Here is a 72,089-nt window from a genome sequence, read left to right as displayed (position 1 = left end):
TTCCGAAATGTCATGCGGCACCTTTTTCATACATTTCCCACCAAATACGTCATGGTGTGGTCCAGCCGTGACAGAGGTCCATGTCCTAGCTGTCAAGCAATCACAATTACTGTATATTTGTTGGCCACCTCTACGACTCGGCCTGAACGTGGTGCTCAGTAACTTATCGGCCCGTCCCTAACCTTTCTGGGCAGAGGGAGCATCCATCATCTTAAAGTGCGATCTATTCCGGTCCACATTCAGTCAGGAAGGGAAAGGCCTGAGCCAGCGTGTGTTTGTGTGTGTGTGTGTGTGTGTCGGCACAACTTATGGGCTGTCAGCACAAAGTGCAGAGCCTTGCCGGAAACCGACAAACACCGAATGACTGACAGGGACATTGCACCGTTATGTTCCATATATGTGTATGTGTGCATGTTTGTATGCTTGTGTGTATAATCATGCACAATAAACCTCCCTTCAGTTATATTTCTCTCTTTGCCTTAAAGGATCTTTCTGGTTTTTTTTATGCCATTTGTCACGTACTGAAGCAATGTGCACAACCAACACTTATCATTATGATGGCTTCAGCACTGTCACCTAGAAATGTGACTGTGGCAAATTAGACAAGCCTTCTTTAATCATTGCTGCAGCAATGGCGTTCATGCTTTCCCAAGACTCCTATAATTGTTTATTTTTACATTTTAATGTACCTCTATGTATTTTCACATCTTACTCCCAAAAACATATTAATTTCCTTCTTGGTGACACCAAATGCCAGTGAAAATGTTGCTATCATCTTACTGCTTTATCAGTACACACCTCTGTTGCTTCTCAGTGTAGCTCTTATTCTCACATTTTCTCCTACATGACTCCTCCTCCTTCATTTCTCCTTTCCCACTCCTTTTTCCCCACTTTCAAATGTTCTCGCCTCCTTTTCTACTCCCTCTCTGTACCATGTGATCCCTCGCTCCATCTCTCCCCCCGCTGACCCTCCTCTTTCCCATCAGCACCCCGGGGCTGATGAATGCGTGGCCTACTATTGATCGCGATGGGTGATGGATGATGGCTGGGAGATGAGTGATGGGGTGCAGGCAAAGGTGCCAATAAGGGGGCAGCCGGAGGGTGGGGTCTCCCCTACTGGCGCTAATGGGAGAAGACTAGGGTAGACGGGCGTCCAGCCCCGCCTTCTCAACCCCAACCACGTTCGGCGCTGCGTTTCAGCTCTGCTTTGCATTTTCTTCCCACACACAGCATCTGTGGGTCACGCCTTCATGTCCAGTTTGAGACAGGCCTCGCATTGCATCCGGTGTGTGTTTATGCATGCATGTTCTGTCTAATTGCACGAGGCTGCAGAAAGTGTTCATGTGTTCCTGTATGTGTAGCCATGAGGAAAACAAAGGGTAAGGGCGTGTAAGTGTGCATGTGGAGGAGAGAGAGAGAGAGAGGGGGGGGGGAGTGCCCAAGTGGTGGTTAGTACGAAAAGATGATGGATGATGGGGCAGGAGGGGAAGACTGCTTCGCAGCTCCAAATTGATATCCCAGCAAATGTTTTTGTCTGCTGTGAAAAATGGTGCTGCAACCCTCATCTCCACTGCCCCCCTCCTCCCCTCCTCCCTCCCTCTCTGGTTTCTCTTCTCTCGCTGCAGTGAATCACACCCTGCAATCCATTTCCAGCACCCAAAGCTTTACTTCCCGCTCCCCGGCATCCTGACAGCAGCTGATCACCGCATCAGGCCTCATGGCTTTCCCTTCACAATGTATACCGGGCTCTCATTTCCTTGTTGCCATAGAAACCTGCTTCGGATTATTGTTCGTCACCCCTCATCATTTATCCCCGTCTTTGCCTTGCCCCCTCCTGGTGCGGCATTTAGAGAGAACTACCTATCAGAGACTGATCAGCTGTGGACTGTTAGTGTGGCTGCTCAGGGAGGGGTGGAAGAAAAAGTGAAAAGGCCTCCACACTCAAAAAAACGATTCAAGCCCTTCTTAAAGGTGACACATTTAAATCGTGTTTGATTAATTTAAATATATCAAGTTAAAAAATGAACACATTTATATTTAATGGGTCTAACATAAAATGCATGAATACTTTCATTTATTAGATTTATTTAGGTTGGATGGTGTGTATCAACTCAAAATAAATGTGTTTGGTTGGGGGACTACCCCTTGCGCCTGTACCAGATCACGTGCTCTCAGTGTCTTTCCCCCCTTTCCGACTGCAGCAAGATTCAAACCGACCATCCATTCTTTGGTAAGTAACTTTATATATTTTGTTGTAGTAGTTTAGACTGTACCTCGCTGTCAATGAAGGCTTCCATTCTGTAATAATGACCACAATGTGTGGAACAGACGTGATAACTTAGCCACACGACTGTTCCGTTTTTAATAAGATCGAAGGCAACACAGGCTAGCTAGCAAGCTAGGTAGCCAACGTGGTTTGCATTATAGAGCAGACCAGAGATCAGGGTACTGTCATTGGACGCAGCGCCGAAGGCTTCCTTATGAACTGTATGCACTAAAAAACAGTAGGAGAGCAGTTAAACGAGCAGACTACGGTCTCCCCCTCTCCAGCGCCATAATGTCGGCAGGCAGAGCAGGCCGCAGAAGGCCACTCTCTCTAGGAGTGGGCGTTCAGTTGTAGTGGGTTTAGCCACGTTTTCGTCACTGAAAAATGTTTAATATGAATAAATCATGAGCTCATAAAACCGCTGAATTCCTCTCACTCGCGCGGGCACCTGATGCATGAACACACGGAAGTCAGCGGCGTTTTAGCGCAGCAGCCATAGAAATAGAACGAGCGTAGAACGGACATTCCCATTCAAACCGATGTAACTGGATCAGAGCAGCGGCAGTTTGTACGTGTACCGTCGTCATTGTGAAGAACTGATCGATGTAGCGAGCTAACTTTTCTGTTATACTACGGTCAATGCGCAGTGTTGAGCACTATTTTCTTTTGAACGAGTAAAACGACCAAGACAAACATCGATGTCCGTTCTACTCATTGTATTTCTATGACCTTACACTGTGTGAACGCAGGCAGGAGTGCGAATGAGTTTTCAAGGCAAACAGTTTGATATTTTATTAAAATGACTGTCTTAATCTTATTTAACACGCTTGCATGATTTGATTGCTGTTGTATGTAGCTTTAGTGTTGCTATAAAAGGTGAATTGCTCGTCTATTCTAAATGGTAACATTATATCTGTGAGTGCTCTAAAGCACTTTTGACTTGACTTTGTTTTATGTGAACTTTGGATTATTACAGCCTTTCCCTCCACAAATACATTCATCTCATCTTTTGCAGTTTGATCAGCATTACCAAGCTTCTTGAGGCAACCTCCTAATGATAGCACGTAATAGGTTATATGCTCGATGCAAGCTGATCTCTCTCATTGTTATTTGTTCAGTTTGATATGTACCAATTATCTTTCTTCTCTTGAGGACTCTGCATGTGGCAGTGTAAAGAATGCAGTTTGGAACTAGCTAGCAGGTATTTCTTGTTGCATGGGCATTGTAGGGGCAGTTATCGCTATACATGTCCATACATTGCCCATGTACATTTAATACATGGAGCAAGCTTCTAAATCACACATGCTGAACTGCACATTCAACCAGAGATTGTGGAGCAGAGGCCCCTTCCCTGTTCCAGCAAAGTTAAGTAAGTAAATGTGTGTTTCTATGTGTTTACCATTTTGATGATTAATGGCTTCACAGTCGCAATTTGAATCTAATAATCCCACATAATGTGATAGTAATTATAATAAACAAGTAACAAACAGCTGTATTTTGTTTGTTATTCAGGTCAATGCAGAGTTCCTGCTGATCACCACCAAGCCATTTCAATCAAAGTTCATGTCACAGCTGGACCTCTTCTCAGACTCCCTGATACAGGGCTTAAAGAGCAAAGGAGGTGTGAAGGAGAAAAGGTCAAGGATGTCCTGACCATCAATGATTTGGTTAGTACATATGTATACAATATTAGTTTCACTGTATTGGGGTGGTTATTGTAATATTTTCTTGTCCATATCTGCTTTTTTTTAAAACATTTGATGAATAGTAAATGGCCTGCTTTTATTCTGCTTTTATCCAGAACCTTTAGTGTGATGACATCAACACCAAAAGGGAGTGCATCTGAGAAGCCTACCTCAATGAAGATCCAGACTCTTTATCAATCTGGTAAGTTTATCGCAATATGTTTCCCATGTAGCGTCAAAGTGTTACCCACATATATATATATATATATATATATATATATATATATATATATATATATATATATATATATATATATATATATATATATACACACACATGTTTGTGGATTAATCACAAGTTTAAACACAAGTTTTCTGTGTTTGTGTTGTTGTCAGGCTTCCGCCGCTGAGGATGCAGTGAGGGACATCGCATTCACTGTCATAAGGATTTACATGATCCAAAGAGATTGGGAGCCAGAGGACGTGGGACTTGATCAACTGCATTAAAGTCCTGAACAACGTAGACGGTGTCATCATGGCGTTCATCATGATTTGGGCTAATTTGTGCCCTTAATCTAAGCTTTCCAGACAACTTCAAGTACATCTTTGAGCTTCTCCAGAAGGTCATAATGAATTTGGATGGGCACAAGCTGAATTCTAAGATACAGGAGCTGAAAATCAAGATGTTTGCACAAGAGGTGAACACCAAGTGACAAAGCCAAAGAACCTTGTCAGATCTTTTGGATGTTTTCTACTTTCATCTTCCGCCCAGTCAACGACAATCCATGACCTCATGGATGTTTTCCTGGTTCTGACATTTTGAAAAAATTGACTAAGCTGCACAGAGGCAAGCCAGAGACTGTAAATTACGGAACTTTTACATGTCACTGCAAGCTTGGTTAAGTGTTTACCCGCAGAAAGTTTTGCCCAATTCACCTCCACATCCCAACTCGAGTGTGATTACGCTTGAACGTCAACTTGCACGTCCATTTTCCTCGTTGTCTGATTGAATAACTCTCTACTCGAGTTGAAATGGACCCTAACACGGTTCAATACGCTGTAACTTCCATTGACTATGAGTATCCTTGTTATTTATAATCTATAAGTTTTAGTTTGTGGATGTTTTGTGATTTTACTGTTGTAGCCCAAAAGTGGTCCAAGTTGCCTGTTTCTGCACATGATAATACATCATCGGCTATTCTTCAGTGTAAAGGAGTCCTTTTGTACTACCATCTCTACTGGTAGGAAAGAAAACAGCTGTATTGCTCTTGACAAACCAAAGTAGTGGGAATTTAGCACTTGCAATAGTGGTTGTACATATCGATTGCAGGAAGTTTTGTGCTTTTTGGAAATGATAGTTTCTGGTGAGTGACTACACTGCAGTGCAATGATATTCCCTGTTTGGAGAGCAGTGCATAGCCTCCACCCTCATGGCGTCTTTGTTTGTGGCGCCAAGGGATTTGGGATAGCTTGGTATTTATTTGTCACCAGTTGTGGAGCTGTTACAAGACTACTGTTTTAATATTTAAAAACGATGAAAGATGCACTGTATAGATCATTTTGGAATTTTTTTGCTATCCTTTTCTGATCAGTGTTTTTGTAAAAAAAAAACAAATTATATTTAAAAAATGAAATGCAGGCTCTAGAATCATGGATGATCAGATTTGTACCATATTTAATGTATTTAAGCATTTTCAATAAAAAACACTTGAACTAGGTTTTGTCTCATGTGTCTTAATTGGGGGTCAAATAAAAAAAAGTTTTTTACCTGATTAATTCATTTCCAATGAATTGTACTATATTGAGTTGGACTAACACAAATCAATTTCATTTCATGAATGGTATTTTTTTATTTAGGTTGTATTTGATAAAATTGAGTCGGACTAACTCAATTTAATTATATTGCATGGATGTTTTTAGTTTAAGTTAGGTTTAACTATATTTCCTCGGTGGAAAACCTGCCCACAATTTAATTGAGTTCATCCAATGAATTATTTTTTTGAGTGCAGGGAGAGGTTAGTTGATTCTCTAATTGAGTGGGATGATGTGAAAGTCTGGTAGCCGTACAGTTTAGAAAGGCTATGCTGTTCAGACTCTTCTAATGTACCCTTTATATAATATAGGTTTGGGCAAATTTATGAACAAAGTAGATAATTAAGAACAGTGTAAAGAAAGAGAGAAAATAGATTAAAAGTGTTCAAAAGATTATAAAAGCAAGTTGAGATGTATTTTCCCAACATTCCAGGCAAACATTGTTTGTTCTGAGCAGAATGAAAATCAATGAGATGACTCATAAAGCTTGTTTGGGTTGCGCAATCCATCACAGTAAACATTGAGTCTGGCGGTCTTATCATAATAATGTAACTGAGACAAAACCCTCACCATGGTAGCACAACTCAAGCAGTCTGTTACTCATGGAGTGCTTCACTTTCATATTCCACAAAAAGGCATGGGTACCAATGGCTGCCTGACAAAGCACATTGACGTTTCTCAGACACAGACGCATGGTTTGCAAAATCATGTAAAACACATGTGTTTTCCAGCACCATGCACTGATATAGACTTCTATCTTTTTAATCTAAGAATGAAAGTCGCATTGAACATCTTAAATACAGAATCGGCAAAGGATTTATCTTACACATAATATCCATTGTGGTTTTAGACCCAAATAAATTGGTTAAGATATTCTGGCTAAAGTTTTGGCTTGTTTAGCCGTCTCACCACTTTTTTTGCCGTGCCTGAGTTCACTGAAGCAATGTCGCCACATTCCCAGAAGTCAGTGATTACTTTGGTGAGCACAATAAAATCCCAATCGATAGAAATGCTGGAAGAATCTAGAATAAATAAGACCCATGTTGTTATAAATCAATTTGAGGTTTTATATGGGTTGCTATGCCTTGCAGTTCATGCAGTCTGTGTGGGTTTTAACGACACATTCACACCATTGGAAGGCATACTTGGAAGTGCTCCATGCTTCATGGTTCTGTGGAAAATCAAAGTGGTCGGGATGAGAAATGAGAGAGAAATGTTGGGAGAAAGGGATCAGAGAGTTGAGAGATAACAGGAGAGATACATGTAGGGATGAGCTCCCTTCTTTTTGCGGTGCTTAAGGAGAGAACCATCTGCAGGAGAGATTTCGCCTCAGATTAGGAGTGAGGCGAGGCTCCAGTGGAGAGGATTACGCCCGCGAAACAGAAGCAACACTAATACACGACAATCCGGCTGCCTGGCTGGAACAAGCTCTGCCGCCCACCCAGGAAGACACATTAAAAAAAAGAAGGAAAAAGAAATACAGAGACATAAACTCCATCCTAAAAAACACACATACTTATATCAAAAGAGGATTTAAGAATTCTTGGAATCGGCAGCAATGAGGCAGTGGGCCAAGAGCAATATTTGGGAGACAAGTGATAAATATTTGTCTCTGCAGAGATCATCAATCAGCTGATTATTTATCATCCTGACTGGTCTGTATCTGGAACACCTTGTTCATTTCGCTCAACACAACATTGACTAGATTACAAGAAATTTGGCTGAACTTCACCAAATGCATCATCTTTCCTCTTTTTTCCATCAAAGAAGTGAAAACTTTAACGACAGCAGACTCTAAATCTGAGGATGGAGTCCGGCTATGTTTGGCTCCAGGATATGTCGTGACTCTAATCCGAGTTCGCTAACTGGGCTGCCCAGTAAAGGGGCCAAGAAGCCGACTCCCATAAAACCAATCTCTCTGGCATCTGGGCCTCTGCCTTTCTCTGGGCTCCAGACAGATGTTGGTTGATTGTTAAGCTCCCAGGGTTCTTAGGGAAGGAGAAGAGATAGTTGCCCGCGGTTTAACTGTGTTCTAAAATAGCTCTGGGTCAATCAGGCATGCTACTAGTATGACAAAAGGTTCGTGGATGTTGGCGTCAATTGAAAGATTATGTCGTGAACTTGGTTTTGACAATTGTTTCAATATTATGACCCCTTAAATTATACCGATAAGATAAGGGTTGAAGCTCTCTTTAAGCTAAACCCTACAAACCCACACTGTTTAGGCCCAGCAGGTCAAGGACAATAAGAGCTTGGACTCATGGCCGTTTTCTCCAGCCAAGGCCCTGAAAGCCATTTTCCAACCAATTCATCATGATAAACCATAAATACAGTTATCTGTTTATTGCTGAACATGCATTACAAATTAGCATATTGTTTATGGATTAATCAAGTCAGTGGACAAAAGTCACATCGTGCATTGTTGTGTTGGAGCAGGCAAAGGTCACAACAAAGTTCAGGTAAAAAAGGAAAACCTTCTCTGCTGCTTCATCAGATCCAACTTGACATCAGTCAGCTGTTTTCTAACCACAGAATGACCTACTATGGTAGACATTCAGTCAATGTAAACGTGCTAATACTCCTATCAGGGTCGTTTTCCTGCCCCTGCTCACTTTAGCACTCTTGTCCAGATTTACAGTTTGGGGGTCAGACGACTTGTTATTCTCAGTCCTGATTTATGGACGTTGGGTGAGTCTCTCTGGTCAGCCAGTACTGAAATAATGAACCCATTACTGACACACACACTCACACACACACACCTACACACACAGACAGTTATCACAATTCATTGTACTTGTGTTTATTATAAGAATAAAGCCTGCAGCTTTACTGTTTTGGCTCACTCTCACTGCTCTCATCGGGAAATTCTCGGTTTGAGCAGGCATCTGTTTTTAATGAAGAAGTTTGAAAATTCCCACTGTTCACTTGCTGCTGAGCACCAAATGGCAGACGGACACAGTTAACAACTATAGCTGGTGAACATAGTGGAGCATTTATCAGCTAAAAGAGCCAAATACTAGTTCCCTCAGGAGTCGGAAGAGACAGGAATATGTTTCAAATTGTAATCCCTTACACTACATTACATAACATTTTCTGAATGCTTCTTACCATAGATGCTAAACTGGGAACCCACCTTTTTCACCCCATAATGTCCAATTGTCTCTCTATAATAGCCATGATATAGTTTGATTGGTGGATTAAACACTTATCCCTCCCCTCAGTCCGCCTTATTGATTTTCTCCGTCCCTCCCCCCCCCCCCCCCCCACCTTTCTCAACCCCCCTCTTAAAGGTGAGGTGGATGCATGGCCTGATAAATGGCAGAGGATTGATTTGTATTTAATTAACAATTTGCTGTAGACTCTCTCTCCCTCCTCGCTCTATACCCCATCCCCACCCCTGTCTTCTTCTCTCTATATGGTCTCAGACGGCTTGTGAGACACGCAATGAGGAGAGGAGAGGTGATGCATGGGTAATTTATAGTCTGATCGATAAGTCCCGGCCTAACATCTACACTGCCTGGATATGAGGGCCGGAAGGAGTGTCGGGGTCCACAAACGGGCAAGAAGGTGACTAAAAACATAATGGAAATGACAAGACGCGATTTGTTCAGATGCTAAAATAAAGGGTAGAAAAGTATGGAAGTGAAGAATGACGGTCAAGGACATTAAGAGAACTAAAGGCTGAACAAAAACATGAATAAGTGAAAGAAAAACAGAGGTGAGATTAGTTTTGCACTGATGTTGGTGCACTTACTGCAGAAAGCCTGTCAGTCTTTGAACAACTCTTTTCTCGAGCACTTGATACAAAACTATTGAAGTGGAAATATGACCAAAAGGAAATACAATGAGTCACTGTTGTGTTGCAGCTTTTGTCATAATCAATTTGAACAGATGCATTTAAAGCAAACTGCTTCGTTAAAACAATGTCTATTTTTCTTTTTACAGATTTAAATTGATTAATTAGTCAATTGACAGAAAATAAAATTACAATCATATAAATTCAGAATTAATCCTTCAAGATATCTTTGAAGCAAAAAAGAAAACAAATATTACATCGTTGCAGCTCCAGTTGTGAGGACTTGCTGATTTTTGTATTATGTGACTGTAAAAATAATATATTTGGGCTTTGACTGTTGCTTGGACAAAACAGGCAATTTTAAGGTTTAAGGTTATTGTGATTTTCCTTATTTTAAGGACAAAGCAATGAACACACATACACACAAATCTATACATATGTATATATTCAGTATATATGTGCTGTTATTCAGTGATCCATCCATCAGGGGGCAATGCTGAGTGTGAGTTCATCGTCTCGGAGCTCTTCAATCAACAGACAAAAACATGAAAAACCCTAACCCTCCAAGCCAACTTGAGAAACCCCATATGTGCTCCATCTCTCTGTGCAGCAAAAAGCAGCCCTCATTCTGCTAAGATGCCTCAAGAGAAAACAGATTCTCATAAAAGTAATGATTGCACGAATAAGATACAAGTGTTTGCATGACTTTAGAGAGGCAACTAATTTATTTACCCAGAATGAACCTGCACCAAGGTGAGAACAAAGACAATTAGTCAGTGCTGCCCTGCCCCCCCCCCCTTCAGGATCACTGGACACTGGACACCCCCCCCCCCCCCACACACACAGACAAAATGGGCCGTTTAGTGGGCACAGTGCGGGACGAGACCGCAGCATTTACAGCCCTCCCCATAAAAGTGTTTTATCACATATCTTGTAATGCAACACATTAAGGTTTGCTGTTGTTATTCCCAGCAAGGTCATTTTTACCCCCTTCCCCTGCGTCTTACAGTCTACATCAGCGTCTCACTCCCTCTGTCTCCCCATCTCAGCCTCTCCGCGTTGCTGTTCTTAGCACGCCGTGACACCGAGACGTGATGGTATTATTATGCCCGTAAAGGTGCGAACACTGGGAAAATATACACACAAGCAGGAATAGCAGAGGGCTACATGGTGACAAGGTCATCTGTAGCATCGCAGCATCTGCCCTACATTCCCGAGCAATGGTTTATCTGTGTTTGTGTTGACTTTTTTTATTTTCTTTGGTTCAGCTCCTATGCACATTTCTTCGTTAGGGAGCTTATGTGAGATGTGTGTGCACTACGTTTCCAAGTGTGTAACCAAGTGTGTTTGCACAAATCTTCTGTGTCATTGTTGAACCGCTTTTGAGTTTATCTTGGGATTATTATTCCGGCAGACCTACTTTTACCTGTTATCTGTATTTTTAGCTTGTCTTTTATTCCGGTTTTTCATCCAGTCATCATCTTAATGAACACGTAAATATATATTTTTGTATTATTATTCTTCCTTTCATATTTAAGTCCACAGGCTTTTCTGGTAATCCTATCAGTTCGGCCTTACCCCCTAACCCCACAACTCTCCTCCAGATCCAGCAGTAATAAAAGAAAAGCATAATCCAGTGTTTAGAAATATCAGATTTGCTTGTTGGAATCCAACGAGCCATGTTGGATTAAGGATGGCCTCGGCTGCCCCCTCCATGGACGGAGAGACGGGGAGAGAAGTGTGAAAAGCAGCAGTTTGAACAGTGTAATGGTGGAGATGGCAGCAACATGAAAAGGTGTCTTTATCTTAAACACTGAATACAATCCTGGCAAAACAAAATGAAAGCATAAATTAACAATACAACCCTTTTTCAAGCAGTTTGGTTCAGAAATAGAAACATAGTTCTGTATTAAACTTAAACAATTACCTTTTGCACACTGTATGTGTCTTTATTTTTTATTTGTGTGTTTGTGTGTTTGTGTGTATATAAGGGTGATCAAGAGAGAACACGTATGTGTGTGTTCATTTTATTTATGGCTGCCAGGGTTTGAGAACACGAAATTGGGCCGCTTTTTCATTTTTTCCCCTTCCTATTTTACAGCACCCCACTCATTTCTTTCATACCCTCTAAAATCGAAATCCGTATGCACACATGCATCCTGGACAATGCCCCCGATGTGAATTTTATGTAAAACGCACCCATAACTCTAGTCGACGGTGTAACATATGACTCTGTGTAATTTCATTACGTAAAAGGGTTTTGTGCTTGTTGGAGAGCGGGATGTATGTGTGTGTGTGTGTGTGAGAGAGAGAGAGAGAGAGAGAGAGAGAGAGAGAGAGAGCGTGGGCACGTGCACTGTTTGTGGTTGGGGGGGGGGGTTAAGAAGATAGAAGAAGTGATTATAAGTAAAGCCTTATTTGTGCCATGTGCGTATTGTGCAGGGTCGAGGGTGAGTGTGTGTCGGCATCAAGATCACAAAAATGCAAAGTGGGCTGAGGCATTAAATAAAGAGGAGAGCCTTTCATTGACATAAGAGTAATCCAAACAGTTTTTGTTGGGAGATTTGACCATACACTTATATAGGCAGGCAATCTACATATGGGACGAAATCGAAAAGGTCAGATCCCAATAATTTGTAATATTCTAAGTAAAAATGAGGCTGATCTCAACTGCCATAAACCTCAGGAGGAATATAAATGAAGATTACAAATATGCCTTATTTTGTAAAGTGTATTGTATTATGTTGTTTGTTGAAAACAGCACTTGCATACTATACCAGTAACCCCATACAATCATGGATATTGTAAAATGTACCATTTCAAAAAAACATGTGCTGTGTGTTTTCTACATGATAGTTTGTTATGACATGTATGTCATAGTGCATTTGTGTATGAATATTTCAGTGTGCTGTTATCACTCTGCATGTCTGGGTGTATACAGGTTAATATCTCTGCATGCTGCTCTGCATTATGCCATCATTCTCACGTGTGTCCTTGTGTGGATTGCATTCAATTAGTGTAATTAGAGGTTGAGCTGGACTGAGCATTTTATCTCTTCCTGCGTTGTTGTTTTACCCATTAACCTTTTTCTCTCCATGTTTGTGAAGCAGCCTGCTGCAGGCGTGATGCACTGAACTGTTTCAGGATTGTGAGAACAGGTTGTTTTTCCTCCTGTTGTGTTTAGAGATGTTTCCCATTTGTCCTTTCTGGATTGTTTTAGGCCTTTGAAAAAGTCTTGGACGGTGAAAAAGCCCTTGTTATGTAGCTTTACCTGCAATCACTCCCTTTTCACTCAGTAGCTTTTATATTCTCTCTCTACATAAACAAGTATACATCACACACACACTGCACACACATGTTAACATCAATGCACATACACAGCTGCACACCTTTTCTTTTATTCAGGATCTGTCGATCTTTAAATGTGGAATTCATGCCCTGCCGGTATTGATTGGGGTGGTGTGTTGTTTAGTAGCAATGGCAGCGAGACCATGAGTGTATTTGTACAAATATATTTGTGTGGTGTGTGAGTGTGTGTGTTATATATATGTGTGTGTGTGTGTGTGTGTGTGTGTAAGCTGTACCAGACTCTCCAGTCTATTGGATTGAGATTCATTCACTATTTAAGGGTCAGGGTTCGGGCCACGTGTGCGCTGCATGCCTCACTGATCAATACCTCCGCCACACACCCTGCCTGACCCCAGCATTTTGTCACCGTAAATCCCCTTCCTCCTGTTCGCCACCCCCTCATCCTCCTTTTTTTTTTTTTTTTTTAGCTTCTTAAGTCATTGAAAGACGTGATGGATTCAAGGGGGAGCACTTTGTAAGATCTAAATACATTTAATGTAGCTGGAGATGGCCCTTTGATGGCTAATGCTTCAGAGATTCAAGACACTGTCTGGTCTCAGGAGGGATGTGCTGCAGGAAGGTCGACTCAGTTTGTGGGAGGAGGAAGTTTGAAAAAGGGTTTTCATGTTGAAATTCGTGGGACGCTCTGCAGTAAGAGCCTGTTCTCAGTGGAAAATTGTACTTGATTATGCAAAAGGAAGTATCATTTTTTCAACTGATATACACAAAAAAAGTCTGCTTTTACACTGAACCCAAGTCATACTGTGTCAGATGTATTCTCTTATGTAACAAACATTAGGACTGTATTATGTTCAAAGGATATGATATTTCTTTTGTATATGTCTGACATAAAGTTAGAGGCAATTAGTCGACACAAAGAATTTCCTGGCCTCCTTTTTCTGCATCTTTTACACACACACACACACACACACACACACACACACACACACACACACACACACACACACACACACACACATTCATACACTTCCACATGCACAGGTATACGCAAATACAAGCACAGGGAAAAATAAAAACGCACAGCACATTTGCCCTTCCTCGGTGCCCTTCACACACGCTCCTCATTGCATACAAAATGCAAACACGGTGCCCCTTCACCTCCCATCGCTTCTGCTCTGCATACCGCCCTCTCTCCGCCTCTCCTTCTTTCCTTCCTTCCTTCCTTCCTTCCATCCTTCCCTCCATCTCAGGGCCGATGACGACGGCAGCCGTCACACGGCGCAGACTTGTCTGCCTGTCTGCTTTGATATAGTGGCATAAGGTTTGCCTGATCACGGAGGTCAGGGACGAACAATCTATTCAATCCACTCATTATTATTACGGGTATAAATAAATTTGGATGGGAGACTGCACCTTGAACCTTGAACCTTTACCCCGAGCTGAAATTTATCTTTTTACCATTTTTTTCCCTGTTGCTTGGTGACAAAAGGTGTCTCTTCCTCAACCTCTCTACAGCTCGCTCTCTGCTGGTCTGTGGTCTAAGTGTGCAACAAATCCATTAACTGAATGAGATGGATGCTGCCACTCTACATATGCAATACTAAGAGATGCAGCTTCCACATAGACAAATATCTTCTTCCACTCTAGACGGATGTATCATTTTATTAATGTATGGCAGTAATATTGTTTTATTTTTATTATAGAAGCAGATACATAATAATCTACATTTAGAGTTATTGATTCTTGTTCAAATTTAAGAATTTTTACACTGACATGAAATACTACACCCTAAAAGTAATTATAAATCTTCAAACCTTTTATACCTGACCCTCAACAGGCGGTTTAATAGTTATTTTTTTGTCAGTTGGGATTTATTTTTGCAGCTTTTGTAAAATGTATTATTTAAAAAGAGACACAACAAAGGTGGCTGGGTGGATGAAAATACTGTTAATTCCAATCTGTGAAAGTTGGCTGATGTAACACTGCAAACACCGGACACAAGGTGAGAGCGTAATGCTGTCTTATACCTTTAAGGTTTGGTTACAACATGTTAAAGGAGTCGTTTAACTTTGGGAGGTATTCCTTTCAGTGCTGCTGAAACAGGCAGTGTCTCTTGAAAAGACAACACTACGGTGAGAAGAGATCAGCTCTGTATAAATGTGTATCAACTAATCTCCAAGTCGCAACATACAAAGGACATAGACCTTTTCGGATACAATATCTAAGCTTTAAATCACAAGCACTGTACTGTATTCTGCTCCTGCAAGAGTTTGCGTCTACCTCTTGCTTTTGTCCCTGATCCCCCCCCCCGTCCCACCCCCGTTCCCCCTCCTACCCCCAGAAACCAAATTATAAAATCATCGAGAGCATGATGAGATTGCTGCTCGGTTATTAATCTTCAATAAATACATCTTGACCCAGGGATTAAGTGTGTGCCCTCTCCACCCCCTTGTCCTCTCCACCCATCCCCCTCCCCATCTACCCCAACACACCACCCTCACTCATCTCTCCAGAGATGCTTTGACGTGAATTATGAAGAAAAAAAAAGGAAAGACAACAACGAGGTTGAGGGAGAGAGGGGCCGGAACAAATGCTCCAACCTGGATTGACTGTTTTTTTTCGACTGATGGCGATTGCGGGGGCGCCTCGGGCTGAAGCAGGATTACTTCTTCTCGCTGGGAAAGACAAATAGCAGAGCTGGAAACGGTCAAATGGAAACCTGGGCACTCATGTTCAGATCGGTACAATTCATTAATGTACAGACGTGCTGTTACAACATGCTCGCAACTCAGAAATTAAGAAAAATCATATAAACCTTTAAATTACAAGGGATAAGCAGGGGGGAGATAAGGTGAGCTCTAACTGGTGGTGACAGTTGAAAAATGTAAAAGGACAACCCCAAATTGACATTCTAATTTGTAAAATGTCAGTGAACATGCACTTGGTTTACTCGGCAGGTGTAAACATTAAGAAAAGTATATATACACAATATGGGGTGATGTAAAGTGTTGAATGGGAACTGGAGCATCACGCTGAGAGCGATAACATTTCTCAAGGCATCACCTGAAGAGCTTTATTGCTACTTTAACTTCATTATTAAGTATAATAATTAGGTCGTTTTTGAGACAGCTATGACACAAAAAGCTTAAAGGAATATGGAGGACGTTTTTGGAAATGATTGTCTTTTTTTGCAGGGAGTTAGATGTGAAGATCGATAAAACTCTCATTTCTATTCGCTAGATATGAAGCTACAGCTTAGTTTACAGTTTTTTTTAAATATGGATTAAACATTAGAGGTGCTGTCAGGCTCAGTTACTGTTGGAGACCTTTCTGATCAGTTTCCAGTCACTATCTCTCTTTTCTCCAATGACGTACGAGGAGAGGCTCTGAAAAGATTTGGCCTGATTGTAGATGGATGGTGCACACAAAGGATGTGCTTGCTTCTTCCCACACGACTTGTTTGACTTTGACTGGCTCGTCATTATGCCCATCAAGTTACCTCTCTGATGACAGGTTGCTAGATTACAGGTATCAAAAAGAACATACGGTGAAGTGATGCATATTGAGATCCAATGGAAATGCGTCCCAGCCACCTGGAAACAATGCTCAAAAAACTTGATATCTTGGCCTCTTTTCCCCACTATGAAGCGATATTCTATAGCGAGCATGCAGGGCTTGCCCTCCTCGTCTCCCCTCCATCCATTTCATGCAGCCAACAAAAGTGAGCCGCGAGCTCTTCGACTACCCTCTCCTCCCTTTGCCACTTCAACTGCTGGCTTCAAAACAACAATTACACCAAGTGATTTATCACCTCCTTCAGCCCGAGATCAGAGCAGACTCTGTACCAGCAAGACCCTCTTTGATGATCGTTGCCAAACAACGCATTGCTGGTTGGATTTCTGTTGGAAGCAATGATCATGTGTGTTCCCAAAAATACTTCTTTGGGTTTTCCAACTTTTGGATGCAGGAATTCTCAATCTCCCATGTCTCCCATGTCCTCCCCGACCCGCTGTGGCTCTGAGCGGTGACAGCTGAGCAATGGCCTTTCCCGGGAGTGGCGATAATTGAAAAGCGCGATGGCTGCTGGTATAGCGACCATCTGTGAGTCTGAGTGGTTTGGTGAGTGTTGCATTCGTGGGCGGGGAGGTCGAGGGTTATGTGAGAGCCAGACAGCCTCCCGTGGGGAGCTGTTAACACCTCATAGCTGCCGAAAGGCCCCACGATGGCCCTTTGCTGAGCCAAGGCTCCTAATGAGAAAACGGGTGATTATCCCACTGTGAGGCAAATACAAACAAGGTCTGTTATGAATCCTGACAACAGTAATACCAAGGCAAAATCCAGCACAAATACGTTTAAAGCATCAGTATTTACATTTTTCTAATAACATGCCTGCCAGTGGCTGTAAAAACACAGGATTGTCCACAGCAAGTGGCTAAACCTTTTTGTTTTGTGAGAATTTGTTTGCGATCAATCAACCGAATTGTGGAAGGAAGATTTATCACCTATAAAAAAACAATTAATGCTGAAATGATTACTCAATTATTCAGTTGATCCGTGGAAAATTAATTAAATCTAGATTGGATAATCATTTGTTTTAGTCATTCATCAAAACAGTGTCAAAATGCAAAATAGCTGCTTTCTTTGCTTTCTAACATTAAAAATGTTTTTTTTGTGTTCATTTTTATTTCATCCAATGCATACTGTAATTGATGATAAAACACTTGATCATAAAAAATAATAATTGTTAGAATTCTGTCAACTTTTCATGCCGTTTGGTGCTGACATCCATGTCAAATGAAACCGTAAAGCAGCTGTCAATGACGATACTTGAACAAACATGCTGTCTGAAAATCAGTATGCTTCTCATGGCCACTTCCAGGGTAATGCTCGGATGAAGTGCTACGAAGATTGCATGAAAAATGACAAACAATCTACATGCCAGCAGTGAGAAGAAGCGCAGAGTGATACATTAGCCGATACATTTCTAATACGAATGTCCCCGGGTGCATTTCAGTCAAGCATTCCAGACAGATTACCAGATATTGCATTCCCGTCTAAGAATGAAATGAAGAGATAATTATGCGGCCGGCGGGTAATGGAGAGGTGGAGCCGTGATAGATTTGATTAAAGTTGTCAGTAAAAACACACGCTAATGACCGTGTTGATTAGTTAGATTGCTTTAATGCTGCTGCTGCCATTAATCTACAGCATAAACAAAAGTATCCTGTTGGTCAGTGCTGTGTTTGCAGTTTGTTTGACTCTTGGAGACACTCTGTTGTGTGTTTTCTTTCTTTAACTCCACAGTCTATTACATTACGTTTTAAGCAGCTTTTGAGCTAAGTTTGTTTGTGTTGTTATTTGGAAAATCTAACTTTTTTTCTGATAATTTCTTGGAAAAATAAAAACCCAATTCATATCTTCTATTGAACATCCCTCTTAGTTTTCCTAGCACCTTTTCCTTTCCCATATCTGCCTCTATATACACCCAGAAAGCCCCAAACTACTGCAGGATCTTATTCATTAACACGTTGCCATAATTGATTGATATCTGTACCGCAGATAATCCACTGTGCTCCTCGTCTTCTCTCTCCCACATCCCTCCCCTCCTCCAGAGATCCCCAAATGAAACGCCGCTTCCATGCATCCGTGCATATATTAGGCACACGCACACACGCACACGCACACACGCACACGCACACACACACACACACACACACACACACACACAAATTCACGCACCAAGCGGCCTCCCCTCCGTTGCCGCTCCATTAGGTCTGAATTGTAGCTGTGATGTGTGGGACCCAAGGGAGGTGTTATTGTCAGACCTGATTTACTCAGCACCATCTGACATGGGGCTGGGGGGCTTGTGTGTGTGTGTGTGTGTGTGTGTGTGTGTGTGTGTGTGATAGACACCAGGCGTGCTGCCAGGCTAAGAGTCCTTTACAGAAAGGACAGTCAAAAGCAACAGTTTAACATGTAGCTGCAAAGAAATAGGCAACCTCAACAATCATTGGGATTTGAATATATATTTCATGATTTATAACTTGTCGTTTATATTGACTAATTGTTATACTGTCAGCACTGGTGATTTTATGAGGAATCTATTTAAATTTTTGTCTTGTAATCTAGAAACTTAAAAACCAAATTTACTGTAATCAATTTAAATGTCATTAATACACTCATGACATGCTGTACTTTAAAATCTGAAATCATTTCAACACATACAGACCAATTGTTTTCTAAAATAATCTAAACTCAAAATATACAATTTCTACTATATCTGATATCATCTGAACACATGCTGTAGATTTAAGCAGAGGCCTTAACTTTAGATGTATGTGCTTGTAGAAATATTGAGTTAAATGTGTGGCCTATGGCGTTGGATAGAGATAGAGGTACAGGCCTTCAGACAAAGACGAAACGAAAGACGACACAGTTCTAAAGTTGGAGAATGAGGGAGAGAAAAGGTACAGAATTGTCCTCTTCGTCCGTGTGTCATGCTGCCAACAACAGTCGATGAAGTCTTGTACAAAAAAAAGGAGGAGATCGTTAAGGGGAGACCCTGAACTTGAAGAAGGTAAAAAATAAAGAATGTAACTAATCGATATCACCTTGAAACATCCCCTGTTGATCAAAGGTTTTTATGACGGGACTTTTGGATATCTCCAACTCCATGAATCTATATTGGATCTTGTCAAAAGCCATAAAAAATGTTTTTAGGAATATAGGGTTATATAAATCAGGGTGTGAATATAGGGTTATATAAATCAGCATGAGAATAACCTCATTTAGAGAAAATGGCCTTTAATTAATCTATATTTATTGTCACTAAAGGTGAAGAATGTGTACAACTAATAAATATCACCATGAAGCCTCCCCAGCTGATTACTTACATTATGACAAACGTTTGTTTTTGTCTTACAAGTTTTCTGGAATTTTGTGTTTCAACATGCAAATGTCGAATTGTCTAATGTTAACTTTTGAGGAAATTAGGAGAAATCTGCAGTCAGAAATTGCCAAACTGTAATAAAATCAACACCTAAATGTGTTTTTTGGATGTTTTCTTTCCACTGTCTGAAAGAATACATGTTTTGCCTGCATGTCTCGCCTCGATTTGACGTAAATAGAAGTAGTCTTCTAATGACACGATGCACAGTTTAAATGTGAACATGTAAATGTTCAGGATTGGAGAACATTTCTACTCAATTCTATGAAAATGACAGTAGTCTGCTGTGATATTAACAAATGATCTCTTTACTGTAATGTAATGTGCTGCACAACTGCTTGAATGAGTTTACCATTAAATCACCTTCATTGTCTCCCACTGAAACACCTTAAAGGATCAGAAGTAGATTAGTTATTTAATTCAAAGATTTTCCAGACAATCCTGTCTCTATTTATTCCCCATTGATTATCAGATTATAAATCTGACATGTGAACAAATGAATGCTCAGTATCTCAAAAGTTCTGTGCTCCTTGTAGAAATAATGCCGTGAAGTCAAGAAGCATTTGGCTTTCAGATGTTTTGTAATTTAGACCCCTAATCGCGTCCACAACCAGGTACAGTTTTTGCTGACTTTGTCTCTGCACATGTAATTGCTTTCAATAACCCTCGCACATGTCATTATATTAGACATAGGATCACTCTTGTATTGTGCATCTCTCAGCATCCTCATCTTCAGCAGCTTTACTCTTCACCACCAGGAAGGAGAGCTTTTTTTCTCACGTAGTTTTCCCACCATTTACGTAATTATTGTGAAGCTCCCTACATTCATGGTGTTGTCTTTTTCTCACCTTCTACTTACCCACAACCCATCTGAGAAATTGCATACCCAACTTAATCTAATTCCTTACTCAGAAAACGGTGGATTTCCAACTCAATCTGAAAGAGTGGGGCGGGGTAATCCCAGATGTTTGCTTAGAAGAGTTCATCCATTGGTCACCAAAATCTCACACCTGCTGTGTGACAGAGCTTGTCCGCTGTGTTTTCTTTTCAATTCCATGTGGTCAACAATTCAAAGACTCATAAAAAGCTCTGTCTAACCCCAAATGCAAACAGTTTAGTACACTGAACACGGTGGGTATCTAGGAGATTAACACAGCCTTTGACACTTCACTCTCACCCCCTTGCTGTCTTTGCCAAACTCTCCTTGGATCAAGTTACACACCTGTCGCTTTTGCGAGGCAACAATGATACCTGCCACTCAGCTGGGAGGATTGGGCTGGATATCCTGTCTGGTGTTCCTTTTCTTGTTCTGGGAACCTGAGGAGCAGAGCGGGCGGCCGTTAACGGTGGAGGAAGTTGGTGGTTGTACACCAAAACAAAAGGTTTGAGGACAGCTGGCTGTCACCTTCGTGCATTTCAAACTTCAACGTATAGCTGCACAGAAAAGCTGCACATTCATGCTGACAGGCATTCATGCATAACAAAACACAGTCAGCATGCAACAGCATACCTTTGAACTTTGTCTGTAACTGTCAGAACATAAAGACGACAATTCTTTTCTTCACAATTGTCGGATTTCGCACTATTTTTATTTTGAGTTTTATATTTCCTACGTTAGAAAAAGTACAGAAGCAGGACTGTTAGCAAATATACTCACAATAAAGAATCAAAAGTACAAATTCTCATCATGAAAAATGTTCCCTTCAGAGTGTCGGATTATAATAGATGATGCATTCATGTCTGAACAACATATTGTTGTTGCTGGACAATGCAGGCACATTTTAAATACTTTATATTCCACTTGATAGTTTATTCTATACTGATGTATCTCATGTTATTTAATCTGCAAAGTAACTAATAACTATAACTGTCAGATAAATGTAGTGGAGTACAGTATTACCCCCAAATATGCAGTAAATGGACCGTAAAATGAAAATACTTAGTGTACATATTCTCAGTTACTTTCCACTTTTGGTTGTTCAAAGTAGAAAGATTTGAAATTTAATAGAATTCAGTTGAAATTGTCGTCGCACAAACAGTCTTTAGTCTTGGCTGGAGAGACACTCTACAAATAAATAAATAAACACATTTTAAAGAAAGTAAAAGGTTTACAATATATCAGTTGAAAATCACCTACAATCATGCAAGGCATTCATAACACAAGCCATCATAGATGCAAATAAATAAACATGCACACGGACACGCACACACACACATTCATGCACTTACCTACACGTATACGGTTTAATCTACTTAATTGAACCTGACTTTGAATAAACAAATGAGGAAATTCACAAGGGGCACTTGATCCCTTCTCTGCTAATGGATTGGAGATTCCTTTCCCATCGGGGTATTTGGGCAAACAAGACCCAGTAATCTCTGAATTGATGAGTTGACTCTCTGTCTGCATCACATTTCTCCACTAAAGAGCTGTTGAACCCCTGATACAGGGTTGATAGATACTCAATTAGCCAGATACTCAATTTGCAGACACAGCCAGAACATTGGGGTTGCTCTGGTTTCACTCTCAGTGCTGTGATATGCGATAGATTTGCGATAAAACATAGATGCAAGATGTAAGATATGAGATAAATGTCAAGGATGACCTGGCTCACGTTTCTTGACTTTGACAAGAAATGACTTTGCAATGTATCATGGTTCTTTAACCGCTGTCCACAATCATTTTTCACACCACTAGTCCAACCAGAAAGGATAAAACTCCATTGTTGATTTGGGTGACAAATTTATTAAAGTCCTGCCATTTAATCAGGAATCATCATCATCATTACCAGAGGGAATAAATAAGACATAAAACATTTTCCACATAAACAAACATATACATCAGACCCCCGGGTGCTACAGCAAGTTCATCCTTGGGGTTGTTTTCGGTAGAACGAAACGAACAAGATACATCTGAGAACACACAAATGCATAGAAGTAATTGGACCCCTAGGTACCATTTAAGACAACATCTACATTTTTGCCTATATCCCTGTTTAAGAATGTACAAAGTCCTCATATCCGGGTTCCTATTTATGTCCAGGAAGGGGTTTGTATAAAAATAAAGTCTCCACAATGATAAACCATTATATATATGTATATATATATATATAGACATTTGGCAACAACCAGACATTTACAGACTCTGAACTGAATTCTGCACCTGAACACAGTGTAGAAAACAAAGAGATGAGAATAAAGAGGGGGAGTTGGTGAAAATCCAAATGATTGAGTCTCAATGTTTGAAAAAGCTTATCGTGGTATCTGGAAATTGAACATCTTTGACAGCTTTCTTGCTTTACATACAGTTTTACTGCTGAAGAGCAATTGTTAGGCCAAGTGCTTTTAATGAAGGACCTTTTCCTCCCTCCTTCCATCCAGATCCCAGATAAGGACAGCAGTCTAGTCCTTTGCACAATCACTGTCATGTGTGACACAAAACTCCCCCCCCCCCCCCCCCAGAAAAAGTCTTGTCGTTGACCAATCAAAACTGCCCGTGGTCCACTTCATCTAACCAGGATGCAGGACTGGCAGGAAAGTCTGGGTATCCTCCGCTGCTGCCAGTCGAGAGGTCCGAGCTGGGGCCGTTGGCGGCACTCATGGAGCCCCTCACGCCAGGGTTGATCCCGGGCCCGCTGCCCTGGGTCATGATAGAAAGGCCGGAGTCGGGGTAGACCAAGCTGGAGACGAGAGGCTGGTGTCTGGGTAGCGCCTGAAGCGACCCTGGCGACTGAGGGAGGCCGTAGGGGCTGTTGGAGCGGATGTCGTGGAACTGGTCTTGAGAGGGAAGAACGCCATGCTCCAGGGGGAAGGAGCTGTGGTTGTTGCCCCCTTGGCGGCCCCCCATGGCTGGAGAGGACTCACTCAGGCTGCTGTAGATGCCATTAGTGAGGCCAAGCTCTGACATGGGTGGTTCATCTGTGCAACAAGAACACGATGGACAAAGGTGATATTTGTTATTCAGATTACGGGATGCTAATGTGTTAGCAGTTAGCTTACCAGCTACAGTAATTCACCAGCTAAACATCCATGAACTAACTCTATGAGAAGTCACTATAAGCTTCTGGAACCACACATTTCACACAGACGTGCATAAATGGCAGAACATTTTATTTTATTTTTATTTGTGTTTTACATACATAGATAATAGTCACCGTAGGAAAAGAACAAGTGTTTCAGTTTCAGGGTCCTGGTATCGTGCATGCTGGCTCACTGTCTGGTTTTCTTACGATGACAAGTCAAGTGTCTCCTGTGAAAAACGTGCCCACTCTATCAATGTTGTGCTGTTGACTCTGTACCTGTAAAAGACACCTCGGCATCACTGTCCATGCCCTCCTCCTGAATGCTGTCCTTGTCGGATTTGGAGCTTCCTCGTGACCTCTTCATGTTGCGGAAATACTGCCCCCACCTCTGCCGACCGGCATCTTTCTTCAGCCTTTTCTCTTTAGCTCGCCTGTTCTGAAACCAAACCTGGAGGGTGAAAAGACGAGATGGCTTTGGTTATTAGAAATGCATTTGACTGCTTACCACAGTAAGACAAATGAGGCTTGAGTATGAAATAAAAACAAAAACTGATAAATTCATCTTTGAGACAGTTGCAGCAAAATTCAAGAAAAGTGTTTTCCGACACATTTATTCAATGCATTTACATATTCCTCTCGGTCTTGAGGCCATAGCACACAATGTTTAGTCATCATGCCTGAGTCAAAGTCCTCTACATACAAAGTCCTTCCCACCTTTGTAACCAAGTGGAAGACTGAAACAGTGACACTGACCAGTAATCCTGGGAGCAGCGTCCCCGACACTAGATTTATCAGGCATTTAATTAACTTCACCACAGCTACAAGTTTTCCTCACCCCTGGGAGCAGACAAGTTGGAGTGCCACTGGTTTAAATTATTCGAAAGTTTTCTATATATCCACTTTTGATCTGATTTATACATTTTACCTTTAGAAAACATAAACAGACAGTCATAAACGTCAGCTAACCTCGCTGAAATCGCATACAAAATGAACAAATTTCTTATTATCTTTATCTTGCGAGCAAAAATGAATCCATTTCAGTCACAAGTACAAAAAGTGGTTTTACATTCTCCTTAATGATATTCCGCCCTAAGTGAACCCTCTTCACCCCTTCTCTTTCGCTGAATAATGAGCAGCATTTTAGTGGCTTCCGTCTCTACTTTTGTCCTTGCAAATAAAACAATATATATGACCACCACCTAGCAACCGGCGTGAGGCTCCTCAGCAGCAGACAACATGCGAGGGGCCCTCTGAGCATTGTTAACGAGCTTGCACTTAAACCATGCTGACTTTCACTTGGACTTCATTTCACTCCATCTAGCCGTAAATTCCCCCCCGAACACACACACTTATGCGTACAGTAGGCCGGTGCCAGTTCAGCCACAATTGTCCCCCGATAATGAAGTGAGGACACTAATGGAATAGCCCTTCATGGATAATAATATACTTTACCTGCACAACCCGCATATCCAGGCCCGTCTCTGATGATAGCTGCTCCCGGACGTGACGGGCAGGTTTGGGAGAGTTATTGTAAGCGTTCTTCAGTGTTTCCAGCTGTTTAGCAGTGATGGTAGTTCGTGGCCTTTTTGCAGTAGAGTCTGCTTCTGAAAATGAATTGACATCACAAAATGTAAGCCAGTGCAAGACAGTTATTTGGCCTCAAAGCTGTCAACACTTTTCATGTTCCAGGCCTGTGGACTCAAGAAACGTTGTTAAATTTCACAACACTTAAATTAACAATAATTAGGAACAGTCAATTTGGCTGCATTTAATCTGGCTGCTATTATACTTGTACAGTTTTTCCAATGAATGTCTGTCTCTAACACTATAACACAACAAAATATGTATGATGATTGAAAATATTACGATCAACAATGTTTTTATGCGGATATATTTTGGGTCAGTATCATGAAAATCTTTGGTGGAAACACATATTCACAGCAACCGAAAAAAGTAACAAGCTTGTATAATAAACAACTTTTTTAATTGACCATAAATGGATGCATTCCCCTCTGCCTATAAACCAAAACCTGGCATCCATGTGCATAATTGCATCATGTCTGCACATCTGTTGGCCAGCACAGCAAAATACAAAACCATCATCCAAATGGATGCTGCCCAAGTAATTGCGACCTCTCATTAGTAAAATAAACGTGTGTGTTTTCAGTGAAAACTTGCGTTAAGTTGCTGCGTAAATCAACACTTGGTGTCGGCCAGTAAATTCAAACAAACAGATGGGGAGATAAAACTTGACCGTACCAGTTGGCCCTATCAGGAGCAGAGCATGCTGGGAAATGATTGTGGCATTGGTTGATGTAATCATGCCTAATGAAAATATTTTGTGCATAAAATAGTGTTGGAGAAAACAACACAAACACATGTTAAAGTATAAAAAGTATAGATACCAGATAGTAGGTCTATGAATTATGTGTTTTTGAAAATATGGTTTGATTGAACTTTTTTCTCTACTTGTTAAAAAATATTTGTGTAATTTCCCTTTAAGAAAATGATCCATTTGAACAATTATTACGAACAAAATATATAAGAGTTATTTTGGGGTAAGTAGCTAAAATATGATCGTAAAGCATAATTGCTTTGATGCATTTTCAATGATGTGACTTCAAATTGTAATAATGTTAATTTGTTATTGAGTAATACATGAAAATTCTCTTTTCCCCCAGACTTTGTTGCTGCTTTAGTACACATGAATAATAGCAAGAAACCACAGTGTATATTTACTGCAAATGTAGAATTTAATAAAAATAATAAATAATAAATGCCCTTATGAATGCATTTAAAAGCATTTAGATATTTAGATAAGATAAATAACCTAATAAGCTAAATAACCTGATCAGTGCTTGCAACTGTAACGTAACTACACATAATACATATTTTTTTCTTGATTTCTCTCTCTCTCTGTCTGTCTTTCTCTCTCTCTCTCTCTCTCTCACACACACAAACACACACACACACACACACACACGCACGCACACGCCTCTTTCTTTATGTCTCTACCCAGGAAGGCCCACACGATAATAAGAGTTATTGAAAGCTGATTCCTTCAAGCCGCAGAGTGCAAGTGGAAACATCCATGGCCTCCACTTTACGCAGTTTGCTATCGATTGGGTTGCGGGCAACGACGCAATTAGCACAGGTGGGTCAGAGTTTATGGGTGACCTCATTGTCACGTCAAACGCACAACTCAAAGCAGGCACTTAAAAACATGTCTGCAGACAAACGTATCATATAACATCCAGAGTTGGGATCCGTTTTCAGGCCACCAATCGAAATGTTGAGGCAGTCATTGTGCAGCTCACCTCTCTGCTTGGCGGTCTCGTAATCGGCCTTACACACCAGCCTGCTGTCCTCCATCAGATAGTACTCGTCGCCTGTGGCCAGTTGCCTTTTGCACACGATGCAGGCAAAACAGTGCAGGTGGTAGACAAAGTCCTGCGCTCTCCTCACCACCTGTGTGGGCGGGATCCCCTGCTGACAGGCTGCGCATTTGGTCCCGAATCTCCTTTTGGGAAATCAGACGGTTTTCATCAATACATAATAACTGTCGAAACACTATTGGCGTCTGAATATATATTTTTTGTAACAAATATATCTCTAATAAAGGAAATTATGAAGGGAGATGGTGGAAATGGCCCCTGAGATATTTTTGAAATACTCACTTGAAGAAATCCTCTTTGCAGTAGACGCTGTCGCCTCTGCTGAAGCACTTCTCCGACAGTTGCGCCTGACAGTCGCTGCATTTCAGGCACTTGCTGTGCCAGTGGCGATCCAGCACTTTGAGGATGAAGCGGTCCACGATGTGTTGATTGCAGCCTGCACATACTGGAATTTCTGCAGGAGACACGATGGAGTCAACAAAAACATTTTAGTCGACTTTGAGTGCTTTGAAATGGCGTGAGGGAAACAGACACGCAGAGTGACAACTGCACCTGCTTATTGTTCTTACTGTGTGCACACTTTATGTTAATGTGCACACGTTTAATTAAGTAGAGGAGACGTTACACTAGCTGGAATAAATATCAGCAGCGTGAATAAACGAATGATTCACTTTTTTTTGTCGATTTCCTATTTTTCTCCTTTTTTGCGTTTTAAATAGTTGACTATTTGGTCGTATTTTTATGATTTTAAAATAATATATAATTTTCAACAGGAGATCTAATTATATTGACTTGTTTTTCATAAATAGCATGTAAGACCTTTTCTACCTTCGCCTTCATCATTACATCATCATCACTCTTTTAGCTTCAGATACGTCAAAATCAATTCCCCAAATGCAGTAAAATAACTAAATACTATAAATACAATAGCATTGCACAGTATAAACACACACATACACAAAATACAGAAATAGTATAGAAATGGCAGTGGTGTAAGAAAACGTGCACATACATGGACCTGCAGGGACTTTGATATCCCTATAAGGATATTCATTTATTTCTAGTCGGCCTAAAAACACGAGGCCATTGTCCAAACGCAGGCACCTAATCACAACATGCATGAAATATTTAGATATTAAATAAATCAATTGTTTTTATTGTATATTTTGGAGGCGGTCCTTCGTGGAAAAGGTTCATAAATGTACTCGAAGTCAGACTCGGTTAGAGGCATTTAGCCTCAATAAAACTTGACTTGAAACCATTCGTGTATTCTAATGCCAATGAATGGCGATTATTCTGATTAAAATAAATACTAATAAATTCTTAAATGCAATTGTGCAGATCCGAAGTTTGCAGGATTCTTAAAATAAATATAAAACTCGACCATAAATGAGTTGTAAGCTAATGTATCATCTTGGTAATTAATAGCTCGTCAATCAAATAGCGGCCGGCTTCTTATTATTTTGTCACCTTTAACAAGCAGCAGCCACTTTTACGCAAAGTCAATTTCAGACAGACAGGCCTGCAGCACGTAACATCGCCAAACCCCATTTCAGATATTTTAACAACCTCAAAGCAACAGCGACGGATTAAAACAACTCTCTGAGACACATTTAAACACAAAACAACATGCATAGGGACAACTGAAATGCCAAGTAAGACGTCATCAGGTCGCATTATCACTAATTAAAAGAGGTCCAACCACTTCAAATTTCATCCGTGCAAGGAATCGCATCCCTATTGTTCTGCTGTGGACAATTCATGAACCATTAATGAACCATTTCTTCTGGCATCAGCAGCGAAGCCCCGCACAAGTGGTTGTGATGGGAGCCACGTCAAGAACAGGTGTATCCAGGTCATCATTAATTCAACGCGCTCTGTAAAGCTAGAAAGCTGCAGACTATGTCTCACGGTGCAAACCCATAAGGTGTCCAAGCAAATTGCTTGCCTTATGGGGCCCCACTTGGAATATTGAAAATAAAGACGCTTGCAAATCCCAATGGGAATCTCTTGAGTTAATTCACAACTTTGGAGCAGGTGAGGTTCCAATCAATCCAACACCCTCCCACAACTGGTCATTTTCATTCATTATACTATAGTGCATAATACACATGCAACCATTTAACAAAAGTCAATAGTACACCTTATATGTCCGCCTTAGAATACCGTTTAAATCATTTTTAAACGGTATTCTTCAACATGTACAACTTTCCGAATCGTATAACAAAGGTTATGTCAGACTCCAATAGTGTAAAAGCAATTTCCAAATTAAAACAGTGCGTAGACCGAGTCACGTCTGTTTTACCCTCCAAAACAGTGCACTAAATATGAAATGTAACATATCTAAATTTGAACGACCTTTCATATAAATGAATGGTCAAAAGCCTGATGCGTAAAGCAACGAAAATGGACAATTAAAGATAAACGGTATCATCCATCCTCCGTGTATAGGTACTTATGATACACATGGAAACATTATCAACACACCACAGTGAAGGCCTGCTTAATTAAAGACACTAAAGTCAGACAGGCTGTGTGTGATCACGTGATACACACGTCATATCATCAGTGCAAAAACGAATAAATTGATATGTTGGCTTCCGATTACCTTTCCGCAGCTCCTCACTGTGCGACAGCGCAAGGGGCATCTCCGTGTTATTTGGTGCCTCTTTTGGAGAGTTGCGCTCACTATGTCCATCCATTGCTCATGATTTTACGCTTACATTTATGCAACTCTTGTTTGTGATCCATCCACACTCATACACACCAGGCAGGTGTTGTCAAATTTGTGTATCAGGAGCCCCAATGGCGAACACGAGCGTGCGAGTGTCCGGTGGAGTTCGCTTTTACGCTTCACTGTGTTGAAGCCTGTGCAGGATTACGGTGCTCCGTTTCCTGGGCGACAGGGAGGTAGATTAACATCACCCACTGAGAGTACCTTTCCCGGAAGAGGAATGAACAGGAGGTTCAGTGTTGGGTGATAACGTTACTCTGATACGCACAATGAGTCTAGCCTATTGCTCCAAATAACACGAAAACGCTTCACATCTTCTTTAAAAACCTCGTTTTTCTCCAACTCTAAAATGAGTTAATTCTCCTAAGTCTTCTCACATATTGTGATGGGTTTTTGTTATGTTGTTTTTGCTGAATCATACGTTAAAGGAAAAGGAAAACAGAGTGTTCATGGTATTGCAGTTTTGAAAACCCAGTTATTGGAAAAATATTCTGCAACTAATTCAGATTACACTTTTAATATTGCTTAGTTAGTAATATTGTCTTCAGTGTTTTGAGTAAGAAGCCCATTAATTTTGTCCGAAGAAAGTGTTAAAGATCGCAGCGTTTAAATTGGAGTGATGCCATAAGTATTTGAGAACTACAGAACGAACTAGATCCTCGAAAAAAAAATCAAAAAAAATCTTGTTGTTGATGTATTATGAATATCGACCAAAGTGGTTTCTATAGGATTCGGATCCATTTGTAATTCAGATTCCAGTACTGCCATGCGTAAAGGAGAGATTGGGCCCCGAGGGAACACAGTTCCTTGTCTTGGGCTGCCTTTAATTCATTCATTTGTGTTGTTGTTGTTGTTGTTGCAAAAAATAAATATGTGGCCCAGCATTTTCTTTTACTCTCAAATACTGTAATCGCTCTATTTTACAGACAGCTGCAAGCGTTTTTACACTTGGAAGAAGATAAAGAATATCACCGTTTGGTTTGTTGCTATTATTATTATTGTTCAGGTACTTTTGTGAACAAAAGTGATTGTTTTACGAATTTAATATACTTGCTTATGGAGCAATGTGTACAATATTGATTCTGATCAAAAGTGAAATAAGCGCTTTTGAAAATCTTACAGAAACGTACGCGCGCGCACACACACACACACACACCCACACACACATACAATCTCCATCTCATGTGTGTTGAGGGCTCAAAGAGAAGTGTTTATTTAGAGGAGAGATTGGCTGTTCAATAACATGTTGATCGGGCCAACACCCCAATGAATTTTATTGACACTGATCTTTGGCACAAAAGAGCGCCTGGGGAAATCACGGGTAGTGCCACAGCCAGCCGGGCCGCTGATGAATCCAAAATCAATGTCCCATTTGCCTGCATTTTAGAAGTATATGAAAGACGTTTTGGAGAAAGCTGTGGGATTCATAGATGCACCTCTTACTTTTCAGCTTTCTAATAATTTGTTATGTCATATTGATCGCTCACTTTTGAGGGGGCGAGCCCGACAGTAATGTGACAACAAAGCGATAAAATGACCATCAGAATAATGGTCAGTCAGTTCGAGAAAGTTGCAAAGACGATGAAGTAAATTCACGTTTTTCGTTGGAATTTTTTATTAAAAAGTTTTTTGCTTGACTTTGTAAATTCGGTTTAAATTTATGTTTATGTATAAGTATTATGTGACATGATTCAAAATCATATTTTCGTAGTTTTGTTCTTCATAATTCCACACGTGCCTTTAATTTAAAATGAAATTAAAATGTATTTTTTTTGTGTTGCCTTAGACACAATGAATACAACACGTACAACAACACGAAACAAGCTTGTTTTTCTACATCTTTAGATGCCACTAATAATTTAGCTATTATGGGGAGACTTTTGAATCCGACCACTATACACCATCACCTCCACTGCAACCTCAGGTGTCCCACCTGTCGGGGCAGGAATGTCACCTGTTGAGCATATTGTGTCGGTGGTGTGCGGGGGTGGGAGCAGCTCCACCGCGCCTGCTGGCAGTCTGTCTCACAGCCGCAGCGAGGCTGCTGTCGCCACAGTGGGTCCGGCTTCTCCATCTCCGCATCTTGCGCCCTGCTTGCGCTCCCGTTACAACCGCAGGCGGCGGTGTGAAATGACAGCACGCGCGTAACATCTGTTGGTGCGATTCTCCAACAATGAAGGCTCATTACCAATTCATAACGTCTCCCACACGCGCTGCAAAAGAAGCGCCTCTAAACGCTCTATATACACCAACATGGGTCGATGAATAACAGTCGGGTTTTTCTGCAACTGCCGCAACTTTATATGACGTATCGATGTCTACAATGTGTCCCGTTTGGGCGCATCGAACATTCAAATGATGAAACATTAAATAATTGGAATGTCAGTGTCCTTGCTTTTCACATTAAAATAAAAGCAGTTCACAAGGCCCATTTCACGCTTGTCAGAGTCCACTCAGCAAAACAAGAGCCTCCTGCAGTCCTGCTGTGCCGATTTGCTGTGTGATCCACTATTTCACGCCTAATTGTAACTCATTAACTGACCCCAGGACATCAATTAAAACCCGGCCAAGTGATAATGCTCATATGCACAGTGCAAATAGTCAAAATGGGCTCTTACCTTGGCCTGAACTGTACCGGGAGAAATTTCCGGTGTTTTGACAGCTTGACCCCGGGTGTTCAAGCAACATTTCGAAGATGTCCCGGTGTTCCAACGGAAGAAAGCAGCGCCGAAACGCGTGCGAAAAAACCTTAACAATACTGCGTATGGACGGTGGATTCAAACCGGCACTTTCCTGGAGATTTTATCCTCTCGATAGTGAGTTGAGCGCTCTTCGGTGGCAGCTTGATTTCTGACAATTGTTAAAAAGGACGCCCGTCGACCTGTCTCCTTTCGTCAGCCGCCGAGGACGTGCACTTTGAATATTCATCAAGTTGCTCTTTGATTCCGCGTGGATAAACTCGAGATGAGGTGGAGACGACGGTCGGGTGGCAGTGGAAAAGTGTCTGACCATTAGCAGCGTCAGCTGACCTGACTGTGAGCCCGGCAGCCTGCGACTTTCCTGAAGTACTAAAGTACAGGCGGCGGTCAGCGCTGCCCCTGTCCAGGGTGCTGAAAGGGGGAGTTCCTATAAACAGACTGGAGGCGTGTGTGCTGCTCTTGTCCCCCGAGCCTATCTTTAAGCGCGCTCACACACACACACGCACACACGCACACACACACACGCACACTTGCTTGCCCTCCCATCTTTCTCCTTAGCTATGTTGCGGAGCACGTGTCTGTCTTTCAAGACGCACAATGGGGCACTGCTCGGGACATTGTTGTCATGCTGTTCAATCGCTGCGTCTCTCTTTTGTTGGTTGAAAATAGACCGCATCGCATTATTGATACGAGTGGACGGATAGTACAACATACCGTTAGGATATAATTTGTAGTTTTATAGCTGCTGCACCGAAATAAGATAAAGTATGTGCACGTCTTTACTGGTTGGATTAGTTTAAAATGATTGACAGGTATTAGTTTTAAACGCTGCTTTAAATGAAATACGTTTGATTGAGAAATATGACCACAGAAACGAGTTTGAATCTTAAAAAGCACGGAGGTTAATATAGTTCAACCGTAATACTTTTCTTTCTTTCTTTCATGATTCCTTGAAAAAAAAAACATTGTCCCTAATTTATCCTTTTCTGTAAGATTTCAATTCAGCCGCTTGCGCAGAGCTGGGCGTCTATTTGGCTCAGTGCCATGCTTCAGGCCTTTTGACACTGTGCCAATTACCACCACAACGCAGAAAACTACTCTGACGTAGTCCTACAGCTTTGATTCAATTTTGCTCGCCCAGCATGCCAGCCCACAAGTGGTGTCAGCCAATTAGACCTATGCTGTTCATTAGTCCACTCAGGGCAATTATAGCCTTCAAAGCAACCACCTTTTTTCCTTTTCTCATTCTACCTCACCAACTTCACACTCTCCATTCTTCCAGCAATTCCATTGCATTCACAGAATGTTGAGATCTAAAAAAACATTATCAAGCGGGTGTTTGTTTTGATGGATAAGGAGCAAATTTGTGGGTGTTTTCAAGGGCAGTAATCTCTGGTCAACAGGTCAGTGTGGATCTTTATGCAGATTAAGGGAGAAGTGTTTGTAAATCTGGAAGGAGCTGTAACCTAAAGCCAATGCAGCATCAAAGGAGCTTAGACTACAAGCACAACAACAGGACTGCTTTGCTTTTCCTTTCATCCAATGTGAGAAGAGAGTCTGTGCTTTTTTCATTTGTAACGCAGTGCATGGTGGACATGTGTGACCTATCCTTATCTCAAATAAGGCAAGATAAATTCATAATCTACCATATCAATCATTTTCCACAATTTATTATTTTGGTAAACTATAACATCAAAATGATTTATTACATCACCAAGTTATGTTAAAAAAGGAATTTGAGGAATAAACGGAGGAACAAACAGCAATAAAAATGAGTTCTGCCACTCTTTTTAAAGCCAACACAAACATTTTGTTTTCTGGCATCCTCGGCAAACTCGCATAAATATCATGAAGAGCCAAATCTGAAAAACATGCCCAGGCTTTTATCCTGTTTTGCGTGTCCTCTGCGAAAGCGAAAGCATCATCACAGAAAATTGGTAAGAGTGTTAACACACCTGGGTCCTACTTGAGATGGCAGCTGCAATCAGCCATTCAGGGTCCTCCATAAAGACTCGGCCTCTTGCTCCTACAGAACTTGATTTTGATGTTGAATATGAGCAGGTTCAACAGGCTCACAAGTGGATTCGACAAGCCTCGGCCCGACTACTTGAAAAGAACAAACAGTGCTGCACATGAAAAGAGAATGGAATAGTTTTACGAAAACAAATCTTAAAACAAATAGAACATGAACTTATCTTATATTTTATTTTTGCACAAAAATTATTTCAATTGGAGCAAAGACTCCATCTTTGTTTTTTTGCAGGTGTAAACAAAAACAAGACCATAGAGTGAACCTTATATGTAATATACTGTCCGATTTAAACTATATTTTAAGAAGAAAAACATGCTAACAATAAACACCCGATGGGCGTAGCTTTGTCTTCAACAATCTATACAATGTGTCTCACCAAATTCTTTCTTCTGATAGCCATGGGTTGGATTTTGTTTACATCTGTTACCATTAGAGCCCTTAACTTAATGACAAAAATATGGGTCGAAGAATGAAACATTTTCAGAATAAGCTCCGAATCTACTGCCTCAAGGGAGATTTCTTTTTAAATTATTTTGAAATGATGTAGTCTTTCAATGTGCTGTCTTTTATTCATATAAATACACATATGGCGCACATGATCTTGCTTTGTTCGTACCGGTCATTTTACATGCTTGCATATGTCCACAAGTGGCCCTGTGTGCTGTGCTGTCCCGGATTGTGCATATTTGTGCATACATGCTGTGTATGCTTGCTTGTAACTGCTTTTGCACAGCTGAGCTGGGTGACTGTGTGTTACCGCGGGGGGTCTATGTGTGCCCTTGCCACCCCTCTGACACCGGGCTGCCATTGTGCTGCCGTCATGATCAATCATGTCCTCCTAAGACTGGCCTTGTTCAAGAGGGAGGGGACCAATCACACGCCTCATTACCCAGGCTTGGTTACTCCTAAGCGGAGTGGTCCCAGGACACCTCAGCCTGTTGCTGTCTGGAGAGAGGAAGAGAGCAAGTGTGTGTGAAAGAGTGTGAGAGAGAGAGGGAAAATGAGCGAGAGAAAGAAATAGTTAGCAAGAGGGTGTCAAAGACGGCAGGAGAACTAGGACTAAGAAGAAGTTGTTGGCCTTAGATGTTGTATGTCAATTTTCAGATAGATAAGCCAACAAAGGTATTAGCGCTGAAAAACTTAGTTGCTGACCCAAAGAATATTTCTAGATATTGCAACCCCAGCCACCAGTTGTAGATACTAGATAAAGGCCCTCCCTCTGTGTCCCCTGAGCAACCAGCCTCTAGTTTTCCACCATATAGGCGCTTTCATTGTTTTGAAATGGTTCCATCTGGCAAGGTTTCACTGACCAGGCCAGCCGTGGCTCGCTCCCCCAGCAGCTGGCTAAACTGCCCAACCGCTTTTCCGCTTGGCCCTCGGAGTAACCGACACTCTATGGTGGCTTTGCCCCTCCAACACACTCCGACATGCACAATAACACACAAGGTTAACTGTCCCCCGGCCTGCCAGTCTTGGGGTCAGATGGCTTGAGTCGAGGAAGGGGAGGGAGGTATGGTGGGCAGGAATGGGTGACACCATTTAGCCATTTGTTATTCACCCGAGAGAACTGGAGAAATGGTTAAAAAATGTTTCATGTGTACTGTGAAACATTTGAAATGATCCTTTGAAATTTAAAGAAAAGGACGAAAAGGTAGAAACCGTCTCAGCTGTGATTCAAGATCAGTTCTACAATTCGTCACACTTCTTATTGACTTATGGGCTTAACTCAACAGCTGGCCTTTAAGAGTCAAATGCAGGTTTCATTATTTGTGCATGAGGGTCTACTCTAGGCTAAAAAGGCTGCCACCTCTGGCCAGCATAACCCCCTTTGAATATTGATATGCTAATGATGAACAACCCAGGGAACAAAGCCTGACTGCTACCACTGGAAACCAATACAATGGCCCTTCAGTCAGGCCTTGACACTTTTACCACCCAACATGTGTCCCTGGTTTCATGCACAGACAATAAAGGCCAACAACTGCCCATCCATTTATATGGGGGATGCTGTTAGTGTGTCCCGACGAACTGTCTGGGGACCCGACTGGTTACGTTGTGTTTTAACCATCTTTGTTCTGGGTGGGAAATATCAGCTTTTTAGAGCACTGATAAGCCACCCCAGAGGCAGACATAATGCCTGGGAGGTCAGAGTTCAAACCTTTCAGGCAGAGCTGAGGCTGGACTTAGCTTGTCATTACAGATGTTTGCCTACTGTGGGGTCTATCTGGATTGCAGGTGGTATATTTTGGTATGAATACAGAAAATAAAGATTTCGGGAGAGCTTACAAGGGATATGAGCTTTACGTCTGTGGACTGGTTTAAAGTAAGTTATGTTGGCCTAATCAGCTTTGTAAGGCTTGATAGGATATTTGTTATTGTGTTGCAGTGTGGCATGTTTTGATCAAAAAGAGGTGACCACGTGGTCAAGGATGCATGGCCAAGGGTTAGTGGTAGACTATTTAACAGAACCAAATCTAACACAAATTAATATTCCCATACTTAGTTGTCTTAAAGCTCTGTGATGTTGCCATCGAGGACAATGAGGATCTGTGTTTTCTCTGGGAATTTGGGTTTTTATTCTACAACAAAAAAAAGACAAAATAAACCTTTTGTATTCAGTATTTCCTTTATGAACTATATTCCTAACCAGTAGGAATAAGTCAAGGAGTCTTTTAAAGCAGGTTTTGGGAAATATGATTTAAATAAATTGTAACAGGTAAATGAAGTGAATAAAATATGTCAAAATAAAATAATAAAACAATGTCACACATTGTAAAAGTTACAGCTCTGACGTAGCAGTTTGAATCTTCAGCTAAATGTTTTATCTATGTGATCATGGTGACACATTTATAGCTGGTTACTTTTTTATAATTATAAAACAGGAACATTCAACAGAAATATTTCATAATAACATGTAAATTCGGGGCTTCATTGCAGCATAGTGCTGTGTAAAATCACTGTTTAAACGGAGCATCATTTTGTCAAACATATCTTTATCATCTTGTACCAGAGGGCGCGGATAATTCAATCAAAGTGGCAGACAGAGACAAAAGACAACATTTAAAATAAATTACTGCCAAAATAATATTACTGTCTTGTAATTTACTGGTAGCATGTCATAATGTCATTTTAAATCCATATGTAAATCCTTATGTATGTCGATATCCATATGATTTCGAACCAAAAACTGCTAATATTACAAAAAAAACGACTTAACCCTTTGAATGAGACGTCATGGCTCAATTCAATGTAGTGTTTGTATTTTTAAGGAGGTCATGTGTTGCAGTGAATGCTTATAATTGAACTGTAATTTAACTCTCTGTCCCGCCCCTCTCTCTCTCTAATCAACCCTCCGAGAGTGAGCTAGACCCCCAATCTGGACCAAAACAATAAGACGAGCAGATGAATTATAGTTCCTTCGCTGCGGCATCAAACTCAATTCGCAAGCACAACCAGTTATTGTTTTGTGTCACTCTTATCCTTTTTACTTTATTCTAAAACCCCCTCATCCACCAATACCTCCACCCCATCTTTCGTTTCCTAAATCTTACTTTGTATCCACCTTTCAAAGTCTCCATTGACGTGTACCCTTTTCTTTCGCCATCAGTGGGTGGAAAGTCAAGAGACGGACACTGATTAGCGACCGTACAAGGAAGCAGTCACTTCAAACGATGGATGTCATCATACTGCTGCAAAATGAATGCATTTATTATTAATAATTTATTTGCAGATGAATCATACTCCAGACAGAGTAGATCAGAGCCTAGCAGACACCCAGCCTGCCATTAGTATCACACGGTCCACTGTTTAAAAGCTAGCATTCATCGCGGTGTCGCTAATAGATGTCATTATCGCTGAGCTGTTTGGAATCCGGTAAATTAGAAAACAGTTTATTGGGAACACTGTACACATCACCCCATCATCCTGGGTTGACATTGTTTTTTTTTTTACTATTTGTTTACATTTTCAAGTAACTACCATGTTGTTATTGTGCATGTGTTGTTCCATGACCTTTAAGAAGTTGAGCAGTTGCAACACGTTGCACTTTTCTCTCAATACTCCATCAGTGATGGCCGTGCTGCATTGGGAGTCAGCTCTCAGTTGTCTTAGACTAACAGGCTTATGGCTAAAGATGGATGTTTGTGTATCAAGGGCTGGTGGAGGACATGTGGTTTTTTTTTGCCTTTCTTTTCCACTGAAGGGAGGGGGGGGGGGTCTAAACATTATGGATAAGAGGCGGCCCGGCACACGCCTGCCTGACTGTCGGTAATCCCACAGTCTCAGACTCATGACCCACTTTCTTGGAGGAGCGTGATGGAGCAGCGGCTTCTTACCCTGGAGGAGCCTCCAGACACAGGGTGGAGGGGTTGAGGGGTTGAGGGACACCCCCCTCCCCTACCCTACCCTGTCAAGACAAAGGAAAAGACAGACTCTTCTGAAAGCCAAATAAGAGGTTCAGGAACACTAATACCTCAACCTGATGCTCTTATCATTCTAATAAATAATTCACAGGGCGTGCCACTCGAGGCTTCTTTTATTCCTGATTGCACCTGTTGTTATGCTTGAGATTATTTACAGATACGAGCAAACCTTTGACGAACAAAAACGTAATTTTATGCAGATTTTTGTTCAATTTGACTAGAATATTCAAAATTGAGTCAGTGGAACAAATTGGCGAATATATGCTTATTTCGTAAGCTTGACCTTCATGCCAGATGTACTTTGATTCTTCTTTGGATATTTTGTAACTCTTGTCAAATGCAAGGACTTTGCTTTTGTTTCCTGAGTCAGGAAACTGGGAAACCAATGCTGTTAAGCAAAGACCTGAGCCATTTCCTCATTAAACCACTGAATTAAGCAGAGATCCTCCACCACAGTAATACAAAGGAAATGAAAAGAACAGCTTCTTCTGTATTGTGTCTTATCCCTTGAAAACATACTGACCGACATCATGGCACGAGCCACAGCCAAATAGGTCAACAAGCGATGCCTTGGTGTATTAGATCATATCACCACCAAATATTTATTTATGAATCACCACCTGCCCCTCCTCTTCCATCTTTATGTTGTTGAAAACATCTCCCCACGCACACCACAATGCACGGCGCTCTTACTTCTCTCTTTATCTTAATCCCTGGCAGACTTTAAGTGTCTGGCATCAGGGCAAAATCCCAAACTGGAGACGAGCGTGTTTGGAGACCTAATCCCCTTACCCATAGACTCCAGTTGCCCTAAATTCACCGCTCCCAAAGTAGGCCAAGAACAAGGAGCCACAACAGAGAAGCAAGCGGCTTCACGAGGGCTCAGCGTTGTAACGCTGCCAGACAGACAGACAGGAGTGACACACAGACAGACGCATGGATAGATGACGTATAAGCTGGTCTACCAGTACACACAAGGTCTACCAGTACAGTACACACAAGCTGACACACAGACACACCCAGATGCTAACCTGAAAAGTAGACACACACTTGCTTCTGTGTTTTTTTTATCTTGCGCTCCTCACACAATGCTGAGTAATACACAGACTGTGTCCTGCAGTACTTGTCTTCAGCCACGGCCTCCTCTTCCTATTCTTCAGCAGCCACCTTTCAGTGTTTGGCTCGGCCTCTGGAAGGGATGACAGATCAGCTCTGCTCCTGTGTGTTCATTCTCTGTTTCTCCTGGTTAGATGATAACTTTCTTTGAGTATACAGCGGCTTCATGGGAGATAATGCCCTGTCGTCAGCATGACAGGAGGGCCTGCTAAGTATAAGCTGTGAACACAAATCAATCATTTTCTAAATCACATCCCCATATGCTGTTTTCATCAACCTGTAAAATATCCGTGGAGAGAGACATGAAACGCACAACTTTAAAAAGGTGAAGGTGGAGAGTGTTGAAGCACGTTTAGCGACAGGGACTGTCTCCATGGAAACAGCTGTTGCCATGATGACAGGTGTAACTAAAGACATGTCAGCTTCAGTAATTTGTGATCGAAACATGTGTATTGTGGTTCCCTCAATGACAGCGATGCCCCACTGAATGTAATCCTTCTCTTGAAATCAAGTGGTCAGTTAGTCGGTCATGAAGAAGAACTTTCTAAACACATGTTAAACGTTCTAAGATTCTTTGTGAATCAATCAGACATAAAGATATCGATGCATACGGCAACTATGTTCCAATTTCGGGTACACTTTTTTTTGGGCACTGAGTCAGACAAATATTTTTTCTCCTTGTGTTTCTATCCCTCAACTATAACACAGTCAAAGAAGACATTTCACACTTCAGAGAATGCAGATTATGTCCCTCATCAACCACATTATAATCATATTGGGTTTCTTAGGGCCAATAAGAACAGGAAGAACATTTATTTGAATGTACATACGCGTAAACATTGTTTTAAGATTTAATGATTAACAATTCATTTCTTTGACTTTCTTACTGTCTGTGTGCGGTTTATGTACTTTATATTCTTCAATTTAACAAATGTCCATCTTGAGTAAACCCATGCCAGAGTAAAGGACACTGCCACCCTTTGGTCACTGCAGAATATCTACGTACATGTTGAGTTTACAGTGAGCGGTACAGGACACAAATGTCTGCTCAACATTATGGAAAACTGAGACAAATCTGAAAGCTATGCTTCTATACTAAGTGGATTGTTGGAGGCCAAAGCATTGTCTTGGGGGTTGCTGTAAGATAACCGGCATTCAAAGAGGTTCAAGGATAGAGCTGAGAGACTTGAGCTCCAGTTGGATTCTCAGATTTAAAGGCTCATCCACTGCTTTCCTCCTTCCCACCCTCCCTCTCTTCATCGTCTCTCTAGATCTGGACTAGATTAGGTCTGATTTTTCCATTATGCTAATTATTTTCTCCTGCAGCCCCCTGTCATCACTTAGTGTTGTTGAGAGATTGCTTTATAAGTACCAAACTGCACATCAAATAGCCAGGTTTCAGTAAAAGGCCTGTTGTCATGCTTTCATAAATTAGAAAGGGCAAGAGAAACAACACTGGAAGAAAAAAGATGCTATCGTAATGTGTTTATCAGGTGCTCACCGGGTAATATTGCACTGATAGGTCATGAATATTTGTTGCATATCTGTACAAAAAATATGAAGCATAAGCTCCAATTATTTTGCCATTTCCTTTACATTTTTTTTAAAAGTGATGTCCAATCATTGATCTCATTGTCTGCAAAATAAATCATGGATTTCCATGACTTTCCACGCCTGTCTGGTTGTTTCTAAACTTGGATAAATGTGAATTAAGTGGATAATCCTGAAATAAACAGTAACTCAAACACTCAAGTACATCTAGAGTATCTGTATTATTATACCGTACTTAATCCCCCATATTCACCAGAAATTGACTCCATGGGTACATGGTATTGAATATATGGAACGCAAAAACAAATGCGTTAATACCGTAATAACAAAAAATAATAACAAAAATATAAATTTAAAAGATATGCATGTCTTGAGAACACTGCAAATCCTACTGATTAAATCAATGAGGGCACAGATTGAAAGTAACCTTCAGACTGCCTCACATGGGAGGTCTAGTGGTCTTAAACAGGCTTAATCTTTAGACTATATAGCAGCCTGCACAGAAGGTCACACTTTACACCTATACTGTAAAATAAGCTGTGTTTGGAACTTACTGGGGCAGAGACAAAAGCTATAAGTATATATTCTATTTTTTACCAGCATGTAGTAAATGCCTAACTCCTTGTTTACAATCAACTTCCATCTTTTTATTCATCTGTTTAACCTGGTTTCTGTTTACCTCACAGTATTTATGCATTCCTGGTGTCTAATTGCAGCCCCATTGTGTGATTCACATGTTTGTTGTTTTATAAACTAAAAACCCTTTTTTGACTGGTCTGCCACTCTTCATCTATTTTACTTTTATCTTTACCTTAATTCCATTTGAAAGGAAACTTTTTCAAAGTATAGTTATTTCGCATTTGCAGATGATGCACACTTGAGTTTTTGCAACTCAGGAATGCTTCCCTGTCCCTTTGAAATTGGCATACTTCACTTTCTTTTTCAGTCTTTCGTGGAATCCCTTTTATCAGGGACGCATACCATAATCATGCCAAGAATCTACCCAGCATCGGTGTTTTTTTAGGATACAAATATTCTCAGAAAGAATTTACCAATAGCTTGCTGCTTTAACTGTCTAAAGTCAAACAAAACAAACTTAAAATATCCCGTTAGTGTTTAGGTGGAATCCTCCTTATTTTTTCCACCTACATGTTCCCAGCAGCAACTCAATTGTCTTACTAGATACATTCATCTCCTTTGTGGCCGATGATATAAGCATTGTAAATAGGCTCCTGTTTCTGGTAAAAACTATCTTTAATATATTTTTCATTGGCAAAGGTTGTTCAGGCCATGATCAACAACAGCATTAACAAAGCAATAGTTTGTCCTCGTGGTTGTGCTGGTGCAGTGTTCCCGGTATAATTAGTGCTTGTGCAGTTGGAGCTGTGATAAAGATGTTTCCACCTCCGGATTATCAGCAGCACCACAGTGAGGATTGACTGGTCGCTCAAGGACACCACCAGCAGGGGAGCATCAGATGAGAAGCTGGCACAAACTAATCCCCAGCTGCTGAAGACCACCTACGGCTCCTAATGGGAACAATCGAACAACCAATCAGAAATAAGAAAAATGGGTATAACTAATCTGTGATGTTTTTTGAAAGGTGGGAATCTGGATCCAAGGCCAACCCTCAAAACTGGACAGGTTTGAAAGCAACAGCAATATACTTAATGTGAGCAGAGATGCCTCAATCACTGTTTACGGTGCTTTAGAAATAATATTCTCAAGATCAAATTGTGTCAAAATGGTTTATAAAAGGATCAAAGAGAATACAAATGTGACCATTGTGACACATGGTCGATTATGTAATTAAACCCCCACGTGTTTGGCTTTTAGGAACATTGATGAAACAGTGTTTTGGAGTAATGTATCGATGGAGTCAGGAAAATGCATGTCCCTTTCATACGTACTGACTAAAGTTACTATAACCCGGTGAAAAGCAATACAACATTCTCAAGAGTACGTAATAGATGCAGGCAGATGGTTTTGTTTTTGTAAAATGGGCTGCCTCACAAATGAGAAACAAATTTGAGTTGCTCAGTTCAAATCTGAAATCAGCTTCCCTCAATCTCATTTTGCTTTTGTTGCTCCTCGTTGTCCGTAATGAGCCGCTGCCATGCACAAGATCCAACAGAGATATACGGACAAAGGATTAAGGTGAAAACACAACAAAACGTATAAGAGACCAAAAACATTTCTGTTCGACAAAACAACAGCATATAAGAGTACGAAGGAGCTGATTTGAGGAGCTTATTATGTCAAATGTACAAGTCGGGTTTCATTAAAATAAGTGGTTTCCATTGCAATAATGTAAAAGCACCAACAACAAACACAGGATAAACATACAGTGCTCTGAAGACGAGTGGCTGGTCATTTGTGCTTGAGGAACATTTTTATTATAATCCTCAGTTTGTCAAAGCAGAAGCTCTGAAAAATAAAGACATTTGTTAATATATATCCAAAATGATGAGAATAATAATACCATTTTATCTATATTTTCTAAATGTGATCATAGAAATAGCTTATGCCAGTGATATTATGGGAAGGATGGAAAAAGCATAAAAAATAAAACAGAGTTATATACATTGTACAAAAAAATTTGGCTTTAGGAGAATTACAGTTGTTTTCTTTCATCATTTTTCTTACATCACATGTACAGTAGACCTGCATTTGACACAATGACAATAATCTATCAAAACTGATAACTAAGTGCCAAACTTCAGGGAAAAAATTACAATCAAATACATATTCAATACTTTAAAAGATGACAATTTAGCTGAGTTAATATCTTATTTAAGAATTCCTCATAAAGAGTTGAAATAAAATTGAGCCTCAACACAAACTTAACATTATAAGGATTGTATTTTTGCATGGCCATCAAATTATTTCCTGTTTTACTGTTAGGTGTTCGTGTTATTGTGTCCACTCCGTGTTGTTCCTGTCATGAACTCCCATGTCTCTGAGATGCTACAGCATGGAAAACTGAAATTGCCCTTTTCGACTTGTTGTTCACTAGTGCAATGCTGCTCTCTTATGGTGAGCCTCAGATACTGCAGAGACCTCTTCATTATACGATAATAAGCCTTTATTGAAACTGGAACAGTCTATTGTGTAATATGTGTATATTTAGCATTTAATGTGTGAGTAACAAGCTCCATATGTTACAAATAAATATAATAATAAATGAAAAAGTAACTATGAAGTAATAAAATGTATTCAAGAAATACAAATATCAATGAAAGCAGAATGTGCATTTTGTGCATGTTTAAGAGATACAAACAAATGTGTGAAACAGGACCATGCTAATGATTTTACTATGACTAGATACATTATACATGGACGAGTTGTTGCTCGTCAGCTGATGGGACACACCTGAGCCTGGTGGGAGTGCCAGGTATAAAGACTCAGCACCTGAACAGAGATGCCTGTGTTGGCGGACACAGCTGCTTATTTGTTTTGTTTGTTAGTTCAGGCTGTGTTCTAAATAAATGTATATTTATTACTTTTAACTCGTCTTGTCTCCCTTTATGTTACAGCCTTTGTGCCGGGCTGTAACAGGAGCTATTATTTCTGCTTCAAGACTCAATTTTAAGACTCAATATTTTAGAAAATGTACAGATAATATGATTAAAGAGTTCACTCAAAATATGAAAGTAAAAACCCTGTAATGTTTGTGAGATGAGGAACAAGGAGGCTGGGACTATATGCATGTTTTAATTAGATATGCTGCATGAATGACTAAAAACAAAGCCCAGTTAACAACTCCTGAAATTCTTGTTCCTGCTGACCTTCAGTGTCTTAACTTCCCACCTGAGGCCCCGGGACGTATTGACGTCACTGCTGAGCGTGGGCACAGGTGAACCTTCTGACCACACCCATCTGCTCTGTGACGTCGCCAGAGGAAAAACATTTTTGGAGGAGAGGCAGCAGCAATAAAACATCGAGACAATAAAGTTCTTTTTGAACGTGTATGCGCATGAAATGCGTTTCCACACGCGGTACATAGTTTGGCCTCGCTCACCAGCCAAGCACATTCAAAGGCTCGCACGCACAAAGCAACTCCCCGGCCTGTGACGTAATTTCGGGGGGCGGGGCCCGTGTGATTTTACGGTTTATTTGCACAATAGCTCACTTCCTGAGCAGCTTTTCATTGCTGTGGTGAATGAGGGAAGAGGGGAGGGAGAAAGAAAACAGTGTTGGAGACCAGGAGCAGGGAGGGAGGAGGGAAGAGGGAGGGAGGGAGTGACAGAGAAGCGGAACGAGAGAAAGAAGAAAAGGGTAGCTGTCTCTGGAGGATATCATTGTGAGGCGGCCCTCACAGCGGGAGGAAGCAAGCTAGGAGGCGGGAAGGCTAGCAGCGGTTCTATGGCTCAGTCGGCTGCTAACGGTGTGGATCAGGACCTGGCCAGCAAGAGGCTGCACTCAAGGTAGGACACCGGCAAACATGGAGGGTGGGGGCGGGGGTGGTCAGCTGTGCAAGCCTGTCCTTGAATGGCTGTCAGGAGAAAGAGGGAGGGAGCGGCTGGAGGGACAGACAACTGGGAGAATAATAGGGAGCTGCCAGCTCAGGGCTTTGCTTGCCGAGGAGGAGTCAGCCAGGCGGAACTTGACCAGCCAGCTTTCACTGATTTAAAGCTCAAGACCCCGGCCACGGTTGCAGCGAGAGCCCGGTTCCAAGCCTCATTCCTGGCTCGGGTCATTGAGCTGCTGTGGCTGGAATGTACAGACTGAAAGGAGCCTCATCAGATGTGGACGTTGGAGGAGTGTGTGTGTGTGCATGGCTTTGGTTTAAACGTGCCATGTGGATGCAGAACCACATGTATACACAGTCAGGAGACCACATGGAAGAAACCTGCACACAGATGCACCATAAAGGTGTTGTGTGACCAGTGGTGTATAAAGTACCCAAAAGCCATACTTGAGTAAAAGTAAAGATACCTTACTGGAAAATGACCACAGTAAAAGTCACCTATTAGAATACTACTTGAGTAAAAGTCTTAAAGTATCTGATATTTATTGTACTTAAGTATTGAAAGTAAAAGTGCAAGTAAATGCTGTTAATAAAAAAGCAAAGGGTCAGAATTTTGAGAATTATGAAGTTTATTCTTTTAAGTGCTGTGGCCACCATGACCAAGGACATGGAGCTGTGTTGACCATAATACTTTTGCATCTACGATGAACTTATCATCACAATTCTCCGAAAAGCCATATGACACTATGAAGGAGTTGTAACAGTGCGTTTATAAGTATGTTCATTCCGACTAGAGGATGTAGAGGGCAAATGCATAATATTATGTTCAGCAAAAAATATCCACTTGATGCATCAGGTCAGTGGTGTGAGAAAGGACACCTGCCTTGTAAACTCCTGTGGGCCTGATTTAAACACAACAGGCAAAGGTTTTGCTCAAGCTGAATCTGCAATTGGGCAACTGCTACCATCATAACTCCATCTGGTCATTCACAACATGACTCAAATATCAAAACATGATCAATACTAAAGCAGCACTGAAAGTAACAACCCAGTCATTACTTGAAACTGAAAAATGTCCTGTTCATCTTCAAAAGACAATTCTATTAGAATGTAAATAAGTTACATTGTATTAGAATGTAAAACAGTTACATTCTATTAGAATGTAAATAAGTTACATTGTATTAGAATGTAAAGAAGTTACATTGTATTACTATACACCACTGTGTGTGGGGAGATGCATTTGTGGAGCAGTGCCACTTTACCCCTTATTTGCATATTTGGTGTTCATGTCGTAACCATGTTCCCACTCATTTGCAAAGTTTCTCTCTTTAAACTCTCCTAAAACAGCTTTTAACTGTCTTTTGATAGCAGTCCCAATTAAGAAGCATCAATAATTAATTTCCATTGTCAATATATTCTCGTTGAATGTGTTGCTCGTCAGAAAATAGTGAAGGAGGCCCATTACAACATATTCAAAAGCATTAAATCCTCACTTTTGAGAAGTTGAAAGCAAATATATATTTGGCGTTTTTGCTTGAAAAACGACTGAAACAGTCGTTATTAATTGACAGATTGTTTCAGCCCTACTTATGAATGTTTGTTTGACAGTTGCCCGTGGGTGCAGTTTATCTGTTTGCCTTTCTACCAAGTCATATCTTCGACACCACACGTCAGATATTGTTAAAACCTGTCAGAATGACTCATCTCTGTTTTAATATTTTGACATTTTGGAAATTACTGATCAACACAACACTGATTACGTTGTATTAGTGTGCCTCCACGTCTTTGTTAGTCAGACAACTAGGATAATTCAGACATAACAACCACGGACTATGCAAAAATGATCTATGAAATAATAACTGCATGGTAACATTTTCCAAAGGAACGGTTGGAGGGGAGTGCTGCGAGTCAAATCAAGGTAATATAGCGCGTGTGTAACCGTGTAACAAACTTTGAGCAAGCACGTTTTCTGTGCTAAAACGTTATTACTAAAGTACAACAAAACAGATTTCAGATGCAACTCTGAAGTATTCTGAAGCATCAGATAACTGATTCTGTAAATTAGACGGCAGTCTGGACTGAAACTTTAGTCAGCCTTGCTTCTTTATATAAACTTTGTCCTGCAGAGAAGAGCAGAACAGCTGTATCTCCTTATGTACAGCGTTATCCAGTCTTAAATCAGCTACATAAATACCATAGTAACAATCAGAAGAAGGTGTGATTACGTCACCTCATCGGCGTTATGTTCCCTCAACGTTGTTCTGTCGTTAGGACCATATTTACATGATTCTTGTCCCATTTAATATTGCAACAGACAACACAAGGTTAAGAGGAACTGAATCAAAGAAAATGATTTAAAAAAAATGCAGTTTTACAAGCGAATCAGACAAAAGAGGAAAGTAGGAGACGGCTCTGCTCATAACGAAGGAGACATTCCTCGAGAGTTTCTCTTTGGTTTCCCTGACAACTGGCCGTGGCACTCTGTAATTATGGCCGGATTACTCCGAGCACAGAGTTCCTGAGCTCAGCCAAGAATAACGGGGAGTGCGGTGTTGAACCCTGAATAAATAGGGAATAAGGACTCATAAAAAAAAAAAAAAAATGTTTTTTCAGAGGAAATACATTTTCATTTTCTTTATCAAAATTGCATGCATTACGTTTACAATGATGTGAAACACAATATGGCTGCAACTCAATCATTTCCATGCATTATGGCATAATGTTGTTCATTCATTTATTAATGCTTTTGTCTGTTAAACTTTACAGCCCAAGGTGATGCACTGTATTTTAATGGCTTATTTGACCAAGAGTCCAAACCCCAAATACATCCTGCTCACTATACAGAAGAGAAAAGCATGCCGCTTCACACTGAAAGGACAAACCTCAGCCATGTAGCTCCCTCACTCCTACCTCCCTCACTTACTCCCTGAAACCTGTCCAGTGCACTCTGTGCTGTCATGGGAACAACACTGGGAAACTGTCTCTTTTTAGACCACAGGCAGGCTATTATGGGATGGTTGTCTCCCAAACAGACCAATTAGAGTGGTAATCAGAGGAGGGAATGGTAGACTGCGCTGCACACATCCATTCTTACTCCAACCACCAAGATGACAAGGATTAGAGTGACTGTGAAAGTCCTCTCTTGAAAACGAATCCATTTTTGTTGTTGCTGTCCTCATCTTTCTTTCTTTCTGCCAGTTAGCCCTCAAGCTATCTCTCACGCAGCATCTTTGTTCACCGACTTTGATCAAGATGAGTGACGATATATTGGCCTTTAACTTAACACCGCACCACTTCGGTTATTTAACAACGTCGCCAGGCGCTCTTAAGGCTTTTTCCCACAATCTGTTTTACAGTTCAGAGTTTTACAATTGCCTCGTGGTTTACAGAGGCCCCTCCACCATCTGCTGCTGGACTCTAGGTTTCTATGCTACGCTCATCGATACACTGTCGTGCAATGGAAACAGTTCAGTTCCCTCTTTTATTGTATACTGTGGCCATCCTGTACTCCTTCCATCAGACGGGGTTCTTGCCAATCAATTGTTTTTCCCGTATCGCCCACTGCTATAGAAAGTGATATAAGTATACGAGGGAAACAAAAATACCAAAGACAGTCTGTGGGTCACTGCCAAAGTCAAACACGCCTCTCTCCAGTTATGATCTCACCCTGCAGTGTCAGCATCGGTCAGCACATCAGCCTTTTTTTTCACAAAAGACATGGTAATATGTCGCAGTAACAAAAGCACAGGTTGGAAATAACACAATGATTGACGACTGAACTCCGTGTTGCTGCTTTGGTTGCAGGGTCCTGGTGTTGTGCTGGCTGGCTCACTGTTGCAGGCTCACTGGTGATGCTTGAATAGAATAAAACCGCAATCAATGTTATTAGTAATACCTGTGCGTTTCCTTCCCTGACTCAGAGTGGTCACAGTCAAACACTGTGTAACCGACACAACTGGGACGTCTAAAGGCAGGCAAAGTAGTGGGTTTGCCTAAAAGAAATACAGATACTCATTTTGATATCATAGCATTAAACAAACAGGTGAAGTGATGAGAGGTGTAGAGGGATTCTGTTAGTGGAAGGACTCGGGTTATTGTGCCTGCTGTCACGGCTTACTGTAATGGAATATCGTTAATGTTGTCAGTTACATCTGGCAAGCTCGTATGACGTCTCACCGAGCTTACGGCGTGTCAGCGCAGGAGGGGATGCACCAGCGTCACATTAGCAGAGCCGACACAAGGTGCGTTCAGGTACCGCAACCGAGTTTTGGCAGCGTATGAAATACGCTTTAGCGTTATTGAAAGTTACCCATTTCCTCCATGAGGAATCTGCATTCAATATATTTGAATTTTTCATTACTTGGAAGTGAAAAACTGGTTATTACTTTAAACGTGTGTGTCTTGTAGTAGTTGCTACATTGTTTGTTGCAGCATTTAAACTTTTTTTTTAGTCCACGACAATAGATAAATGAACAAAACAATAAAAACATAGACATAACGTCTGTTTATTTTGAGTGACAATAATTCAAATAATTGTGTCCACTCATTCTTGGTATTTATTGGTCCTTGAACTCCTCTTCACTCACAGTCTAATTTGTCTTGCTTGGTGACCTAATAATGTTTCTGCCAGTGTCAGCAGATAGTGGGATTAGACCGGGCCAATCGGTTCACTGAGTATGTCACTACCAAGGAGGTGCAGATCACTGGATTAGCAATTGTCTCCCTCTCTCTCATCCGGCCTCTCTGTCTCTCATTGGAGCAATGGTCAAGCTTAGAAGTATTGCACTGGCTTTGTCGTCCCCTGACTGTAGGCCTGCTCTCACCCAAATTGTTCCGTGCACTACACACTCTTTCCCCCCCCCCCTCCTCCTCTTTTCAAAGCATGGCTTGTTATGGCAAGTCAGAACAATGGATCTTGCTGTCACAGCTGAGGACAGGTTGAAGAGGATCCAAAGGGACGATCTGTTGGGGGATTGTGAGAACTGAATGACTTTACAGCAACGGGGAAAACTTCTTGATTTTAAATTCAGTTGGATTTGTGAAACATGTTAAATCAACATGTTTTTGCTAATAAACAACCGTGTCTGGAACTGCTCTTTCGTGGGATTCTCTAAAATTCCTTCTCGACTGGCTCGGCTGTGGGATCAGAGGGTTCATCGTTGAGCTTTTGGAACGTTCTCGAAGACTTGAAAAGCAGATGTGATTTTATTATGAATATTTTTGGCTAGACTGTGTCTAGAAAATCCAGTTGGGTTGCGTCCAGGTTTGCTGCAACATTGCTGACATTTTTTATTTTTGAAGTTATTCAGTGGACAACACGGAGAAATTTCATCTGAATTAGCTACATCAGCTGCTATCACTTAACATCGCAGCACTGCACTATCAATGATAACTGCACTGCTTGGGTGGACTTCATCTCTCACAGTTATTTGACCATAGCTTGTCAACCCTTTGCCCTCATGGCAGCTGAGCCGTGCCCTCTGTCTGGAGCAGAGAGAGCCGTGTGCAGACTGGTCCACTGTGGACCCAGACCTCAGGCTATGCTGAGGCCGTTGCACTTGGAGCTGCAGGTGTTTGTGGACAAAACACGACGCAAGCAAAAACACAGGTACAGCTTGAACACTGCAAAAAAGAACCATTCATGTGGGGATTTTGTTGCTTGGCAAGCCAGGTTTTGCAAACCAAATGAACTCGATGCACGCTGATCTTTAGATCAGGACAAGTTGAGATAAATACATTTGACCAAGAAGATCATGTTGGCAATGTAAATAAATATGATATCATGTAAATAGATATAAAAAATAAGATTCGGCCCTGACCAGTGTAAATAGAGAATAAATGACAGCGCAGGAGTGTAAAGAGGTGGAGGAGGTGGAGTGTTTCTTCAATGCACCTCTGAAACGAGTGGACGCTTTTGAGTTTTCTACTAAAGCTGCAGATGAAACTACATAATATGTAGTTTCATACATAATATGTATGAAATAAACGACATAATATGTAGTTTAAAAGGATAGCGAAGAGATACCGAGTGCCATATTATGGCACTCGGTATCTCTTCGCTATCCTTTTTTCAATGGTGCCATTCGTAAAACCGATTTAGATTTGAGGATAATCCTCGCTTTACTCTTAAATTCTAGTACCGTATCTGGAATTTCAGAGCTACGGCCAAATCGGCTGGCCTCCAGTTTATCCTGGATTATACAAAGAACCCGGGGTGTATACTTGCTGGATGAAACCCACTGACGAGGCCTTGTTCTGCATGTTGTGTGTGTGTGTGATTTTGTTTTCATCTTGAAATTCCTCTCACATAATGCCTGCTTTCTGATTTATTTTTGAACAAATTGTATATTTTTGTGCCCCAGCATCTGACAACGAACAATATCACTTCATGAGTTACTCTTAATATCTTTCCATAGAAAGAATGACTGAAGACAACATTCGATGGGAGCAGTAATGAGTGAGAAGTGCAACACCTTTTTCAAGGTGCTCATCCCTCAAGCCTTGAACTCAGTTGCTAAGGCAACAGTCCATAGATTTGGCTACAGACCTTGTTGTCATGGTGATACTGGCAGTTTGTTCCTCACCGCCACAATAATAAAGTGTCAATATCACGATACAACTCTTATTCGGTACAAGTCGGGAGAGAAAAACAAAAAAATAACTCGTTGTTCTATCTCTGATTGATCACGTTTTCTGTCTTTCCCCGTGTGTGTGTGTGTGTGTGTGTGTGTGCGCACCATTAAGGATGGAGGCCTCTTGCTTGGAGTTGGCCTTGGAAGGAGAGCGGCTGTGCAAGGCGGGGGACTTTAAAGGGGGGACAGCGTTTTTTGAGGCAGCCGTGCAGGTCGGCACGGACGACCTGAAGACCCTCAGTGCCATCTACAGCCAGCTGGGCAACGCCTACTTCTACCTCAAAGAGTACGGCAAAGCCCTGGAGTACCACAAACACGACCTCACTTTGGCCAGGTGAGCATTGTTCATTTTAATAGCTGCTACCTACTGCATGGTATTAGTTACTGTGTTTCTTTTTGCATATAATTGAATAAAAATTACTGATTTGGATGGTTTTATGTACCTTGTATTCATGTTTATCCATTTGATGTTAACTGCTCCATTGTTAAAACATTGGCTTTAATAGGGCCTTGATAAGTAAACCTGCTTTACATTTATGAAGCGATACACATTTCGCATCATCAAGCCAATTGAAAATCTGCCAAGTTTCCCTTTTTTTGTGTTTCCCTTGTGTTATAGTTATTCACATCAGGAGTCGACTCATTTATGCATTCAGAGTTCTCTATAATGATTCTGCCATTTGATGTACAGACCAGATGCTTAAAGAGTTTTAAGGATTTCAGTGTATTGGCATTGAGTTAGACAATGAAAAAGTGACTTTCTAACAGCAACAGTTGACCATACCAGCTGGATATCTAGCTTTCCTGAGTGATGTGGTCCCCTGCAGTGAGTGCAGCTGCTTCTTCTTAGCAGGGAACTAATCAGAGACCTCAGGAGGATTCACTTAGTCACATTACAGTCTCACCAGGGCCACTGGGACCTGGACCTATAAGTAAGCAACCAATTGAAAATGTACTGTACAGCATCTCCGCATTAAATCTTTTTTACACAACCTTAATGGATGTTGTTTAGCTAAGTGATGATTACATTAAAGATTAAACAAAAACAACTGTAGCTCCCACCAGGGAATATCAAAAAAGTGTGTTTTTGTTCTTTCTCAGAACAATAGGAGACAGAATTGGAGAAGGCAAAGCCAGTGGCAACCTTGGCAACACATTGAAAGTGTTGGCGCGCTTTGATGAGGCCGTGGTGTGCTGTCAAAGACACCTGGATATTTCTCAAGAGCAGGGAGACAAGGTAACGTGCATGCTTGTTTATTTCATTCATAAAGTCTCGTTAAAAATGTACAAACATCACATTCAGTTTGTAATAATGTTTTCTAATATTTAAGCACAAACAATCATCTGGAATCAAAAAAGAAATGAACAGAAAAATGACCCACAGTGACACACGTGTCATCTTGATATCTAGAGCTAGGTCTTTAAGCCGCCTTTCTCAGTTTGTCTGACCTTTCTCTTTCGTGTTGCGTTGTGTGATTTGCAGGTCGGAGAGGCCCGAGCACTGTATAACATCGGCAACGTGTTTCATGCGAAGGGCAAACAGCAGTTATGGGGCTGCAGCCAGGAACCAGGGGACCTGCCTCTGGATGTCAGAGACACTCTGCAAAGGGCTACCGGCTTTTATGAGTGCGTTGAGTCGTGAACTCGTACACAGATGGTATAATACAGACAATCTAAATCACGGACAAGTGAGCTTAACAGCATTACGTGGTGACAAAATGGATTTGAAACTCCACAATACTGATGGATTTAGAATATTTTGCTTTTCCAAAAAATACGTACGGAAATATCACTAATTTGATCCCTGCTTTGACTCACCTCCGGCAGTTAATATCCCGAACATTATTCTTGAATGCATCTGTTCCTGCGTGGCACATCTTGATGTGTTTATTCATTTTCATAATTCTTGTCCTGACTTGATTTCTTGAGATCTTGCTCACTGATATACAGCATAACAGTTACTTGAATTTGCCTCTCGATGAGTCGGTATTCAACATAAAGTTACTCGACATTGTTGCAGAAGAGTTCTGTTTTTTTTCAATCAGACCACAGAATTGACTCCATGCTCTGTGTTCCAAATGCCTCATGGCAAACCCCAGGCTCATGCATGCCTCTCTGTTAAAAGCGGTTCCTTCAGGCCAATCTGCCTCATAGCCCAGTTTTGTGAAACACTACACACTGCATTACAGAATAAATGATGGCAGTTAATAAGAGCAACAAATATAGCACACTTTATTTTGTGGATCGTGTGGAGGAGACCCTATTAAATCAATTTACCAACAAGGGAGCCGTTAACATCAAAGAGAGACACTGTCAAAGGTGAAAGAGAGGACTCATACATGCTACATATTACAGGCTAAATATCGTTTTTTGTTTCATATGCAAAAAATAAAAACAGTAAGCATTTGTTGTGTTTCATAACTAATCATAATAAACATATACCATTGTTTACCAATATTTATAAGTATGTTTTAGACTTGTATTTTGATATTGTGTAATGTTAACACAATGTCATTTCCATACTGCTACTAAATGGGTGTACTTGTGTCTCTAGGATGAACTTGTGTTTGGTCAAAGAACTCGGAGACCGAGCGGCTCAGGGGAGGGCCTATGGGAACCTGGGCAACACCCACTACCTGCTGGGAAACTTTGTCGAAGCTATCAAGTTCCACCGTCAGGTAATTCACGATGGTTCATGTTAATAACACCAGATAAGAGATGTCGGCCTCGGTGTTGTGCCAGTACAGAGCAGTGCTTTAGATCAGGTTTCCTGTGAACATAAACACATCGTCCTGTTCTATGTCCAGCATGTTTGGTTGGCCTTGTCCAAACCATTAACATGCACGACAAAATGTGGTTTGCTGGTGTTCTGGCGGCTTGTGCACATGCTGTGTGGCTAATGACATCCTAGCCAGGGATCATCCTCCCTGCAGCCACAGTTCCACACAGTAAATGTGCAGACTTTGGTCGTGATCGCGTTCACCCTCTTGTGCGTGCATCTGACGTGCCGCCCCAGAAGCAAACAAGTGGTTACTTCCTGGGTGAAGAAGCAGGCTCCTGTGCATTTGCCTGCTGCAGAGAAAAGATCTTACCTAGTTTGCTTTGCACAGACCTCCATCTGACTAGAAATTTTACATGCAAAATAGCAGCCTCCAATGCACAGCCAGTTTGAGAGTGAAGGAGGGACTTGTGTCATTGTGTTGTACCTATTACCTTCTGAATTGGTACTAATAGCAGAGGTGTGGAGATTGCATGGGGTGGCAGTGAGTGAAAGGACAGAGGGACAGAGGCTAAAGACAATATAGTGTTTCATTGAAACCTGTTATTTTCCTGTAGGAGATGAGATGATCGCTCATGCTGGTCCTCGCTTCTCTTGCGAGTAAATAACACGGTGGTGAGCTTTCCAGTGGATCACGATCCACCTCACCCTGAAGCAACACAGTGTGCAGAGATTGATGACTTCTCATTGGAGAAAAAAAAGAAATGGAGGAAATTGGTTTCTTGGAGAATCAGTCACAGGCATGGCTTCACGCTCCCCATGTTTTCTGCTACTCTTCATTGTAAACCACTTTTTTTTTCCTCATGGGAGAAGCCGGCCTCTCATCTCTTCCCCATTACAAATCTGTCATTGTGCCGTAGAGAAGAGCACACTTCCTTTAAAGGGATTCGGAGGAGCTGATGTGATGCGATGCACCACCACCGCTGCTGCTGCTGCTGCTGCTGCTGCAGTACATCTTTTCATGGGATCGTGTGCCCAACAGAGCTTTTAACTTGAACTTGTGTAATACCCTCTGCTTGTACATTGTGTAAAAAGAACATGGGTCAAAGTAAGGTGAAATGACTTGAGTAGTTCACAAATTAGCTGCTATAATTAAGAGGCATGTTTTATGTGATAGTTTAGTTTGACTTGACCTCCCTGCTCTTGTCACTCACAGCGATTATCCATAGCCAAAGAATTTGGGGACAAAGCGGCAGAACGGCGAGCCTACAGTAACCTCGGCAATGCCCTGATATTCCTGGGCCAGTTCAACACGGCCACCGAATACTACAGGTGAGGAAAGAGGAGAGTCTGACATCTAGTGGAGGGAAGGTGAAGTGAAGCAGTTTCAGCAAAAGTAATTTCACTCAATTCATTCCTCTGTTTATTTGTCCATAGGAAAACTTTGCAGCTGTCCAGGCAGCTGAGGGACCAGGTGATGGAGGCTCAGGCCTGTTACAGTCTTGGAAACACCTACACTCTTTTGCAGCAGTACGAGAGGGCCATAGACTACCACCTGAAACACCTGTACATAGCCCAGGAGCTTACCGATAGGTAGACCGAGCCACAACTCTTATCTATGCATGCACACAGACGTGCGTGAGCGAAGGACTAGTTTCTTTAAACATTTGTCTGTGTGTTCATGTCTCATTAGAGTTGGTGAGGGCCGGGCCTGCTGGAGTCTAGGGAATGCATACGTGTCTCTACAGAACCACAAACAAGCTCTCCACTATGCCCGAAAGCATCTGGACATATCTCAAGAAGTGAGACTTATTTATCTATTTTTTTTTAGTGTTATCATTTTTTTTTCTTTGGTATATTGAGACTGCTTGCATTCAACCTAATTTGACTCATCTGGCTCCGTTTGTCTCTTCGTCCCTGCCTCTGAATTTCCTCCTCAGATTGGAGACAGAAATGGGGAACTTACAGCCAGACTGAATGTGGAGCAGCTGATGGAGGCTTTGGGGGTCAATGAGAGCGACCTGTCACCTTCCAGCTCAGAGTTTGAGATGCAAGGTAACACGACAAGTTATTTTTACCTTTTTATACGACATATAATAAGGTAAACTTGAGGTGAGCTTTAGAGGTGCTGGTAGGCAGGTTTTGTTTAAATCTATAAATTTGACTGAGGGTTGAGCAATAATTCATCACCTTAAAACTGCAGCTAGGAGACTCTAAAATCTATTCAGCAATAGTTTTTAGTTTCTGCACTTTTCACTGTGTTTGACAAAGACGACGTGTGTGCTTGAGCAAGCTAACCGGAATACTGCATGTGTACACAAGGTGGCCATTTCATGAACTGAGGCAAAATGTGAAACAAAGCAATGGGTGTGTACAGAGATTAAAATTCTTGACTTTGATTATTATAAATCCCCACCAGCTGATAAGGAGCATTTGATAAATAGAAAATGAAGCGTGTCTTTCTCTGTGCAGTCAGCATGGTTTTTGTGTTATGTTTGCTTTCATGAAGCCTCCTCCGGGGCAGAAGCTTACACCCATGTCCTACATTTCACTCCCCGGTGCGGAGCTGGCAAACAGACTCCCATTAGTTTGGTTGTTCACCTAAACCTCATACCCACACCGAACATCATGGGACCGATGCTGACCCGAGAATTGCTCGATTTAATTGTGTTTGAAGAATTCTTCAGTTGTGAGATGAGTTGTTTTAATGTTATTTAATAAGCTTTTTATTTTCTTATGTTTTTTTTCTTACTGTAGGAGCAAGACCCAAATTCACCAAGCGAAACAGCATGGACAGTGTAGAGCTGTGGAAGTACTCGTCAGATAAGGTGAATACCTCCCTCACATTTCACTCACAGGGACATGTGCCTGTTAATGTGGCCCCGCTCTAACAATATGTTCCTTTACTGCAGAACGGCGACAACCAAGACTTGGAACGTATACCCACGAGATCCAAGAGTCAGCTGTCGCAGCCAGGCAAAAGAAAAGGCTACCCTGACAGTCAGTCCTCCGATGAACGGCTGTGGTTGGACTCCCCCGTGGACACCGACGACATCACTGTGCAAGTCCCACCTCCAGTGCCAGTGAGTAGCTGCAGTTTATTCTGTTGTTACTGTGACCCAGGTTTGCTCCTTAAGCGGTGCCAGATATCAGCTTGCCTTTACGGACAGAGCCAGGCTAGCCGTTTCCCCCCTGTTTTTATGCTAAGCTAAGCTAACCGACTGGTATATTGCCTATTTACCATAAAATATAGAAGTGCTATCAATCTTCTAATGTCAAACTGATTTTTTTTAACATCTATTTTTGGCTTCAGCCTGATAATCTTTTCCACTTCAGCCCCCTTGAAGTGTTTCATATTGGCTTATTCTGAAAATGATTTTCTCATATTGTTTAATAATATGGAACTGATGTATAATTGAAACTGTGATTATAAAATGCAAGTTCTGCATTTTCCGACAGCACACGTCACTGCACTCGTATCACAGTGTCAAGTTTCCAGAATTATTCAAATGAAATCACTTGCCTGGATGGAGCAATACAGATGTATTTTCCTTTTATTTTTTGCTGACAACAGAAAAAGAGACTGCTGAGGCTTTACATTTTATTTCTAAGCAGCCCTCCAAAATGTGTGATAACAGGCCCGAGTTCAAATGTGCCCAAAATTGAGTCCTTTAAATTCAATCACTGAGAGCCCACCTGAGAAAAGATGGGTTTAGTTCTTCTCCTCGAAAGCATCAAGGGGACTGAAATGCCATTTGCTGTGAACTAGATTCTTAATGAATGTGCCGTTTCACAGCTGTTTGTATCTCTGCAATGCTGTGCCCCCACAGCACCTAACCATGCCTTTCTTCTGTGACAATGCTAATTGTTGTCATCAGCAAGCTGACGTCCAAGAAAAGAGTGAAAATTACTGGGCTGCGTGATGGCGGCTCATCACAAAGGACGAGAAAGCTAAATGTCTGTAATCCTGGTGACTTTGAAGCACACCCTTTCTCAATCTTCTAAAGCCAGCTGTGTGTCCGTGAACACCCTTTCCTAAAGCTGGAATTTGTGATATTTTTTTTTTTTTAGGATGGTTCCGAAGGAGCAGTTAAAAAACAAATAGTGCACCAACGTTTTGGAACCATCACATGATTAGTTTCGTTATCAGAATTGTTATGTCTTAAGAACCAGTTTAAATCAACCAACAAACATTTAATTAGATAACTATAATGACCGATGTTGGTTGTCAATCGATCAGTGCCGCAGTTTAAAGCAAGGACTTCAATCTGCTTCAGGCTTTGTGACTGATGCTGTTGAATGCACACAGGTGACCACGAGATCAGTTAAAGTTAGTTCCTTTCATCCTTCCTCTGTTATGAATTAAGATATTAACACGAGAGAGAGAGAGAGAGAGAGAGAGAGAGAGAGAGAGAGAGAGAGAGAGAGAGAGAGAGAGAGAGAGAGAGAGAGAGAGAGAGAGAGAGAGAGAGAGAGAGAGAGAGAGAGAGAGAGAGAGAGAGAGATATACAACAGGAGAGGAACTGTTGAGGGAGGTAGTCTAGTACAGCAAGGGAGCAGAGAGAGAGAGTGAAAGTAGGGGAGACAGAGGTATGAGGAGAGAGAAAGAGAGCTCAGAGAGGAAGACAAAGCAACCGTGCTGCCGGTAAGATATTTCATTTATGTTTTACAGCTTGAACAACGTAACGGTGTAAAGGTTTTGTCTGAAGCATAGTTTGATTCCCAATAGAAAAAGAATTACAGGGGAGGAACATATTGCTAGAATAGAGGTGAGGGAAATCAGCTGTCTGCTGACGCTGACCTACTTCACATCTCGCTTCATCCACTAGTTGTGTTAGAGATGGCACACATTTTTCTACCTCGTGGTAAATTGTTGAACTCGTCAATGGCGAATGTTAATGGGGGCGGTTTGTTAAGACGGAAGAAAGAAGTGTAGCCAAAAAGCTTTTATAATAGAGACACTGTTCTCCTTCTGTGACGCTCACTCTTACCTCGTCTCCGGGTAACCGGCTGGTGATCACAAACTGATTGTTGTTCATGTTCACTAACGTGTGTGTTGTCTTGTCAAGTATGAGTCGTTAAAATGAGTCCTAAATCCACCGTTAGTTTAGTTCATCAACGTTTAGTCAGTTTAAGAAAATACATCAGATTGCAGAACGATGTGACGCTGTATCTATGATATTCTGCTGTCAACTGACCTGCATAATGTAGTTTAATATTTTATTGGTCTTCAATAATGACTACTTTGAGTCTTGCATCCTTTTAAAATGATATTTATCATATGAATATTCTATATAGCAGCTATAGTAACTCTTCAGTGGATGACTTCTCATGCTTGAATAATGTGCCTTTATCTCACAATTTCAGCAGCTTTATTCTAATGATTCATGCTCAAGTTTTGCTCACAATCGAGATGCATGTTGTTGGTTAAGAAAAAAAACCCTTTTTAATTAAGTTAGAATCATTGATCAGGTTAGCTTTGCTGGGTGTCTGTTTGCTCTTGGTGTTTCAGTTGTGACGGGTTAGAACCCTTTAAATCCTGAGAAATTCAGTCTATTATCGTACTTTTAGTTTATTTACTTTTGAAATACAGAGGAAAGTTTTCTTTTTTATTTAGTCAGCAGTTTATTCTTTATTTTGTATTTTGGCCCAGAATATTTTAGTCGTGCTGGTTAAACAGAACACATTCCACATCTGCTTTGCTGCCTCTGCGTATGTTGTTGCAAAGCTGAAGCCCACGAGCTGGACTCTGACCCTGGATCAGCATCATTGGGTGTGATGTGAGAGAGAGCACCTCTCGGTGTTAAAGCAGCACCGTCAGTGAGGCTGTAACACATTAACAGCATTCAGTCAGTGATTGAGTTATCGATCGGCTGATCATTGATTGGAGCTTAATGCTCATTTCCAGCCCTGCCAAGTTGCATTTAGTTGGTATCTAACAATTGCACCGCTTAAGTGTGAAAGTTTAAACTGATACAAACTTTTAAATTTACTTTTCTCTTGGTAGATCAATGAACGAAATAAACCAAAAATATAACAAAAGAATAGTACAACGATTACAACGTGGCACTACATACATAAACAGCCCCTACAGCTGTAGCTGTTGGTATGTTTACAGGGTACCACTATGTGGGCCATTTTTCTTGAATACAAATGTTTCTTTTGACATGAGATTTTCTGATATTGTACCACCTTCAGTATCTCGGCCAAGGCCAGCCCGTGTAAGTTAATCACATTCGTTTTCTCGTCCACACGCTGGCCGTCTTGAAAATCCTCATCGTCATCTTGCAGATCTTGCAGATCATATTTCTTGTATATAGGAGTGGTTCAACATAATTATGTAGTCCAGTAAGATCTAGCTCTGAAGCGTGGCAGAAATATCCACATTCAGTCTTGTGCTGACCGATGACGAGTGTTTTACCAACTTGTCATTCTTCTTCCAGAAGCTGGGCCGTGACCCGTCCGATGAAGACTGCTTCTTTGACCTCCTCAGCAAGTTCCAGAGCAGCCGCATGGACGACCAGCGCTGCCATCTTGATGAGCCACAGAACGGAGACAACGGAGAAGGCGCCGCGAGCTCCGTGCCGTCCCTAAACGAAATAATAGGTTGGTTGAGAACAGTATTCCCATTCCTGTTTGGTCCTTTTTTATTGGCTATTTTAAGGACACGTGAACTCCTTTTCGATAACTGGACTCCTCTGTATTCTCCTAGATCCTGCAGTCACCACTTCCCCCCAGACGGAGGAGCTGTTTGATTTGATTGCCAGCTCCCAGAGCCGCCGTCTGGATGACCAGCGGGTTAATGTTGGGAACCTACCGGGACTGAGGATCACTCATAACAATCTGGGACACCTGGTGGGCGAGGGAGATCATCAAGAACCCAGCGATGACTTCTTCAACATGCTTATCAAGTGCCAGGTGAGGCCACAACTTAAATGACAAAAGTCAAGGGTTCACTTCTCTTTGATTCCTAATTCTCAGTCTTATAATTGAGGTTGTCGTACAAGGAGTATGCCGCACTCTCAGTCACATTTGCTTCTACACTCTAAATGTATCCGTCTCTCTGTCTGTAGTCCTCTAGGATTGATGATCAGCGGTGCTCCCCACCAGAAGCTGGCCCCCACGCCCCCACAGTGCCTGACGAAGACTTCTTCAGTCTAATCCAGAGGGTGCAGGCCAAGCGCATGGACGAGCAGCGCGTCCACTTGCCCTCGGACGACCAGGACGACCAGGACGACCCTCCGTCCCCCGATCCCGAGCCGCCTGGTGGTTTTTCCAGCTAGGACTTGGTGAATAATGCTGCATAATTTCATGTCAAAAGAAAATACAAGCGGAGGAAATGGAAAGAGGGACGAGCCAACATTTTAAGGAACGGCACCGAAGGGTGAACTAACAAGATTTTTAACAACAAGACAAATTCTATGTGCAATAGGTGGTGGCCTGTCAAAATGTTGCTCAATGTGTTCTAAATGTGCGTTAATATTCAAGTAGAACTCAAGCTTGATGGTGTAAGAAGGAAATACATTTGGGATAACATGAACTAATGTACTCGATCTAATGCCTTAATCAGACTCAAGATTGTATTCCCTGCTGTCAGATGTGTTCTGTAGAGGCACACGATGGGCATACGGTGTAATATGGACGATTAATGAGCAGAGCTACAGCACGAGTCGTGGGAATCACAAAGATATGATGAGAGTAACTGTGTTGATGAAACGTCAGAGAAATGGCAGATTTGCACAGAAAATCTTAACCAGTTTTATAAAGATATGAAATATAGTATATACCAAGTGTCTTTATCAAACAAGTTTAACTCTGATCAATCGTGCTTTATCATTCACTGTTTGTGGTTCCCGCTGCTCATAGACAACTGGTGTTATTAGTGCAGTAACAGCATTAGGACTCATCATCATCCAGTGAAACTGCTTTGGTCAGTTTAGTCTTTCCACTGATTGATGATCACGCTTCATTTTTTTTTTTCCCGACAAAGTAATTTGATTCCTTTTTAAATAGACAGACTGAGTGAAATATGACTTCCCACATAAATGTTATTTATGTGCGTTTGTGTGAGGATTCAAGCTCCGGTTCTGTGTTTCTGCTTCGCTTTGAAAGTAATGCAATCTGCTGCCCACAATGTTCTCAGCATCTGATAACAGACTACTGCTTACTGCCATTATTAGCATCACTTAGCATATAGACATATAGAAGCAGATGGATGTGTCGTATTGTGACGAATCTAATACCGTGAACAATATTGAAGCACTACTTCTAGTGTGCTGCCTCCCTGTGGTCAGAGCCCTGTATTACCCCTGTGAAATACAGAGTACAATCTATTTGGGCTGAAAGGCATTCCCTACATCTTGAATATTTGTAGGACGACATTATAATTATATTATTGCCACACAGTACAAGTACGATGATTCTGAAAACATTCCTCTGGTTTCAGCAACAGTGTTTTTGCCAACTTGCCAATCATCTCATAAAGTGTATCGTTTCAGTTCAGTTTCTATATGTTCTCGCCATACATGCCATACAAGTTCCCAAATCAGCAGGAGAGGTACAAACTGCAAAAAGTGCGTTTTAATCGGCTCAGAGTTTGAAACCTTTTGCCGTGAAGAGCATAATGGTACTGTGCAGAAAGAAGTGGACCTTGCCTCTGGGCTTGGTTTGTATTCTTAAGTAGTGCAAACCTCAATTTTTGTACGTCAAAGCTCCTGAACTGAGATGTTGAGTTCTGAACCAGGATGGATCAAGTACCAGGGTCTCAGTGGTTGTGTTTGATTCATCTAACTTTGATAAAGAACACATTGGGAGCTAAAGTAAATATTTTCGTTGTTGTTTTTGTGAATTAACAAAAGTACTTTGTACGCTTCTATTTGTCTTTGCCATAATTTGTACATGTAAATATATTTTGTATTTATGTTCCATATGAGGACATGAATATGTCCACTCATGCTTTTAATAAAATGTTTCAGATATTTGGGTTCTATTTTTTTGTTTTTGGCAAAATAATGAATAATGTCATAACGGTATCGGTAGACATTAACTCATAAGGACAAGTACATGAGCAACACTGACCTCTATAGCACAGAAATATCATCACATTCACTACGTTGGAAACGAAATGGATTGCCCCAAACCTCTAATCCTTAGAACAAAGCATGAGAGGCTGACCAGACGTGTTGGTTTACTTCCAGTGTGGTTGCATCACCATGATTCAGTCATTTATCAAAAGGCAAAGATGTGTATTCAGCACTTTTCATTGTTATATTGACACTTTTCTTTTTTCTGTCCCTTATGTTAAGCCACGTCTAATTTATCTCAATTCTCAACTCACAGTCACCAATGACTCTTAGAGTAATTACTGTATTATGACAACAAAAACGTGCCATGACATATTTCCCCTTTTCAATATTTTGCTGGGTTTGAATAATAAGCGTTGCATGAAATGTTAAATATAAAACAATGTGCACAAAATGAACTAATGACTTGCGGCGGTGCATTCTGCCACAACCCTTCTTTTGTTTGTTTATCTCTCGTGCCTCCTCTCGTCCATCCCGGCTCTCCCTTCCTCTTTCACATCCGGGCTCTCACTCTTCTTATGTTTGTGCTTCCTCCTTACCCAGAATGCAACGCCAGCTGAGCAGGCTCAGCAGAGCTATAAAAAGGCATAGCAAGGGGGAGGGAGGGCTGCCGTGCAGTAGGAACTGTGCAGACACACACACACACACACACACACACACTGGGATCCAGGGACGGCAGCCCCTTTGCACTGGGATCTAGAGACACAGCGCGAAAAGAGAGGTCAGTACAGAGGACAAAGGCTCTATAGAGGAAGCATGAAATAACAGAGAGGGTCTGAGTGAGTCTGACTGTCAGAGGGAGTGTCACATGGAGAGGTGTCAGACAGAAAGAATGGGCAGGTCAGTTTGACAGGATGGAAAGTGAGAACAACAGACTGTAATGGTAAACTGTCATCTGGTTTCTCGGGAATCTTTGGTGAGCCAACGCTGTTTAAAATGGTTGACATTGTCAGAAGATCAGACATTTCTGCATAGAGCAAAGGCACGACGCTCGACTGAGATGACACTCAATGCATGACATAATTATTTTGCAGAAAGAAATGTGTAATACCATCATTGATTCTTGATTTTCTTTTCCTCCAGACATTCAATTTGCATATGGTTTGCCTTCTCTCCAATAACATGTCAACATTATCCTCCACCTACACCCATTAAAGGCTGTTTTCATGCAGCTAGCCTTTTAATTCCACTGCCAATGTTCTAGCCCCAGTAACGGTCATCAACAACTGATCAGGGGCTGAGTACTGTTGATTCTTGTCAGTAGATGGCACACATTAAAGTGAACCAACGCTTGCCATTTGGAACACAAACACATCCACAACAGCCACGGCTAACGCAGACATTATCTCGCTCCATCCTTTCACACACATCATGGAATATCTCCCACTGCACTGACGTCAAAGGGTCCCCTGTTCTCCCTTAAAGGAACAGTACGCTCCATTAATTTGCAGAGTGCCTTGGTAATGGTACACAGAGAGAATGCAATGCACTAATAGATCATGTGCTCAGTATTTTGTGTTCACTCCTGTTGCTTATACGGCCAGTCAGGGAAAGCTTCATCCCCATGTGCTTTTTGAGAACGGTTGACACGCTATCCCTGAACAGCTGAGTCTTTTTTTAGCAAGGCCAAATGTTAAAAAACAGTAATAAGACATGAGGGTGGGACGGGTGACCCATATTGGGTTGGGGGTTGTGGTGAGTCCAGGATCTCGACATACAGAAATCACATGTTCAAATGTCTCTCCATGTATCAGGTTTCATTCTGCATTATCAGCGCACTTGTCACATGTTACCACATTATTTATGCAGTAAGAGATTTATAAATGTCAAGGGAAACAATATGGATCTAATCCTACAGCACATTCATAGGCTTTGGCCGCAAATTGATGAAGTCCAGTTCAAACATCTTGTCACATCGATCTCCATCGCTGATACTGATCCAGCACGGCATTCTGTTGGGATGTGTATTCGCACTAATGCGCTCAAGCAAATCCATGTAAAGTTTCGTTGCATGGGCGATTTCCGTTCCACAATTTCATGCAGCATTGAGTGTAATTCCCACACACGCGCACACCGAGAGCCATGTAATCTTGTTTGCACCCTATTAGAACCAGAACATCTATCACATGCCAAAGAGGCAATGTGGACCCACAAGATGGCACCATAATAGGCCAGGGAGGGATTCCTAAACCGGCTCTGTGCTGACTCAGATACCAGCCTTGAACTGACCTTTACACGGACGACAGGGTTAAAGGCCGATGACATTCAACTGGTCACCTGAGAAGCAGCAGCACCTGTGCTGAGGAGTGTTGCATGTGAGCATCGGAGAACAAGCTGGTAGCAGTTGGTGTGTTACTCTGCTAAAATACAGCTTAAAGTTGAACCAGGAAATGAATTTGTATTTCTTATAAAGTAGGGCAAAGAAAAATATGTAGGGTGTAGAAATACCCACCAAGACTTAGAGAATACATCTAAAATCCCATGATAATACTCAAAATGTTTGCATAATACTGCACCTATAAAGAGATCTGTAATTATAACTGTGTGCAGTATGTTCTTTCTTCTCTGCTGACCACACCAAGATACTCATATCCAAGCGGGACCATGTAATCTAAGAAGTTAGTCCTTTAACCTGACTGTCACAAATCTGGTTTCACAAAACCCAGACCAGCAACTGCTCAGGTTACTTGATGAACGTACTGCGCGTGTGTGGAAGATTTAAGTAACCCAGTTGGCAAAACTGGAATGTGTACGGAAAGGTGAATATCCCTGTTACATAACAAGAAGATACAGATAATGTACGTTGACTTCATGTCTCCAAATGAATTCCAAATGTCAGGCGGAAGTAGCTGTATTGAAGACAACGAATGTATTTAGAATGCATGCAAAATTGAGAGCAAGGCATCATCAAATGTGACCTATAGAACGGCTCGATAGCCAGCGCAGACAGAGGCAACACTTGGTGCTTATTTTAGCACATAGGCACCACCTGTTGAGCAAAATCTTAAAGTTATTTGAAGTCGGTTCTTTCAAACACACTCATTATCAACCCCGGGGCACATGACACAGGCAAGCATTTGGAGAAGCTATCTGTTTACACATGCCAGCAGCGATCACTCCCTTGGTCTCCTCCTTCCTTATCTTTAAGTCAGCTAGAAGAGAAGTGTAAACAGGAAACCATGCAGCAGTTGTCTTTTTTTAGATATATTCACTGCTGTTAACACAGAATTAATAGGCATTTCCTGTCTCAATCAACTAGAGCTAGACTAGAGCCTTTTGTCAGTGATGAGACACATTGGAAAAGTCACATTACTCACGGCTCCAATTCTGCAAATGTAAAACACAATCAACAAAGAGTCCCTTGCCTTTTCTGACCTCGTGACAAAGACACAGAGCTTTTCACAAAATACAGAATGTCAGTTCATCCGTACAGCAATGGACTCTCTGAATAAAGTGTAACTGCCTTTAAAAATATCTGCTGCTGTGAACTTATTTGCTCTTCTTTGTCCTTTTCTGTCTTTTAGTTGAAGGGAAATACTCATCTAACGCAACACAATGGCAGGTAATTAATATATCATGCAGGAGATTGATTGATGATGATTATTAATGATGCACTGAGTTAAAATATAGCAGAGGCAGGCTTGTTGTGTTCTCTTAAACTCTACTGCCCTCTTATGGTGGTTGTTGAGATTACAGTGGAGGTCTTGCATTTTAAATTGAAAATTTTATGAAAACTGCACTTAGACATGATATTCCTTGAAAAAAAAAAACATTGTTATGATGATGCATTTAATTAATAACACAACATTGTACAATTATAATAATTATATTGTTATATAACGATATAGCTGGCCACATTATCATACTATATAGTAAGAACATATCAAAAGTTTGTGGTTTCTTATCATTTTTTGCACTTTTGTTGAATTTATAACTCACACCGTACTCACACTTTCCCTGTTCCCCGTGAACAGTTGTACCCGATTAAATAAAACAATCAGGGGACAACAGTTGCCATAGACACACTGTCTGAGTAATTGCACAAACCTACACAAGCTAGCACAGTCAAAGCAGGCTAGTGGAGCGGGCAACACTGTGTTGAAACTCATAATGGGAAGTATGTGTACTGCTGATTCAACTGAAGGCCTTTCCTCCACATTTGACTGTCGAGATACTTTGTTACAAAAATCTTTTCCTCGTGAATTTTGTTTGTCTATTTTTTTGTTGTTGTTAGAAACAAACGTTGCCATATCACATGTACGGACTCATCATTTTTGTTTGTGCTCATTTCAGACAAAATTAAAGATGCTAAGATCATCTTTGTTGTGGGTGAGTACATGAAGGCGGAATTTTTCTTTAAATACTGCTAAAAAACAACATTCTCCCTTGTGCTATACCGATGCTTTTTGTCCGTCTTCTTCAGGTGGGCCTGGCTCTGGAAAGGGCACCCAGTGCGAGAAGGTAGTCGCAAAGTATGGCTACACCCACCTGTCATCTGGGGATCTGCTCCGCGCTGAGGTGTCTTCTGGCTCTGAGAGGGGCAAGCAGCTCCAGGCCATCATGAAGAAGGGAGAGCTGGTGCCCCTGGTAAGAGATAGGATCTAATGCGACACTCCTGCATTACCGTCACGAAGTTTATAATGTTCAGTTCTGTTGAAACTGTGTTCGAGAAGTGATTAGTCGACCCGATTCATGATCGTTTTGGAGGATGTAGTTTGTGGTGCTGTTTAACTGCATTATAGAGGTGCTTTTGTTATTTAGCCGAGCCCCATTGATATTACTGGAGAGACAGAATCTGTCAGTATAATAAACTAGCAACTGAGTGTATTTTCTATCATAAGAGCCGTATTATTGCGAAGGTCGATCATAATGCCTTGGGTCTGTTTTCAGGACACGGTCTTGGACATGATTAAGGACGCCATGATCGCCAAGGCTGATGTGTCCAAGGGCTACCTTATTGATGGCTACCCCCGTGAAGTGAAGCAGGGCGAGGAGTTTGAGAAGAAGGTAGGTGCCTACAGCAGAGGGCATGAGTGCTTTGTTCTATAATTCATCCCTGCAGAACAAAGGAAAACATTGAACGAGCAAACTCTCTCTGATCCCAGATCGGCAAACCCTGCCTGCTGCTGTACGTTGACGCAAGAGGAGAGACCATGGTGAAGAGGCTCATGAAGCGCGGCGAGACCAGCGGCCGCTCTGATGACAATGAGGAGACCATCAAGAAGCGCCTGGACCTGTATTACAAAGCAACTGAGCCGGTCATCGCCTTCTACGAGAGCCGCGGCATCGTCAGGAAGGTGCCTAATGCCTGCTACTGTGTGACAGCAAACCTTTTAAATCCAACGTGAGATGTTTGTAAAATCTAACATGTATTCTACTGATCCTAGGTTGACTCTGAGCTCCCAGTGGATGAGGTCTTCAGCCAAGTCTCCAAAGCTATTGATGCACTGTAGTAAAACAACATAGATGAGCTGTGTCTGGTTGTTGTTTTATTTTTATTTTTATTTTATCAGTATAAATTTCAGAAACACATACCATGAACAACAACTAATTTAATACCCTAACCAGTCTTCCTGGTCGTTAAAGATCAAAGATGCCTTAGTAACCCGGCTCCTACCTACAGTAGGAATCTACAAATTCTAGGAATGAATCTGCTCAAAGCAGCATTGGAAAATCCATTTGCGTCTTTCTTCAAGTATTGATTCTGTTCTGTGGTAAACTCGTATGTGGATGTATCCAAGTGACATCTCAAAGGGTCCTACTGTATACAGGAGGTGTGGACCATCTCCTAACCTTTAAGGCACCATGCTCACGCTCTGGGGCAAACCTGCACTTTACACAATCTTGTTTCCCACTTTAACCCTACCACATAGAATCCAGAGTTTATGGGAAAGTAATAGAGTCCTTTATGATTGTGCCGTTCAACAATAGCAGAGATCACCCACTGTGGGCAAACTGTATACATGTACATTCACACAACTGTCAAATTGCTTTTCTCAACCACCATTAACATCATACATTATTTTCTATTGATCCATTTATAACGATATTCAAAGCACAAAAATCTATATTTTTTTTCCATCAAGATGCACACGTGTAACATGCTGGTGTATAAAGTGGTACATGTAAAAAAGAAGAAAAAATAAAATGAAAGTATGTGGAAAAGCAATGATATTTGAATTAGTTTATTCGCTGCAACCGTGTTTGTAAAAGATGCAATTTCCAATGGCATGCAATCTATGTTTCTGCACTGTTTGACTGTAGGCAGACTGGAAGTGTGAGTACAAACACGTACACAAGCAGACACATCATGGCTGAAAAGGAAAAAGAGCGTTGCTATTGAGACAAGGTGGTCAAGGTGCTGCAGAATGTAGACACAACAGGATGCCGGACACGCTGCTACAGCCACAGTTCACTCCTGTTATTATAACTTTTCCTTTGAGCCCATGATGACCAACATGTCTTCCTTTACCTATCACCTTCCTCACACACACACACACACACACACACACACACACACACACACACACACACACACACACACACACACACACACACACACACACACACACACACACACACACACACACACACACACACACACACACACACACACACACACACACACTTCCAGCTGGCCAAGCAAACACTGCAACAGGTATCCGGCGTATCCCCAAAGGAGAGCTCTGATCATGGCTGCGCTGTGGGGATGAGGAAGAGGAAGACGTCTTCTGAAGGGGGACAGGATGTGTCCATCGGAAAGTCAATCAAGAAAAGGCGTCTGTGAGCACTTTCATAAAGCGATCGAGGATGCTGCTTGAATGCTAGGAATGCAGCTTTTACCTAATAAAGGTACAAAACAAAGGGGGAAGAAAGGAGATGGCGGTCACGTAGCAGAGAGAAAAAGAAAGAGACACATGTCTGCGAATGTGGGGGTGAGAGGAAAACAACGAGTCGACGTGCCACTGTGTGTGGACTTAACTAAGTCCTGCAATTCAGGTATTACAAGCTATTGCGAACTTATACTGCATTTAGTTTAAAGACGAGCCCTTGAACCGCCAAATACAGAACATTAGAGCATTCAAGACACAAGACGACTCACTTAAAGCTCCTATGTGTATGATTAGTTAAGGCAGACAGGCCTGGGCTACACCATTTCCAAATTGGGATAAAATTCTCATCTCAAATTTAATACTCATCTCATTAAATCAAAATAAAGCAATGCAAAGGAATAATATAGGACCAATAAAGGATCGGGAGAATATTAAAACGTTTAGATCTTTCAAAAATAGTCGATGATCAATGCATTCACTTTTTGTCAAGGAAAAAACGTCTAAATGATAGGACCCATATGGTAAAAAAAAAGCCCACATTTAATCAACTTTTTTTTTATTCATCAC

At 41.4% G+C, this 72,089-nt stretch overlaps 3 protein-coding genes and 1 long non-coding RNA gene across 6 annotated transcripts; 3 read left to right on the top strand and 1 right to left on the bottom strand.

The window, feature by feature from the left end:
• The first annotated feature begins 2,008 nt into the window (after positions 1 to 2,008).
• On the top strand, positions 2,009 to 5,668 carry LOC306792132. 2 transcript variants are annotated; one of them, XR_013772793.1, is made up of 5 exons: positions 2,009 to 2,230; positions 3,419 to 3,635; positions 3,779 to 3,933; positions 4,068 to 4,153; positions 4,348 to 5,668. It is a non-coding gene; the product is annotated as an uncharacterized lncRNA (long non-coding RNA). The 2 variants fall into 2 exon arrangements; XR_013772794.1 differs by having other exon boundaries at positions 2,009 to 3,635.
• Positions 5,669 to 23,298: 17,630 nt separating this feature from the next.
• On the bottom strand, positions 23,299 to 29,933 carry lhx3 (LIM homeobox 3; the record flags this gene model as incomplete). The annotated part of the gene is made up of 6 exons (XM_079290089.1): positions 23,299 to 23,732; positions 24,113 to 24,284; positions 25,289 to 25,440; positions 27,154 to 27,356; positions 27,514 to 27,685; positions 29,840 to 29,933. 6 exons carry the CDS (start codon positions 29,931 to 29,933, stop codon positions 23,299 to 23,301), a joined length of 1,227 nt encoding a protein of 408 aa, XP_079146215.1.
• Positions 29,934 to 46,093: 16,160 nt separating this feature from the next.
• On the top strand, positions 46,094 to 64,584 carry gpsm1b (G protein signaling modulator 1b). Of its 2 annotated transcripts, none has more exons than XM_079289026.1 (14): positions 46,094 to 46,211; positions 53,000 to 53,221; positions 53,989 to 54,124; positions 54,371 to 54,513; positions 55,442 to 55,565; positions 56,823 to 56,938; positions 57,044 to 57,199; positions 57,300 to 57,408; positions 57,547 to 57,661; positions 58,364 to 58,434; positions 58,519 to 58,689; positions 62,053 to 62,212; positions 62,319 to 62,524; positions 62,680 to 64,584. In XM_079289026.1, the coding sequence occupies exons 1-14, from the start codon at positions 46,150 to 46,152 to the stop codon at positions 62,887 to 62,889; spliced, it is 2,001 nt and encodes a 666-aa protein (XP_079145152.1). In that variant the 5' UTR covers positions 46,094 to 46,149; the 3' UTR covers positions 62,890 to 64,584. The 2 variants fall into 2 exon arrangements, with proteins under 2 accessions (XP_079145152.1, XP_079145151.1); XM_079289025.1 differs by having other exon boundaries at positions 62,050 to 62,212.
• A 714-nt stretch (positions 64,585 to 65,298) lies between these two features.
• Positions 65,299 to 70,858, top strand: ak1 (adenylate kinase 1). Its single transcript, XM_079289908.1, has 7 exons — positions 65,299 to 65,410; positions 68,214 to 68,251; positions 68,983 to 69,018; positions 69,113 to 69,276; positions 69,580 to 69,696; positions 69,795 to 69,986; positions 70,077 to 70,858. Exons 2-7 carry the CDS (start codon positions 68,245 to 68,247, stop codon positions 70,140 to 70,142), a joined length of 582 nt encoding a protein of 193 aa, XP_079146034.1. The 5' UTR covers positions 65,299 to 65,410; positions 68,214 to 68,244; the 3' UTR covers positions 70,143 to 70,858.
• The last annotated feature ends 1,231 nt before the right edge of the window (positions 70,859 to 72,089 follow it).

The sequence above is a fragment of the Melanostigma gelatinosum genome (assembly GCF_949748355.1).
Source record: "Melanostigma gelatinosum genome assembly, chromosome: 18".
NCBI lineage: Eukaryota > Metazoa > Chordata > Actinopteri > Perciformes > Zoarcidae > Melanostigma > Melanostigma gelatinosum.
This window is presented reverse-complemented; position numbering and strand designations above follow the sequence as displayed.

Bases quoted from the DNA above. Each gene is read 5' to 3' on its own strand.
- ak1 (XM_079289908.1), top strand. The intron at 69,277-69,579 runs GTAAGAGATAGG...GTCTGTTTTCAG, and splicing joins AGGGAGAGCTGGTGCCCCTG to GACACGGTCTTGGACATGAT. The intron at 69,987-70,076 runs GTGCCTAATGCC...TACTGATCCTAG, and splicing joins GCCGCGGCATCGTCAGGAAG to GTTGACTCTGAGCTCCCAGT.
- gpsm1b (XM_079289025.1), top strand. From the start codon at position 46,150: ATGGCTCAGTCGGCTGCTAACGGTGTGGATCAGGACCTGGCCAGCAAG. The intron at 54,514-55,441 runs GTGCGTTGAGTC...TTGTGTCTCTAG, and splicing joins AGGGCTACCGGCTTTTATGA to GATGAACTTGTGTTTGGTCA. The intron at 57,200-57,299 runs GTAGACCGAGCC...ATGTCTCATTAG, and splicing joins GCCCAGGAGCTTACCGATAG to AGTTGGTGAGGGCCGGGCCT.